Source organism: Gigantopelta aegis, chromosome 12 (genome assembly GCF_016097555.1).
Source record: "Gigantopelta aegis isolate Gae_Host chromosome 12, Gae_host_genome, whole genome shotgun sequence".
In the NCBI taxonomy this organism is placed as follows: Eukaryota; Metazoa; Mollusca; class Gastropoda; order Neomphalida; family Peltospiridae; genus Gigantopelta; species Gigantopelta aegis.
In genome coordinates, this window is record NC_054710.1 from 46,971,294 (window position 1) to 47,043,382 (window position 72,089).

The 72,089-nt window shown below is 37.5% G+C and overlaps 2 protein-coding genes across 4 annotated transcripts; both read left to right on the forward strand.

Moving 5' to 3' along the window:
• The first annotated feature begins 4,472 nt into the window (after window positions 1–4,472).
• LOC121386641 (zinc finger protein ZPR1-like) lies at window positions 4,473–31,426 on the forward strand. The gene is made up of 15 exons (XM_041517612.1): window positions 4,473–4,557; window positions 7,010–7,130; window positions 8,548–8,709; window positions 11,381–11,465; window positions 14,586–14,656; window positions 16,687–16,773; window positions 17,651–17,691; window positions 19,005–19,089; window positions 19,888–19,953; window positions 20,737–20,803; window positions 22,254–22,414; window positions 24,469–24,579; window positions 27,278–27,367; window positions 28,000–28,068; window positions 31,126–31,426. Exons 2-15 carry the CDS (start codon window positions 7,026–7,028, stop codon window positions 31,243–31,245), a joined length of 1,320 nt encoding a protein of 439 aa, XP_041373546.1. The 5' UTR covers window positions 4,473–4,557; window positions 7,010–7,025; the 3' UTR covers window positions 31,246–31,426.
• Window positions 31,427–34,807: 3,381 nt separating this feature from the next.
• Window positions 34,808–64,503, forward strand: LOC121386646 (sodium-dependent proline transporter-like). Of its 3 annotated transcripts, none has more exons than XM_041517620.1 (16): window positions 34,860–34,945; window positions 35,136–35,238; window positions 39,696–39,874; window positions 40,920–41,051; window positions 42,676–42,816; window positions 45,353–45,671; window positions 47,504–47,636; window positions 48,150–48,284; window positions 51,428–51,531; window positions 53,300–53,424; window positions 54,274–54,386; window positions 55,268–55,408; window positions 58,366–58,465; window positions 58,892–58,992; window positions 60,542–60,721; window positions 63,562–64,503. In XM_041517620.1, the coding sequence occupies exons 3-16, from the start codon at window positions 39,703–39,705 to the stop codon at window positions 63,790–63,792; spliced, it is 2,127 nt and encodes a 708-aa protein (XP_041373554.1). In that variant the 5' UTR covers window positions 34,860–34,945; window positions 35,136–35,238; window positions 39,696–39,702; the 3' UTR covers window positions 63,793–64,503. The 3 variants fall into 3 exon arrangements, with proteins under 3 accessions (XP_041373553.1, XP_041373554.1, XP_041373556.1); XM_041517622.1 differs by having other exon boundaries at window positions 35,136–35,225; XM_041517619.1 differs by lacking the exon at window positions 35,136–35,238 and having other exon boundaries at window positions 34,808–34,945.
• The last annotated feature ends 7,586 nt before the right edge of the window (window positions 64,504–72,089 follow it).

Genomic DNA, 72,089 nt, shown 5'->3' on the forward strand with positions numbered 1-72,089 from the left:
ATTGTTGGGAGATAGTGTACTTTTAGTTATGTGTCTTGAGTTTGTTGTTTCTCTTGATAGCCATTCAGTGTAGATTATTTGATGTTTGGAGGTAGTTGTTTTCTTCCATTGTTAGTAATCTATCATGGGGGACTACAATTCAGAAGTTATTCGACAACTGAAAGAGGCGGTACTCCAACTTTCATCCAAGTTGGATCGATTCGAACAGAAACTGAATGAGGCTGAAACAGATTTTTTCTCCTCGAAGTCACCACCCTCCACCCCAACACCCACTTCAGACCATTTTGTTTATGCATCTGAGGATAGAGTTCCTCAATGCTATAGGTGTTTACAATATGGTCACATCCAGATGGCATGCAGGGTACGACTAGATCACTCCAGACGATTTCAACAGGAAAATTTTAACTTTCCTGTTTGCAATAATATGTCTGTCAGACGTCGTGGTTTACCAGATGGTCTTGTTGGTGATACTAGTGATGTGACTGTTAGCATTGATGGACATATTTGTAGAGGTCTCCTTGATACTGGGTCAACTGTTTCCACTATTAGTGAGACATTTTACAAACAGTTTCTTTCTCATTTGACAGTTCATCCATTGGAAACTTTGTTGGACATTGAATGTGCCGATGGAGAGAGTTTACCATATCGAAGATATGTGGAAGCAACTCTTATTTTTAAGGGTCTTCTTTCAGAAACTCCTTATCATTCTTTATTGCTTGTTGTTCCAGATAGCAGGTACAACAGTGATGTTCCAGTTTTGATTGGTACCAACATATTGACACCGGCTCTTGATGAATGCCGCAACGAGTATGGAACTCGCTTTCTGCAGTGTGCCAGTCTGCAAACTTCTTTTTATTTAGCTTTCAGGGCAGTTGTTTTGCAGGAAAAGGAGTTGACTCGTAACAAGTTTAGGTTGGGACTTGTGCGAAGTGCTGCTACCAGCAACATCATCATTCCACCAAACCAAACTGTAACTGTGAGAGGTTACATAGATAGGAAGGTTCCTTATAGGAATGTTTGTGCTGCACTCCATCCTACCCAGCATTTAGTTATATCAGAACTGGATGTCTCGCCTGCTATTCTGGGTTATAGTTTTCAGGGTAGCTCTGTGGTGCATGTTCCAGTGGCTAACATCACTACCCAGACAGTGGTTATACCACCGAGAGGTCTTCTGTGTGAACTTCAACCAATCACGATTGAAGATCTTCCATTCGACATCACCGAAGATGAGAAGTCCATTTTGGAGAAAATTACTTTGTCTTCAGATATACTTACCGAAGAGGAGCTGAAGCAAGGCATTAGTCTCATTCTCCAATATCAGGACATTTTTTCTAAAGGTGATTTAGATATTGGATTCTGCCCCAGGGTGAAGCACCGCATTGATTTATTGGATGAAATTCCTTTCAAGATGCGGCACCGACGCATTCCACCTTCTATGTTCAACGAGGTAAAGCAACATCTTCATCAGTTGCTTGCTAGTGGTGATATCAGGCGATCATATAGTCCCTGGGCATCACCATTTGTCATTGCTAGAAAGCCCGATAATTCTTTGCTGATGTGCATTGACTATCGGCTTCTAAATGCACGAACTGTTAAAGATTCATATGCACTCCCTCGCATTGAAGACATCTTTGACTCTTTAGCTGGAAATACAATCTTCAGTGTTTTGGATATGAAGAGTGGCTATCACCAGGTGGAAATAGAGGAAGAACATAAACCCAGAACTGCCTTTACGGTTGGTCCTCTGGGTTTCTACGAATATAACAGGATGGGTTTTGGCCTTACTAATTCACCAGCAACATAAAAGCGCCTGATGGAAGACTGTCTTGGTGATCTCCACTTGAAGATCTGTATGATCTACATCGATGACGTGATCATTTTCTCCAACAGTTATGAACAACATTTGGAGAGGATGGAACTTGTCTTCAAGAAACTTAGGGAGAATGGCCTCAAGCTTTCGCCAAAGAAATGTAAATTCTTCCAGAGTGAAGTCAAGTATGTGGGACATAGTGTTTCTGCAGATGGTATCAAACCAGATCCAGGGAAGATTGACAAGATTGTCAATTGGCCAGCATTGACAAATCCAGACCAGGTTCGTCAGTTTCTTGGATTTGCTGGATACTATAGAAAGTATGTAAAGAACTTTTCTAGAATAGCTCGGCCTTTAACAGACTTGCTTCCACCTACTAACATGAAGAAGGGCAAGAGGAACAAGACACATAATTACACTCCTTCTTCTTGGTATTGGGTCCAGAACAGCAGAATGCTTTTGACAACTTGAAGACCGCTCTTTCAATTCCACCTGTGTTGTGTTACGCCAACTACAATCTGCCATTTGAACTGCACACAGATGCCAGTGGGGAGGGACTTGGTGCAGTTCTTTACCAAGACCACGATGGAGTGAAGCAAGTCATTGCCTATGCTAGCCGGGTTAGAGTTAGAAAGAATAAAATATATGTAAACTGTTTTAAAATTGTAGTGTATGTGATATGCAATTTAAAACATCTGGTTACATTAAGGACCACACAGATTTTTAGAGGAAATCCGCTGTCGCCACTACATGGGCTACTCTTTCCGATTAGTAGCAAGGGATCTTTTATTTGCGCTTTCCCACAGGCAGGATAGCACAAACCATGGCCTTTGTTGAACTAGTTATGGATCACTGGTCGATGCAAGTGGTTTACACCTACCCATTGAGTCTTGCGCAGCACTCACTCAGGGTTTGGAGTCGGTATCTGGATTAAAAATCCCATGCCTCAACTGGGATCCGAACCCAGTACCTACCAACCTGTAGACCGATGGCCTAACCACGACGCTACCGAGGCCGGTCTAATTATATATAAATTCTGATATCAATCAACACTATATTTAATTTGCGTGTTATAAAAGGACATTTTATAAGTCCATGAGGAATATAATAAAATCATATTAAAATTTAGAGATCAGCATATGATATACCCTGCCCCTTCGGCATGTTATGAACCACTTCTATAGGAACGAAATCAGCGAAGGGGGGAGGGTCCGAACCCACCTCGGCGATATACAGGAAGCCCAGGCTGCGTTCAGCGATATGAAGCCCCGTATGCCCAACTACTTTATTTTATTGGTTTCTAGGGATTCCTTAGGACAGTCAAAATGTTTTATGGTAGACATTTAGAGGCTATATCTACTAAATAGGACGCATCACTAACCAAAATTATGACTGATGTTATTGCATATTTTGAACTTGAGAATACTTTTTCATCTCTTTTGTGAAACTCTTGCACCTTTTAATGTTTTTTAGATGAAGTGACGAATTTGACAGATGTGTTGGCAGTATTCATGACGGGTGCCACCGATTGAGCAGGATATGCTCACCTTTCGCGAACACCTGTTGTCATCATTGTTATGCCAGTGATTCATGAGTGCATGTAATCTCGGCGATACATATTCTAATGACCTCTATCCCGTACTAGTTTTGATTTAGTAAACTAGTCTGGGAGTGGCAGTCCTCTGTGGCGGTGCCAAAGGGATGAAATCTCCAGTAAAGGACGAACGTAGCGTACGACGAACATCTGTCACTTAATTATGTGGCGTGATTTAGCTCAGTCAGTAAAGAGGTTGTCTGAGGTGCTCGAGTCATAGTGATCGAACCTCCTCAGCGAACCCATTTGGTTTTTCCCCGCCCAAACCAGTGTCTCATAATTGGTATATCAAATCAAATCAGTTTATTCATAAATACATGAACAAAGTCCGTGGTATGTGTTGTCATGTCCATTGAAAGTGCGTATATAAAAGATCCTCGCAGCTAATGCAAAAAAAAAAACCCACCCAAACAAAAAAGATCAGTAGGCTAGGTTCCAATAACGTGCTACTTTTAATATACTAAAATTAAAAAAACTATATGTAGCCCTTTACCTTTCGGCGGACCGATCCAAAAGCGCCCAAATTCCAACCTTTCTTTTTTTTGGCTTAATACTACGAAACTTTTCCAAATACCATAGCACCAAACCCACCCGGCCCCTGCCCGCTACCGATTCCGGTCGGGCTGCTGGTGCACTCCTGCACCTGCCAGTGCGGGCGGTCCCCTCTCCCACCCACCCCAACCCCTTTCCTGTCCTGCACAAAGAAGCCGACCATAGCCGGCACCTGTGCCCATGACAGGCGTGTGCTACAACAGCTTGCTCTGAATGTGCACGTAAAAACCTGCCAAAATGTTATAAGTTTGCTCATCATCGTCATCATTATAATATTGATGATGTGTATAAACTGAAATAAAGTGTGGGGTGGGTTTTTTTTATAAGCCATTGAGTTAATTTCATCGTATTTGATTATACATTGCACTGTTCTGCGAATTAATCGGTCACTTTTAAAAAATTTATTTTAATATTTATTTAAAAAAACAAAAAACAACCCCAAACCCCCCAAAACAGAGCGTCTTTTTGTTTTCGTTTCATATGATATGGAGGTTAAGCTTTTTAATTAATTGACGCCAACATCCGGTGTATTAACACAACTTCCTGTTTTGACCTCGTGCAGCAGTTTTTACTGATTATTTAAATTAAATCAACTGGGCAGGTATGTGTTTCTTGTGGCACTCTTATACAATACTTATTTGTTAATGATTTTGTTGAATTCTGCTCAACTCATCACAAAACTGACTTTCCCCTACCTACACAGTACACGGCCCTAGCCAATGCCAGCCCTGTCACCTTTGGCTTTGACATGTTTAATGTTAGGAAAATCATAGTCACTTCATACCATAGTCATTTCGTACCATGCTGCCTGATCATTTCGTACCTTGGTCATTATATACATTTATGATTTAATACCATATAGTCATTTCATATCAATATAGTCGGGTTTGCAGACTTTGCGGGCTTGGCTCTTTTTGGAATAAACATTTTGAAGCACCATCTAGCATTTATTGATGGAAAGACTTCTGTATTTCTCCCCCTATTGGACACCTATGGCTTTGAATTAGCCAATTGGGTATTGCATTAAACACTACAAACAACGTAATGCTAGACCTGGATTCGAACTCCAGACCATCGGGACAGTAGCCGAGCACTGTATCCACTTGGCCACGCAGTGGATCAACAAGTGAAACTGCATTTTAATACTTATAAATTTATCTCATAGGGTTTATTTTGATGTACTGATATGAATAAACTGATTTGATTTGATGTAGCGAGTTGAGGAATAGATTTGGCTAGTGAATGTATAGAGGAATCATCAAGTATTTTAATATGGAAAATATCAACTGAGTTTTGTGTTAATAAGTATTTGTCGAGGCTCTGCCAATTTATTATTTATTGCCAAATACCAATTTTAAAACAAGATGAGGTTGATATTTTACATATTAAAAAAAACAAGTAGTGAATTCCATTGATCCCAAAACACTTTTAAAATAACATTTAATAAAAAAAATTGTAAATCACTGCTAAAGTCGCCGCCATCTGTAATATGATGTCATCACGATTAGCACAAATTAGTTTGATGTCACGCATTTTAACTAAATCTTTGAAAATGTTATGCTCAGGTATACAGGTCTTGTTGGCTTGTTAGCTAATGACCCATCTACAGCAACACATTACCTAGAGGCCTTGCAAATTTGCATACCATTATTAACAGGGTTAATACACTAAATTATCACATAGATTTATGACATGGATATCATGGGTAAGTGATAGGATAAATGTCATTTACTAGCCAGCAGCAAGTGAAATAAAACTTCTGCTCTGAGTCCAGCATAGTGACGTCGTAGTCTATGATGGTTTTACCATTTCGTAGTGCTAAGATAGCTTTGAAAATATGGACCCTTGTCATTAAAATGTTTCACAAGCATTTGGTTGATTCTGTCAAAATGCACGCATGCCAATCCACGAAACTGGTAAACAATAAGTTTGGTTGCTTCAGTCTCTGTGGTGGTGTGGCTAGCATGTAGGATGTGCAAGCTGGGATCATGGGGTTTGAACCATGCAGAGCCAGGGTTTTATTTCTAAAATTTGACTTTACATCTATGGCTTTGAAATTGGGAATTTTAGTGTCGTTTACCAAAAATTGTGAATTTTCAGTTTCATTTCAAAACATCTTATTAAGCCAAATTAGAATTAAAAAAGTAATGCTGTATATATGTATATACATGAACTTGTGTTTATTCAAATAAATATATCTATTGTGCATTATAAAACGTTGGGGAGGGAAGGTTTGTCAAGTGAATGAGATTTACATTCAGATTGGGAATTTTTTACTCCAAAATTGGGAATAAAAAATGGCATAGCCTCTGTAGAATGATGGGGAATGGTGCCCATTATTGGAGTCTAGATCTTCGATTTGACATTGTACACAATAAATATAACATATCTTATTGTAATTTCACTTTATATCCCTATTTTGTAAATAGTACAATTTGTTTTTTAATTACAGTGCATAAGTAATTTTGAAACAAACCATTTTCAGTAGAAATTTGTTGATGAACATTTTTCAGAATTCTGAAAACAGAAATGTCATTCACCCGGTTTGTTATTGTAAGGATAAACAGAGTGATGTTATTGAAATATTGATACCATTCAATCCAATGCTTCACCACATTAAAGTAAAAAAAAAAAGAAGATTTACCTTGATCTCCGTGAAAATAGATTTGGAATTCCATATTGAGCAAACAATACTGTTTACATGTTGGTATGTTTTTTTTGTTTTTTTTAATTTTACAAAAAATATTAAGTGCAAGTTTAAAAGATTAAAGAAATAAAAAAGTAATATTTATCACATATATCATATAAAAAATTTATGGTTGATATGTTATATTTATTTATACGAAGCCAAAACGATGGTGCGATCAGTTACTAACTTTTAATTTAAGAAAGACAATTAACATTTACAAAAAAAAGTATTAAAATATATAAAATGAAGGAATGGTCTATATGAAATTCAATTGGTTTAATGGATCATTGTAACTTATTGCATTTTTTGTTAGTGTATAAACTGTTTGTAATGATGCCAGTTTACTTTTGTTTTCTTTTTGCAGCTGAATTTGAGTAACTATGGCAACTTCAGAAAAAGAAAAGCCGTTCTTCCAAAATATCAATGCTGATGATGGACCAGAAGTTACCGAGATAGAAAGTATTTGTGTCAACTGTGAAGAGCAGGTAGAGGAAGAAGAAGGAAATGTTTTATTTAACGACGCACTCAACATATTTTATTTACGGTTAAATGGCATCAGACATATGGTTAAGGACCACACAGATATTGAGAGAGGAAACCTGCTGTCGCCACTTCATGGGCTACTTTTTTCAATTAGGAGCAAGGGATCTTTTATATGCACCATCCCACAGACAGGGTAGTACATACCACAGCCTGTTACACCAGTCATGGTGCACTGGCTGGAATGAGAAATAGCTCAATGGGTCCATCGATGGGGATCGATCCTAGACTGACCGTGCATCAAGCGAACGCTTTACCACTGGGCTACGTCCCGCCCCACCAGGTAGAAAGCCACAAAAAGTCGAGGCTTGAAATTCATTTTGTGGATTGGGAAGCAATCTTTGCTTGTCAAATTTTAATCTAGAAGCAAATGTGAGAAATTGAGAAGCAGTTTGAGTAATAAGTCTCAAACTTAAGAAACCTTATGAGACTCCATAACTCGGATTAAAGCTTACTATTTTTACGCTAGTCCATCAGACATGTAGAAATCTACTTGTCGGCCAATATTTTCATTTGTCAAATAAATGGTTTGTTTTATTCAAGAGCAAGGACGATGTTTTTGATTGTTCAAAATGAAACTGGTCTGAACATTTTAACTTGTCCTCTGGACCACCACTCGGGTACATTTTGCTTGTTTCAGCAGATTTTCACTTGTCAGGACAAACAGACAAGTGTTTATTTCAATCACTGTATTTGCTGCCTGCTCCCTGTCAATTTCAGGCCATGCAATAAGTACCACGGACAGTTCCACAATTACCAATATTTTCCCTGGTGTACAAATACCAGGGACCCTAACTCTGAAAATACCTACATCTTGCCTTTTTAGTTCATAAAGGCGAGGTATAAATATTACATTTGTTACAGTTCAATGCTGAAGTTTCAAGTTCAGCTCCATTTCTCACAAACTACAAGACCTAAGTCAGTAAAACTTGGTTTATAGTAGTACCTATGGATGTTAATCACAGTGCACCAAAATCGTTTATGGTAGATGAGAAATTTAATTCGGTGGAAGTTCATACACCAGGCATTTTTCTGGGATGTTTTGGCAGAGTCTTATGTCTGATGGGTAATTAGCACGATTTAATCATAATTGGTGTTTTTGTTTGTTTTTGTTTTTTGAAAGCCATTGAATGATGCAATGTACCATTGTTAAATTAATTTACTAGAACAGACATGTATATTTACAAAAACATTTACACGTCAACTTGGGAATGTTCAGTGCCACTTGCTTTTGGGAAAGGACCCATTTTTGCTAGCACAGAATGTCTGGATAAATCCCTGTACTCACACCAGTACATTCCCGTTGAATATTTTTTCAGTCGCAGCAAGAACTGTAATTCATGTTTCCCTCTTTATTTTCAGGGTACAACTCGATTATTGTTCACGAAAATTCCATTTTTCCGTGAAGTTATTGTGTCTTCGTTCTCGTGCGACCACTGTGGTTACCACAACTCTTCATTGCAGCCTGGAGGGAGTATACAGAACAAAGGCGTTCGTTACCGAATCCGGATAAAGAACCAAGAGGTGGGTCAGTTCAGTATATTACAATTATAATCAAGTAAACCATTTTATTTTATTACTGGGACCTGACCGCACTACCTGTGTCATGTGATCACATTTTATTTTTATGGCTCATCTTTACGAAGTCAAAAGGCGAGATTTTGGTGATGATGATAACTAGTTTAATGTACCCATATACCACTAGGGTTTCGAACACGCCCATCCCGAGTCCGACCTTCGATAAGATCGGTGGCCTGACTCGTGATGGAAGGGGGGTGGGGGGGGGGGTGTTGAAAATGGGCAGAATTTTGAAAATAGCAACTAGTAAAAAAGTTAATAGAATAAATAAAAAAAAGTAAAAGGTTACAAGCCAAAAATAAAAAGGATTGATTGCTCGGCTGAATATTTATATAATTTGGAGCATTTTAGAAGGACAGTCCAAAATTAACTAAGAGAAAGAAGAGACGATCAGACTATTTAATAATATTTTAAAAAAAGAGTAATTTCGACATAAAATTTTGAACGCAGATCTAAAAGTTTAAAGTCCGATCGATATGTCCACGCGAGTGGCCTCGTTAAGGCCGTTTGGGTGCACAGCTTAAAGGGACGAGATGGGTTGCATCCCATCAAGAAAACCCCTAGATTGACAGTCGATAGACGTTGAAGGTGTAGTGCTGTGCTGAAATACAGATCTTGAGAAGCCGGATCCGTCTGAACGAGAGAGAGATAGTATCAGACTAGGGTATAGTCCAGTTGTCATGGGTTGGTATAGTGGTGCGGACGGGCCCGACTCCGGAGGATACGAGATGGTATTACTATAAAGCAAAGTAAAGTCTAGAAAAGAGTAGTAGGGGCCCACCCCGCTTCCTATTTCTTCTTAGAGTGGGGCGGTCAATCTTCCAGTTCTGCTAGGACAGGCTCGGACATGTAGAGACTAAACGCGAACAACCGTGGCGTTCTTCAGAATGGCCGTCATACGAGTCACGAAAAAAAACAAGTCGACAGTCAGACGGAGAAATGGCGTGGAGGCAAGGAATCTCGCTAAAAAAGAAGCCAACCTGGTGATGTAGGCTGTCGAAACGAGAAGCGTTCCAGCGTTCAATCAGTTCCAATGGCCGCATACATCCCAGTAGAAAACTTCATTTCGCTGACAAAAACAACGAAATGAAGGACCCCCAAGTCGAGCACACGAAAGCACGTGCAGTGTGCACAAGTGAAACAAACACGTCTTTACCGCGTGGAGCTCCAGACTGGGAATCCGAGATTTTGGGATTACTTTTTCACTTAATTTTTCACAAACTTTTAAGTCCTAGAATAAACATGGTGTAAAGAATGTTCATCTCAAAGCATGTTAAAAAAATATATATGTTGAAAAGAAATTATTTTTAATTAAATTTGTTATTATTATATTTAACAACTAAATTTATGTATTACTAAGAAACATATTCAGGTAAACAATTTAAATTTAATTTGTTTAAAAAAAAAAATTTGAAACACTTTTTTTTGCCGTAGGATGTCCTAAATTTAATACACAAATACAAAATAGGTTATGCTAAAATAGACATGTACAAGCGACATGACAAAAAAACTGTCGGTCTCGCAGTTTTCAAAGACTTGTTCAGTCAGTGTCCTCTGACTTCGTCTTCTGAGCTGTCATCACAATCACCTACGTGTTAATTTTCTCTACAAACTCTATGTATTTCTGTGTACCCACCTGGCATCCTCATTCGATCTTCCACAGGTGCAGTCTCTGTGTACTTCCATTCACCATCAGTGTGCTCTAGTACTGTTGTTAAAAAAAACTTTAACTTTAACTTCCCTGAACCCACTTTGCCAACCTCCTCTGCTGCTAATAATGCTGGTCTAGCTCAGTCTGATTGGGATTTTCCCCCACGTTTAGTATATCTTTAACTTTAACTTCCCTGAACCCACTTTGCCAACCTCCTCTGCTGCTAATAATGCTGGTCTAGCTCAGTCTGACATGAGTGCCCCACGTTTAGTATATCTTTAACTTCCCTGAACCCACTTTGCCAACCTCCTCTGCTGCTAATAATGCTGGTCTAGCTCAGTCTGGTTGGGATTTCCCCCCATTCTAACATGTGTGCCCCACGTTTAGTATAACTTTAACTTCCCTGAATCCACTTTGCCAACCTCCTCTGCTGCTAATAATGCTGGTCTAGCTCAGTCTGATTGGGATTTCCCCCCATTCTAACATGTGTGCCCCACGTTTAGTATATCAAAGGCTGTGGAATGTAATGTACTTTTTATGGGAAAGTATAAAAAATATTGCTTGCTGTTGATAAACAAATGTAGGAGATTTCCTTTAAGACTATATGTCACAGGGCTTGAACTTAATGTCTGCACCGATGACAATTGCCGTCATTGTGATATGAAGTGCTGTAGGTCAGGGATTTTACCGATGGAACATTTTTACCGCTGTAACTGTTGAATTTTTATATTGATGTTTATCATCACATTAGTTTTGCATTTACCATAGTTTGACACCCAATAGGCAATGTATTTTTAGTGATGGGGTGTCGTTAAACATTTATTCTGTTCTATTCTATTTTTGCCGCTGGGTAAAAACTATTAGTTGAATGGATAATTTTTTATTTTTATATTTGTTGCAAAGGGTGCTCTAGTTAACAGTACCAGAATTAATCACTGGACACTCAGATGTTCTGTTGCCTTTCAGGATCTCAATCGACAAGTCGTTCAAACGCCTTCAGCTACAGTCTTAATTCCAGCTCTCGAGTTTGAGATGCCACCCAACAAGGGAGGTAAGCAGTCTTTAAATGAAACAATTTTAATCTCCGTTTTATTACAAACTCTTTGCTTTTTAAAAATTGTCACCTCTAAGCAAAGTTTATGTTGTCAAATTTCAGATATTATATACATTTTTCTGTTTAAAATTTTTGGACTGGTATGCATATTCAACGATATATAATGTACATTATTGCTTAATATCAACAAGTATAATCGTATAGTTAATTAATAAAATGGTTAAATGTGATGGCTATTATATATAACGGGCGCAGCCATATTGCACTATCCCAGTGAATATGCACTCTGGAGAGCCGATGGTTATGTAATACTTAACTTGTCATGTCAGGAATTAGTCTTACAACTGAAGAAACAAACATACCTGATTTTTGAGTGATGATGAAACAGGCATGCATTGCAATGTTCTGTAATAATATCCATCCCTGTAAGCCAGCAATAAGTATATATTATTTTACAATACAGAATAAACCACCATTGTTAGTGGAGGGGTGGGGAATGCATGTGTATTAATTTTGCATTGTTAATTTGTATAATTTATACACATCAGGGTGCAATTTGTTTTTAAAATTTTGATTAGCAGTTTTTCCTACTGGATGGAGAATTGATTAGCAACTATTGGATTTGATTAGCACTTTAATAAAATGAGTAAACATGAATAAAACACATTCTTTTCAATAAAATTGCATATTTCTTATACATGTATCTGTATTGTGGGCTGCTTACCCCAAAATAAAACAAGTACAGAACAGTACATGTGAAGGGTCATCACTGTCACTTGTTTACAAGACCGTATCCCCCGGAGGTCAAGGGGGGCAGTTGCCTCCCCCTCTCCCCTCCACACACACACCCAGAGAATCTCACTTTGTTTTTTTTTGGCTATATAGAAAATAGCATAGAAATGTCCGGGTTTAATTTTAATAGTACAACATATTTCTGAATAATATTTGTCAATGGTTATGCTAAGCAGCTTGGTCATCTAACTTGTTCAAAGTGATTGTTTAGTCTTTCCTGAGTTGATTTGTATGTCTGATCCAAAGTGCGATTGAAGCCCAAGAAAAAATCCTCATTTGGCTGATCATTCCAACGTATTCGGTGTTCATTTTTGTTATGAAAATTGACAATTCTTAAACGATATATATACATATTTTACTGGAACATTATTTGCCGAGGCAATTCGAAATTAAAAACGCCAAGCTGTTGATTAGTCGATAATACCGTATGTATACGCAAACATTTTCGCGGCTAAAATAATTCGCGATCAAGCTTTCATTTTACATTTTCACGATAGTTTTTGCCAATAATAAAATAAAAATGACCACTATCAACTGAACTCCTTTCAATGACAGTTTCACGTACGATATAATTATACTCGAGACATTCTCGCCATGCGGTCCACGTACCGTTAGTCTTGTCCGCATGTATGTCTGATAATACATGATGCAGAAAACTTGAAAAATCACAAACTAGACCAAATATAGTAGTATTCATAGGTTGCATTCAGGTTTACAAATAACGAAAGCCACAAGTATGTATCGAATATAAGAATAATCAGTGTAAAAACAACAAACTGAAATCTTGTAGTCACGAGATACCAGACATGAGTCCAGCCAGCCGTTTTTCGTTAATGTTTGCCAGACTGTTTTTTAACGCAAATGTTAAACCGAACGACCACTTCGACAACCGGTCAAAATAATTATCAGACATTTTGACTACTGGCTATCGCTGAACGCAGATCATGCATAGCACCGAGTGTCACTTGTAGTATAAAACCACGTAGCAGGTAATTTGACGATAACAATAAAGTGCATGCGATGCGCTATGTGTTTTGTATCTATAGGCATTATTCAAAGCTAAATCGGAAATAAGTTAACGCGTAATTAAATTCGTGGAGCTATCAGCATGTTCACAATTTTCGCGGTATATTTAATTCGTGAACATAATACATTTGCGTGCACGGTAGGCTACAAGTTCAGTGTACAAGGTCATAGCTGCTTGCAAATTAGGTTACCACGATGACGTAGCAACTAGTGCGTTATGTCACTGTTCTTGTTAAAACGTCAAACATCCTCCTCGTATTCCGACAGTATTTTCTATTTGAAATACTAACACACGCGAGAAGGTTGTACACTGAGATAAATTTTAAAAATGTTTATCATTGGCGAATCAGTTACCTTGGCTGCGATCACGGAAAATCGACACCCCTGAGTGCGTTCTTCTCCCGCGATCTCAATTCAAAGATCAATTTAGTTACAAAAAACATGCAACGCAAACTGCTAGTCATTGTTACAATATTGCATCGCGATCGCAAGATTTTGCATCGCTTTTTGCGATGCGAACCCGGTAATTTTGCAGCCTGCACATGCATTATTTTTTAGGTCTGAGTGTGCTTAAGACGAAGTCGGTCATCTGCCGAATTTACTCATTGGGAATATGCACTAAGATGATTCTGGTTTACAGTATACGGATGTTCATCTCAGTGTATTCTAATGAATTAAGCCCATTGGGTTATTTCTCATTCCAGCCAGTGTTCCACAACTGGTGTAACAAAGACCATGGTATATACTATCTCATGGTCCATTCCTTGACGTGGTGAGGTAGCTTGCATGTCTCAATGACTCGGAGAGCTATGCCAGTTGGAGCATCGGCTCCTGGTAGGGTCAGCCAAGCTGGGCTGGTCAGAGGGTAAAGACTAGACTAATATGGACTGGACAGACAGAGGACGTGAGTCAAGAAAGACAATTGTCTAGGAGAAGCAAACTCCAAAATCAAAACTGGGCTGGAGAGGCTCAGAATCCTAGTAAGAAAACTCCTAGGAGAAGGAAAACTCCAAACTCAAACCAAGTCCACTGAAGTCAGAGTACAGAAGCTATGCATCAGCATTAGTGTGGAAACAGAAAGGAAATGTCTGTACGTGCACCAAGCTCTATGATGATCATCATACTATCCTGTCTGTGGGATCCTGCTAATCGGAAAGAGTAGCCCATTGTGTGGCAGCATCATGTTTTCTCTTTCATTCCTCTGTGTGTTCCTTAACCATATGTCCTACACCATATAACCATAATCAAAATGTACTGAGTCTATCGTTAAATAATAATATTTTTTCTTTGTTCATCTAGTGCTGACCACGGTGGAAGGAATCATTGACAGAGCTGTTGATGGACTGGAACAAGACCAGGTTCTGCGTAAAGTAAGTTTATTTAATGCTAGATTCAGACTGTTAACAGTTACAACGAAGTTCACCAACTTGACAGTGCGTTGTAATTTCCCCAATTCCCAACTTGTGCGTTCAGATATTAACAACTAATCAGTCGTAGGTGTTGTATATGCTGAGAATCGAGCTGTAAGAGTGCATAGACTAGCAATTGGACAGTCATAGAAGTCATGAGAGCGAAAAGTTGACCAACTTTGTGTTGGCAATTGGTAGTCTTATCCTAGCATAAGCAAACTATTAGTGTTAGTCAAGTTCTCATGCTACGATTAATTTAATTATAGCATCTCTTGCCTTTCAGATCAGGAATCTTTATGTGAAAATTCTTAAACAGTCAGTAATTGTGTTCACTGATATCTGCAACAAGTTTATTTAACTCCCAAATCCTACAATGTTTTGTCAGTAATGTATTACAGTGCCACAGGTTAGATGGGTGATAGGATCTCTGTTAAAATATAGATACATTAATATAAATTAATTAATTACAATTCACTTTATTGTAATAGCTACTTTGACTTTGGAATAATAGTTAAAGTGATGAGTCCTTTGGTAGATGATTTTTCTTATAAGAGTGTCAGGAAAAACATCTATAAAGGACGAGTCTTATAAATATTTTCTACAGCATTTAGTCTTATAATAGTATAATTATTCTGTAAATTCATTGCATTTTATTTCTTTCAGCTTCTATGTAGCAAGAGTTAGCAGGGCAACAAGACCAATTAATCATTGAAAATTTCTCTTTACCACATATATATATATATATATACACAGTCAGACCTTGTTACAACGACATCGTTACTACGACATTTACACCATCCGACCACAAATTGTTGGGAACAAACGTACATCAGTGTTATTCTGTTCATTACACCGGAATTCACACCTTCAGACACTGACAGAGCAAATTAGGAACAAACGTGCATCCGACGTCTGAAAACGCCTCTTTACAACAACATTACATAATCACAGATACTGTAGCACGTTGGCAGTACACACACAGCCACTTAGAATCCTTGATTTCGTAGTGAGCCGATTGTGTCACATGCTGTCCAAGCTACTGATGTCTGCGATGTATTGTTTTTGCAAATAAGCCTTTAGTTAACCAATTAAAGGATTAATTTCGAACAATAAAAGCTTCTATTTTCATGATATTTTGTAAACGAAACAGGTACCAATCAGAGATGTCTTGATTAGACTGACGGTGAATGTTCCTTATTTTTATATTTAATGATGTTTTATAAAAACATATTTAATGTATGTATTTGTATTTGTTGTTTTTAATAATAATTGCAATGCATTAATTATTTAAATGCTATTGATTCCTCAGTTAATATTAATTAGTATTTTTTTGTTATGTTATTTTGGCAATGCAGATAACTCATGACAATTCGATACACCAGCAATTTTGATATAACGACAAAGTGACCCAGGGACGAACATGGTCGTTGTAACGAGGTCTGACTGTGTGTATACATACATACACACACACGCGCACGCACGCACCCACCCCCCCCCCCACACACACACACACACACAGGCAGACAGACAGACAGACACAGACAGACAGACTATTTCTGCTAGCATGGCTTTTTATCATTTGATTGCAACAAATAAAATATTTTGCTTCAAAGACACAGGCCATAGGATTTCAAATTTCATGGGAAACACTTTTTCGGTTCCGTGCATTGAGATCATGGGAACCCATCGGAAACTGTTTTTAGGTTCTGTTGAATAGTCATACTCATTATGATAATCATGGGATAAGAAATTTCCGTTCCGTTATTTTACCGACACTGTACCAGGAATGTTAATTCCATGAAATCTGAAGGCTTGAAGACATAATTAATGACACTGTTTTGAGAGATTCTCAGCAATACCGTCTATGTTCCTGAAGAAGTAGTTTCTTATTTGGAAATAATAAATGGCTTCTTTGCTTGTGAAAATGCTACATTTTTATTGTGTTAACTTGCCACTAAATTGAATTTAATGTTTGCTTTGTGTTTTCACAGATTCAGCATCCAGAGGTAGCGGCCAAGATTGACGAATTCGTCAAGAGGTTGAAAGAACTGAAAAATGTGGAACAACCATTTGAGTTGGTAAGATTAACTAACTGGGACACTTTTATGTCATTTTGGAAAGTGATGTATTAAGTATGGCGTTACAAATAAAAACTGTTTTAAAAGTTTAATGTGGAACAGTCAATTCTCGAGACAAGTGTGGAGATGAGCGTGCATGATCACTCACATTTTCTACTGAAGACTGGTCAAGGAACTTTGCAACAACAAGATTAGTGTGGGTACCCTAATAACTCTTGTTATTGATTTTAACCAAATTTTAATTTTCAATATCTATTAGTTTAGAGGGAAATTGACTAAGTTGCTGGACGTGCTAGAATTTGGCTTTATGATGTTGAAGATTATAGTAACTGAACAATGTAACTGCAGTTCAGTTTGCAATAATTCAATGGAAATATAACCTAACAACTTGAAATTTATGTTTTTTTAATTTAGACCAAAAAGTGAGCTGCTATGTTTGTGCCATTGAACCTCAGAATTGAAAATCTGGTTAACACAATTATAACATAATAAAATCTGTTTTTTTAAATTGTGTACAATGGTACTAAAACATACAGGTCATTGAAAATTGTGAGTACAATTGTTTTGTTCACACTACTGGGTTTCAGTCCTCTGCCGTTCGAGAGCTAGACGGACATTTAGACAGTTATGATTGCTTTCTCAGTCAGATAACTGTATAGCAAAAGCACAGAATGGCTGCCTACCACACAGTAGACAAAGATTCCTGATCTAATACAACAATAATCTTATGTTTGACACTAAATATCATTACATTGATCATTTATCGAGTCCCAGATTTAAATGGGTAGCACAACACAAGACTTGTCGCATGGAGAAAACAATCGTTCATGTCATTTTCAGAGGCCTAAGAATAATATAATTTATTTCCTGCTTTCAGATTGTGGATGATCCTTCTGGGAACAGCTTCATAGAAAACCCATATCCTTGTAGCACCTTCCTGTGATGATTCTTAGTGTGCAGGATTTCATATTTCTCCCATCCCTAGCCATGCAAGACAGACCTATTCCATAATGGCAGCCCATGCGGAATAAATCTGTCTTGCATGGGCTATAAGTCATTGAATTTAACATGGGGAGTATTACAGCATTGGTAATATATGACGTCATATCAATGCAAGTTGGTTAGTTTTAGATCAATATTTTGTTATTAAAACCTTTATTATAAAAGCTGTCTTGTTAATTTGTAGTGTTAAATTATATTTAACACATGAAACAGACGTGGCAAATATAATAGTGTAGTTTATTTATTTCAGCCATCTTTGATTGATTGTGTAAAAGAATCGTTTATTTATCGAATTGATGGGAGAAAAATGCTCCATCATATGCAAGCATCGTCCTGGGTCGAAATTTTCACCACCTCCGTGTACTTTTTCTATCCCACGTGACCACATATGATGGAGTCTATTATTACTGAGGGCCTTAAAATATACCTTCATTATGTTAGTAGCGAGGGGGGTTTTGGGTTTGGGTTTTTTAATATATCTTTTTTTGCTTTTTTTTTTAAATTTTTATTTTTTTTATGTCAACTTGTCTAGGATTTATACTGTAATTTGCCAAATCATAAAATATACTCACAAAAGTCATTAGGACCAACATTTTGGTAATTCTTTGCCAGTGTCCTATTACTTTGCAAGTTTTGATCATATATTATTTTTTTATGTATTTACATGGATGTGAGAGCTACACGGAATCGCATAAATGCACTTTTCCATTTCGTCTAAAAAAAAACCCCAAAAACCCCCAACAGATGATGCACCTTTTGACTGACGAAGACTGGCGCGCCGCGCACAAAAGTTAGATCGAACGTAATATTGAGTGATCGCAAGTAGTATTCATGCATAGTACATTCCCTTGGCTGGATTTTGTCAGCTTTGCTACGATTGGCCAGTTTTGTCCAATCCAGGATATGCTATTTGAAAGCCTTTGTTCGACTTGGGAAGAAAGAAGGTGAGCAGTAAGTTTTTTGTTCCAGCCCCTCTCACATCCCTGTATGTATGTTGTTGTTGTTTTTTTATGTATTTATTATTATTATTATTTTTTAAAATATATAATATATAGTTGAACAAAAAACATTTTAAACATTTTATTTGGACCTGTAGGGGTGAATGTAGTGCTTTTCTTTTTTTTTAAGCTGACCCACCTTACCTAATTTATTTTGGCATGTTTGTGGACACACAATTTGTTTTAGGCCATGTTTCCAGCAGTCTCTGATTGTTTTCCTTAACTTGTTACTCGTGCTCCGAATGTCGACCCGGAGCTGTCAGTGATGCACTACATGAGATCAACCGAACAGAATCATGAGCTTGGACTCTACACCGTGAGTTGTGCTAAATTCATTTGAATAAATCTGCTGTGTCACTGTTAGAAATATCAATACATAACCAAAATCATTATAAAAAAATAGTAGTATTTTAAATACTGTTGCGAAAATTCATTTTAATAAATCAACTGTTTTAGAAATATCAATACATTGCCCGAATAAAAAAACAGTAGCATATTAAATTCTGTTTTGTTAAGATATAAAAACATTTAATTGTCACTGTCTATATTGCCATATAATATCAGATTGAGTTGTGTAAAGACTATGTTTGCTGTGTACATATTATATAGTTTTTATTATGTTGTCATAAAGCAGTATGATGTGTGGAGAAGGCCTCAGTGCTACAGATTGTGATGTATCAGTAAATGTGTTACATTAGGGGCCATCTGTAAAGTACGTACATACGAAATCTGGGATCTTTTTACCCCCTCCCTATACACCTTCTGTACACTCATATATGAGTGTTCATTGATCTTGATTGCTGACAGGTACATCAAATACAATTAGGAGCTTAGATTACATACATTTGATATCAACAATTTTGAGACATTCAAGTAATAACAAATTTTTAATTTATTTAAATGTTTTAAACAAACTTGACATTTGATTGGATTTAAAAGTGTTTATCCTAGGTTACATAACTGGCCTTATTTTATAGCACATTGGCAAATGTACTTCATCAGCGAACCCTCCGTCCCCCTGTGTACACTCTTTATACATAATGCTTGACCCTCTCTTCCCCTCTGGATGTACAGTGTTTATGGATGGCCTTTATTATGATGTATCCTATTGCAGCAAGCAGAACTTCAAGATGATGGAACTAAAAAGAGTGAAGAGGAAAATTTCACTGGAGAAGATGAGGTGTGTTGTATTCATCTTGTGTATCTATTCATATCTTTGGTTTTCTTTAAGTAGGCCTTATGAAGGGTTGCTGTACATATAGCTGTGGTTTGTATGTTAATTGAAAGATTGCATTTAGCAGCTTTGGCCACAAATGTTACTATTGTCATCTTCGGAGTTTGATATTCAAGGTATACACATTGCAGTATGCAGTGGATTATGAGCCATTTAATATCTTCACAAACCAAACTCTTTTTTTTCTTAAAAGTGTTTATTTTCTAATATTTTTATCAACATTTTGGTTGGCTTGTTTGCTTGTGAAAATGTAAATAATTGTAAACACCCCCACTCCTACACCCCACGCAAGCTAAGTGAACTATTCTATGCTGAGAACATTGTAGGTTCGGACTATTTCACAGCTGATAATGTAGGGGTGGGAGGCACAATAAATATTTTATACCTTATAGGTCTGCTACATCATTTCCACTTAGCATACATGGTTTAAATAGAAATAATATTTTGTGAGTAATGGCTATACTAAAACGTTGTCTCCTAACCATAGTCTTCTAACATGTACTTAATTCTGGAACATCCCTTGTAAATTAGAGAAATCAGATTGTAGCTTAAAATATTTTCATTTTCTTATGTTAAATAATAAAAGTAATGACTCATTTTTGAATTTTTTTAGGGAACATTTGGTTCAGAGATCACTACACAATTCGAAAATGTTGCTAATCAAAATTCTGAAAATTAAAAAAAAAAAAATTACTGCATCTTTTATCTTTGTTTGTTTGTATTCTGCAGGTGATGCAGTTTCAGAGTTTGTGTCCAAACTGCAAGGCCCAGTGTGAGACCAACATGAAGATTGTCGGTATCCTTTTATACCTGTGGCCTAAAGTAGCTCAGTGATAAAGTGTTTATCTGATAATGCAATTGATCAAGGATCGATCCCTGTTGGTGGGCTGTTTCTAATTTAAACCAATGCTCCCCAGTTGGTTTAACAAAGGCCATGTTATGTACTATCCTGTCTGTGGGAAGATGCATATAAAAGATCCCTTGCTGCTAATATAACTAACAACTAACCCACTGAGGTGTGTGCCCAGGACAACATGCTTGAACCTTAATTGGATATGAGCATGAAAATAAGTTAAAATGAAATGCTGCTAATAAAACAAAAATCCAATGGAATGGTGGCCGAGGGTTTCTTCACTCTTGATCTGTGTGCTCTTTAACTATATGTCCAGGCATTGTTCCACCCAGTGCACCACGACTGGTATACCAAAGGCTGTGGTATGTGCTATCCTGTCTGTAGGATGGTACATATAAAAGATCTATTGCTACTAATGGAAAAATGTAGCGTGTTTCCTCTCTAAGACTATGTCAGAATTACCAAACGTTTGGTATCCAATAGGCGATGATTAATAAATCAATGTGCTCTAGTGGTGTTGTTAAACCCCCACAAAAAATTAACTATGTGTCCAATGCCATATAGCTGTAAATAAAAATTTGTTGCGTTCTTAAGACATTTTTGTGTGTTTGCCTTTTGTCACGAGGTGAGATATAGCTCAGTGGTGGAGAACAACCTGAAGTGCAGTGGGTCAAAGGATCTATTGTCTCCCCCCCCCCCCCCCCCCCCCCCCCCCCAAATCTCAACCAGTGCCTCACAACTGATACATGAAGACTGTATATATGTAATAATTAAATTTCTCTTACATTCATTATAACATAACGTCATCCAATTGGTCCAGATGTAACAACGTGAATTTGTTCAATTCTCAACATAAAAATTACATCATCAGGGAACGTCATATCTGATGACGTCATTTCATATAGGCAACTTGTCATTTCATATAGGCAACTTGTCGTACTGAGCGTTATTGTTTATGGACCAAAAATAATTAAAAATAAAAGTATGAAGTTTTAGTCTTGTTATCAGCAAGTATGATTCAAATTTAATTATAAGGATTGTCAGTAAAAATTTTCACGTTCATCAAAAACATATGTTTGCACAGTTTTTGGATGATTTTTCTTGTTCATACCCCGATGAACGTAAAAGAAATAACGGACAATCCTTAATTGTTGTTTCTGTGGGAAAGTACATATTAAAGATCTCTTGTACTTTTTGGTAAAAGTAGCACACAACTAGTACATCAAAGGCTGTGGTATGTGCTGTCATGTTTGTGGGGAAGTACATATAAATTACCAAATGTTTGACTAGTGGATTTTGTACAAATTCTAGAGGCCCTGGTTATAAAAACAATATATATATCAATCAGTTGTTAAGTTTTTGTTTGTTATGTAACACCTTAACGAGATTTGAGATATCCCTCACTTCAAGAAGGTCGTTCTCATGGTAACGCTGTGTGATGAGTGTGGTTACAAAGAGAGTGAAGTCAAGGGAGGGACGGGGATCGAACCGAAGGGCATCAAGATTGATCTGCATATTACAAACAAACGTGACATGTTAAGAGACGTCATAAAGGTACTTTTATTATTATTATTTGCAGCCCTTGAAATTTGGGTTATCTTGTGACAAGAATTTTGTACACATAATAATAACACAGTATATATCGAACAATGATAAAACAACACAGTATATATCGAACAAAACAATGATAAAACAACACAGTATATATCGAACAATGATAAAACAACACAGTATATATCGAACAATGATAAAACAACACAGTATATATCGAACAATGATAAAACAACACAGTATATATCGAACAATGATAAAACAACACCGTATATATCGACAATGATAAAACAACACCGTATATATCGAACAATGATAAAACAACACAGTATATATCGAACAATGATAAAACAACACGGTATATATCGAACAATGATAAAACAACACGGTATATATCGAACAATGATAAAACAACACGGTATATATCGAACAATGATAAAACAACACGGTATATATCGAACAATGATAAAACAACACTGTATATATCGAACAATGATAAAACACAGTATATATCGAACAATGATAAAACAACACAGTATATATCGAACAATGATAAAACAACACAGTATATATCGAACAATGATAAAACAGATGTAGCAAATCAGTTTCACAACATCATTTTATGGCAGCACTGCCAATTACTATCATGAATTTCAGTGGCTGATTTGAGATGTTTTCCATCTTTTTCGGTTGTCTTTGTTTATAAATTCAACAGGATGTGGGATGTATCTCAGTGTGGGGCAGGATTTAGGTCAGTCGGCTAAGTGCACGCTTGAGATGTTTGCGTTGCAGGATCAAACCACCTCGCTGGATCCATTCAACTGGTAGAGTTTTTTCTTGTTTCATCCAGTGCACCACAACTGATCAAATGCCGTGGTATGTGTTTTCCTGTCTGTGGCAAAGTAGATATAAAAGATCCCTTACTGCATTACGAAAAATGTAGCGGGTTTCCCTTGATGACTACGAGTCAGAATTGCCAAATGTTTGACATCCAATAGCTGATGATTATTTAATCAATGTGCTCTAGTGGTGTCATTAAACAAAACAAAACTTTTAAACTTTTTGTATCTCAATGATAGAGATGTGTTTAAAGAGATTGATCAGTGTTGATGAACTCGACTTCATCCGGTCTCAAGCAGTGCATTCATTTCAACTTTCGTGCTTATATCTAACTGAGGTTCAAGCACGCTGTCTTGGGCACACATTTCAGCTATCTGGGCTGTCTGTGCAGGACAATGAGTTAGTGAGAGAGAAGTCGACGTAGCGGCCTTGCACCTATCTCAAAAATTAAAAATTCCTGTTGGTGGGAGCCTGTAGTGGCATGTGAACCCAGTACCTTTGAGACACAAGTTTGATGGCTTAACCATGACACCAGTAAGACCAGTAATTGCCCAGTGGTATGTCAAGTTATGTACTGTATTATGGACTGTTCTGTCTATGGGAACATTTGTCTAAAAGATCCCTTGCTGAGTTACCAACAGGAGTAGCCTTAGTGGCAGCAGCAGGATTTTTTTTATTTCACTATTTCAACCAGATGTTAAAATAACCATAATACTGTGGTTTACAATGTGCCGAGGTGTTGTTAAACAAACATTCCTTCTTCCTCCTCTTTGTCTAGTTTTTACCACGTCTTAAATACGAGTAAAATCATGCTAAATTGTTATCGCCACGGTATTTGTGTTTGACAGCAGCAAGTTTACCAATACACGTCCATGTAATTTCAAGTTATTTGTGGTTTACAGCATGTTTACCAATACGCAGTCCATGTAATTTCAAGTTATTTGTGGTTTACAGCATGTTTACCAATACACGGTCCATGTAATTTTAAGTTGGATAGTGTAATTAAAAAGAAAAGATATTCGTTGGCAATATTAATGAAATCAGTACAATATACAACTGGACAAAAGATGACCTCGGCTGATACACAGGGCCAGTGATTTTGTACTAGATATTTGGGGTCCAGCTGATCCAAGAAGTCGGCTAATGCACGGCAATACTTTCAGATGTAGTCACTCAAAGCTAACAGTTGCTTTATGGTGACATAATTTTTTTTTCAGAGCGAATCTTCCAAAATAATAATTCCGGACCTTGATTTTGAAACTGGATCAGGAACTCTGGGCGGAAAATTCAGCACTGTCGAGGGATTGCTGATAGATATTAAAACACAGGTACAGATTCACTTGTTATTCTGCAATTCCATCATCAGTCAATCAATCTGTCCAATTGTTAGTCTGTTCATCCATCCATCCATCCATCCGTCCGTCCGTCCGTCCGTCCGTCCGTCATCCATCCATCCATCCGTCATCCATCCATCCATCCATCCGTCCGTCTGTCATCCATCCATCCATCCGTCATCCATCCATCCATCCATCCATCCATCCATCCGTCTGTCTGTCTGTCATCCATCCATCCATCCATCCATCCGTCCGTCTGTCAGTCATCCATCCGTCCGTCCGTCTGTCTGTCATCCATCCATCCATCCATCCATCCATCCGTCCGTCTGTCTGTCATCCATCCATCCATCCATCCATCCGTCCGTCTGTCTGTCATCCATCCATCCATCCATCCGTCTGTCTGTCTGTCATCCATCCATCCATCCATCCGTCTGTCTGTCTGTCATCCATCCATCCATCCGTCTGTCTGTCATCCATCCATCCATCCATCCGTCCGTCTGTCTGTCATCCATCCATCCATCCATCCGTCTGTCTGTCTGTCTGTCATCCATCCATCCATCCATCCGTCCGTCTGTCTGTCATCCATCCATCCATCCATCCATCCATCCTAGCTATCAATTCATCCATTGGGCAAGATGTAGCCCTGTGGTAAAGCGCTCGCTTGATGAGCAGTCATTGTGGGATCGATCCCTGTTGGTGGGCCCATCAGGCTATTTCTGGTTCAAGCCAGTGCACCACGACTGTTATATCAAAGGTTATGGTATGTGCTATCCTGACTGGGATGGTGCATATACGGTGATCTCTTGCTACTAATGGAAAAATGTAGTAATTTTCATTTCTGAGACTATATGTCAAAATTTCCAAATGTTTGACATCCAATAGCTGATGATTAATAAATCAATGTGCTCTAGTGGTGTCGTTAAACAAAACAAACTTTAACATAATCCATCCTTTATTTCATCAATTTTTCCACCTACCCACCTACATACTCACTATAACTTATTAGTCCCTGTCCGTTCATCAAATATTGAATCCATTGTTCAAAAACTTATTAGTCCCTACCAGTCCAACTGGAGGGGACTATAGGTTTCATCTACGTCCATCTGTTCGTCATACATATGGTTTTCCGGATGTTTTCTGAAAAAAAATGCCTTGAGCTAAAATTTTGTGTATAGCGTTATAATGTACTGTTACAGATCAAGTTTGACTGTCATGGCGATTTACCAGTTTTTGACAGGAGTTATTGCCCTGAACTTAGGAGATATGAAATTTTGTTGTTTGGACTTTTTTTCAGAAGGCCTTGGGATATTGATTTGACATTTTGTGTATAACTTTATCATTTACTGTTATAGATCAAGTTTGACTTTCATGGCGATTTACCTATTTTAGACAAGAGTTGTGGCCCAGCAGATAGACGAAAAAATTTCCGGACTTTTGTTTTGCAATGCCTGAAAATATTGAGATGACATTTTAGATATAGCTTTATCACGTACTGTTACTGATCAAGTTTAACTTTCATAGTGATTTACTTACTTTTCACATAGTTATGGACCTTGAATGTAGGACATACAAAACATTGTTGGGCTTGGTAGGGGACATGTTTTGCTTTAGCAGTTTTTCAGAAGGCTTGTTGAATCCTGTGTATGCTAGGTTTTTAAAATATTGTTTAGAGATCTTAGGCTTCCAATTTTATGGAAAACTCTTTTTCATTTTTGTGCCCTGTCATCAAGGAACTCAGAAACTGTTTTTCATAGCAATGTTTGCTTATGTTACATGCGAATGAGTAATAGACTTTTGCTTCCATGATCACTGTATCAACGTGCTGCCCGTAACAGTTATGTCCATGATCACTGTATCAACGTGCTGCCCGTAACAGTTATGTCCATGATCACTGTATCAACGTGCTGCCCGTAACAGTTCTGTCCATGATCACTGTATCAACGTGCTGCCCGTAACAGTTCTGTCCATGATCACTGTATCAACGTGCTGCCCGTAACAGTTATGTCCATGATCACTGTATCAACGTGCTGCCCGTAACAGTTATGTCCATGATCACTGTATCAACGTGCTGCCCGTAACAGTTATGTCCATGATCACTGTATCAACGTGCTGCCCGTAACAGTTATGTCCATGATCACTGTATCAACGTGCTGCCCGTAACAGTTATGTCCATGATCACTGTATCAACGTGCTGCCCGTAACAGTTATGTCCATGATCACTGTATCAACGTGCTGCCCGTAACAGTTATGTCCATGATCACTGTATCAACATGCTGCCCATAACAATTATGTCCATGAAATCTGGAAGCCAGTGTTTTATGTACATGTACTTAGTTGTTTCTGTTTTCAGTTACTGGGGCAGGACGTAGCCCAGTGGTAAAGTGCTCGCTTGATGCGCGGTCGGTTTAGGATAGATCCTCGTCAATGAGCCCATTGGGCTATTTCTCGTTCCAGCCAGTGCTCCACAACTGGTATAACAAAGGCCATGATATGTACTATCCTGTCTGTAGGATGGTGCATATAAAAGATCCCTTGCTGCTAATCGAAAAGAAAAGCCCATGAAGTGGCGACAGAAGGTTTCCTCCTTCAATATCTGTGTGGTACTTAACCATATGTCTGATGCCATATAACTGTAAATAAAATGTGTTGAGTGCATCGTTAAATAACATATTTCCTTCCTTCCTGTTTCCAGTTACGAGACTTGAACCCATTTTTCCATGGCGACAGCTCCCAGCCTGACCTTGTGACCAAACTGGAAATCTTCTGCCAGAAGATAGATAAGGTAATTCATTAAACTATAATGAGTGATGTGTCTGTGATCGATTAGAATTGAACCATTGAACAGTTGGACCTCTACCAGTGTGACGATCAATTATAAATAAATAGAGAATGTTACATGAGTGACTGTTAGATATCATTTATCTTACAATGAGTTGTTTTGAAACTTATCATACAGAGAAAAGTGTGATATTAACAATGTACAAATAGATATGCAATGTTGTGTGTAAACTTTTTCCCCCACAACACATTTTGGTGGAGTGCACTCATCACAAAAAAACTAGAAAAGATATTTTTGATGAAGAAATTTGATGAATCATTTCAGTTCCACCCAGAACTTGTATTGCAATTTCTTCGTGATACAGAATTTTATTCTAAATTTTAAGTTACCTATCTGTGATAGTTGTATTTTTTGCACAGTTCTTTACTCTGTGTTTTCATTTCAGTGTTGAATTTTTATATTACTGTTGATCATCACATTCTTTTTGCATTTACCATAGTTTGACACCCAATAGCCGATGTATTGTTTGTGCTGGGGTGTCGTTAAACATCTATTCTATTTTCCCAAAAAACTTGTTTTAATTTTAAACTCTTTAAATAATCGGTAGTGATTGTTTTCTTTCTGTTTTTCTTCAGATAATTACTGGAGAAACTCTTGACATTCATTTTATCCTGGATGATCCGGCTGGTAACAGCTATATTGAGGTTTGTCGTCTCTTTAAATCCTCTAGTTAGTTATTATCATTTTCACTTTCATGTCTGTTGGTTTTAGGTTTTTTAAGGTGTTTTTTTTTTCACAGTCAGATATTACTTTATTCATGGGTTAGCTCGAGTCATCTCCAGTTCTTCCCTTATTGATATTGATATGTAGGGAAGCACTAGAGGAAACATTGTAATGCTTTGGCAATCGGCGACAACTAAATGGTCACAAGCTACTGTGTCTAAAATACACATTTTCCCCAAAATCTGATGCCACAGAGCTTTAATTTGATTATTCTCGAGTCCAGTCAACTTACATGTTGTTAACCAGTACCAACACTACACGAAGAAACTTGATGCCCCTATACATCACCACAAGAAAGTACAGCGCTGATTCATTTTGCATAGGGGTGTCGGGTTTCTTCCTGTGGCGTTGGTACTGATTGACAACATATAAGTTTAATGTCATGACTGTAACCCATTTCGTTTTTACGTAACCCGTCATGACCATGCAAATGATGTCATACATTCAACGTGCGGAAAAAAAATGGGTTACGCCAACTATACTTACGCGAGCGACGCGCGAACACAACTATCACTCTCATAATATTTAGATAAAATATATGTCTGTACCAGTATAATAATGACTGTATTTAATGTACTGTTAAGTAATTTAATTAATTTATGTTGAGGGGTGGGAACTAACTCCTTGCATCATAGGATCGAGTCACCTCAGTGGACCCATTCTCTGATTGTTTTTTCCCATCCCAACCAGTGCCTCGCAACTGATATATCAAAAGCTGTGTTATGTGCTGTCTTATCTGTTGTAAACTGCATATAAAAGATCTCTTGTTGCTAATGGAAAAAGAGTAGGTTTCATCTAAGACTACATTTACCACAAAATTTACCAAATGTTTGACATCCAGCAGCCGATGATGAACAAATCAGTGTGCTCTAGTTGTGTCATTAAACAAAACAAACTTATTTTTATTCACTGACACAATTTACATCTGTTACGCATCTATTCAGGGGTGGGAATTCTCCTTGGATCAGTGGTTTTCCTCTCGTGGAACATTGCATTTCCTCGCATTTTAATCGTCCTTGCCCTCGAACCCTCTAGATTTCCTCTTTTTTACAGTTCACCAATTCCCACCCCTGTCTATTAGATCTTTTCTGCTTTTTGATTTGTAAGTGATGTGTAATTGAATAGTAAAATATTGTAATGACTGCAAATATACTCTTCAAAAAAAGAAACGCAAAAGGGTACAAATGGGTTATAACTCCGATTTTATGTTTCCTACCGGTTCATGCTTTGTGAATATAAGGTCATTGCATGTCCCAAACACATTCCCACAGTTACATTCGATAAAACGCAGCTACTGTACAATAAAGTTCCAAAATGTGAATATTCGCAAAAATGCAGCCACGTGCAAACCATGTCACCACTGCACGTGCGTTGTCTGCACGTGCAACATGAACACCGACAGTATAAAAGTGCAGGGTGTTCGCTTGCCTGGCCTCTGTATCTGGCCAACAGTTGACAATCCAGGACATGCCACGTCTCAGTGAACCGCAGAGAAACAATGCCATCGGCCGACTAGACGCAGGCGAATCCAGAACGGCCGTTGCCAGGGCATTCCATGTGTCCCCAAGCACCATCTCCAGACTGTGGGACCGTTACCAGCAACATGGATCAACACGTGACCTCCCTAGATCCGGTCGACCACGGTTCACTACCCCCGGGCAGGACCGCTACATCCGGGTACGCCACCTTCGGGAACGATTGACTACTGCCACCTCCACAGCCGCAGCAATACCAGGTTTGCACAGGATATCCGACCAGACCGTACGGAACCGCCTACGTGAGGTAGGAATTCGTGCCAGACGTCCAGTTCGAGGTGTCATCTTAACACCACAACACCGTCGACTCCGACTGCAGTGGTGCCAGATTCATCGACAATGGCCTCAACTGCGATGGAGACAGGTGTGGTTCAGTGACAAGTCCCGATTTCTGCTCCGACGTCATGATGGAAGATGTCGCGTGTATAGGCGTCGTGGTGAACGTTATGCGGCAAACTGCGTGCAGGAAGTGGACAGATTCGGCGGGGGTAGTGTCATGGTGTGGGCAGCCATCTCACACACTGGCAGAACTGACCTGGTCCACGTGCAGGGCAACCTGAATGCACAGGGCTACATTGACCAGATCCTCCGGCCACACATCGTTCCAGTTATGGCCAACGCCAACGCAGTGTTCCAACATGACAACGCCAGGCCTCCCACAGCACGTCTCACAACGGCTTTCCTACAGAACAACAACATTAATGTCCTTCCTTGGCCATCGATATCACCGGATTTGAACCCAATTGAGAATCTATGGGACGAGTTGGACCGACGCCTCCGACAGCGACAACCACAGCCCCAGACCCTGCCCGAGCTGGCAGCAGCCTTGCAGGCCAAGTGGGCCACCATCCCCCGGGACGTCATCCGTACTCTGGTTGCTTCAATGGGCAGGCGGTGCCAGGCAGTTGTCAACACATGCGGAGGCCACACCCGGTATTGACTCCAGATGACCTTGACCTTGGTGGTGTGTCCTATCACTTACTCACAATGGACTAGAGTGAATTGTGAACAATCCTCCAACATTTGGTAATTATCGGACTCGCCATTCAATAATTAAATCAATTCTCCAAATGTTACGACAATGTGGTTTTGCGTTTCTTCTTTTGAAGAGTATATATTATACTGTCTGATAACTAGGGTCAGTTAGGGTTTAAGCTGGACACCAAAAATTAATAACAATTTGGCGAATTTGTTCAGCAAATCTGTAGTCCGTTTCAAATAACATTTAGCTAAACAGGATTATTTTTTAAAATAGCAATAAACATACAAATGATATACAGTTTTCGAATTTGCTTTTTGGCGAATTGGTAATGAGATATCTTCTCCAAATGCAGCTTTAAATTGCATTTGGCAATTTGGCAAATGACAGCTTAAATTCTAGTTAGTGACTTCAGTTTATTATTATAACTATCTGGTTATTTAAATGTGATTCTTCAATTTCAGAATCCCCATGTACCAGACAAAGACCCCGAGTTATGTGTTAGCCATTACGAGAGAAACTTTGAACAGAATGAGGAACTGGGGCTTAATGACATGAAGACAGAAAATTATGAAGATTCGTGACGTTACCAATTACAAGAGAAACTTTGAACAGCATGAGGAAATGGGACTTAATGAGATAGAGAGAGAAAATTATAAAACATTCTTGACTCTTGACTTCATGTTGTTAGCAAGTCACAGAACATTATTCTTAGTAATGTATTTATTTGTTTTGCTGGTCAGATATAAATGGTGAAATATTTCAGACTGGATTTTTTGTGTGTATTTTTTGTTATTTTTATTATTTAACAATTTAGGATACATCATTTATGCTGGGCAGGCTCATTTGCAGGGATCATTTTGGTCAATATTGCCACGCAATTTTAAAACAGTAGTTGCTAATCCATTTTCGATTGACTAGAAATATCGCTTATGAAAATGTTCCCAGATTTGGCAATTCTAGAAATCGGAATCCCATACGAGTAATAAAGAATTCTGTTCTGACTGGATTCCAAAACTTTCTGTGTGGAGGTGGCAGGAACAATCAAACAGCAGAGGTTAGTGTATGCTCTAAAATCAGTGATGGAGATATTTCCACTAACCAACATACGGCTTCTGTTTCAGTTTTGTTCGATTGGTGGAATTTTAAGAATAGTTTTCACTGAATTCTGTCTGCCCAATCAAGCACTCCCTTTATTTTTCTTTGTTTCTTTACCATAAACATCACATAAAAGTACCACACCCTGCTGCCCTAAGCAAATGTAATGCACAGACTTAATTCATTCCACCTATAGGTAGTACTAAACCAAATAACTTTGGCTGGGTCAAGGTTCGAGGTGCACTCAACTTTTTATAGAGAAGTGAACACCACAAGTCCTGTGATTGGTAATAAATGTGAGCGTGTTGTATGCAATTTTATTCCATCTAGTACCACTGTGTCAAGTAGCCTTGTGCTTGAAACATGTATGGGGTACCAGTAAAAAAAGGACTCTCATTTTGTGCGGAACTAGGGTAGTCATAGACGCTACCCGCAATCTCTGAAATTAGCAGCTTGACCCATATTTTTTTCGGATTGATTTTAAGGGTGAGGTGTGGTAGTATTTATATCTGTGGCATTTTTATTGATTGATATGCTACTGGTAGGAGTTTTAGAAACATATATTACTATTGTTGTCTATGGGATTTGATTTAGTAGTATCGGGTGGAAATTCTCCTCGGATCAGCTGTTTTCCTCTCATAGAACATTGCATTTCCTTGCATTTTAATCGTCCCATCCACCAAAATGTGTCAGATAGCACATATTAACCTAGGATTTCAAGAATTTCTGTGACCCCTCTAGATTTCCTCTTTTTTTGCATTTCACCAATTCCCACCCATGTAGCATACACCCTGTAGGGTAAATGTACCACATAGATGAGTTCATACCTGTAACCTTATTTTATCAAGTGCTTTCCAGAACATATTCTTCATTCACAACATCAGGGGCGGGACATGACGCAGTGGTAAAGTGCTTGCTTTGTGCATGATCGATTTGGGATCGATCCCCGTCAGTGGGCCCATTGGGCTATTTCTCATTCCAGCCAGTGTACCACGACTGGTATATCAAAGGCCATGATATGTGCTATCCTGTCTGTGGGATGGTGCTTATAAAAGATCTCTTGCTACCAATGGAAAACTGTATCGGGTTTCCTCTCTTAAGATTATATGTCAAAATTACCAAATACAATATCTTTTTGGGGGTACAATCCAAATTTTTATCTTTATTTATATACGGGTGGGGGGGGGGGGGGGGGGTAATTTTTGTCCTCAAGTATGTGTATGTGTATAGGTTGTGTCTATACTCCCAATTCCTAATTTTAAGGTTTGATATTCTTTTAAAGGGACATTCCTGAGTTTTCTGCATTATAAGATGTTTCTGACTAATAAAATATTTCTTCGATTAAACTTACAAATTAAATATATTTTCTTGTTTAGAATATCAGTGTCTGTATATTCAATGTGTTTCTGGTCGTCTTAATATTTGTAAGAAGCCCAAACTGGATTTTGTCTTCAAATAATTTCGTACGTACGAAAAAATAATATTTTAGGAAATAAAATGAAATTGAACCTATTACAAATATTAGAACGATCAGAAACATGTTTAATATACAGCCACTAATATTTGATGCAGAAAAATATATTTGATATGTAATTACAATCGTTAAAGCATCTCTGTTAGTCGATAACATCTTAAAAATTGCAGCAAACTCGGGAATGTCCCTTTAATCGGAATAGGAAGCTAGGAGCCAAGTGGAACAGTATAGCATGCCCACAACATTTTGCTTGAACCTTTGATATAAGTATGAGGAGCATTTGATGGATGACATTAAATGGAATGGGTAGAAAAATAGAGATTGTTATAAGAGCTTGTGTGTCGTACTGATTTTACAAAACGAGTGTCAGGATTTTTGTGTTATGACACACGTGGGTCATACTGGTTATATTTCCCTGAATATCTTGAACTATGTGGATAATAAAGATTATTATTCTAGGACTCGACGGTGACTGCATGGTGTTGGTTTTGTGGTGTACATCTTCTTGTTTTTTTATTTTTATTTTACAGTTGTCGTTTTTAGAGTGTTGCGTTGCCCATCCTTAGTTAATATAGACGGCATAGACTGACTCAATTCATCGAGTGGTACTAACTAAACAAACAAGAACAACCAGGGCCCAATTTCATAAAACATCCTGAGCCAAGTTTTGCACGTAAACGTAAACCTACGACTAAAACACAGTTCCTATATATAGTTCAACAAATATAGTTAGAAGTACACATATTTCATTTTATTTTGTCTTTTAAATACTCTAGCTTCCGCAATGATGTAATTGTCTGCGTAAAATTGATGCCAAACACGTGTAAACGCACTAACGGTAGGCTCTATAACGGCTATAGTAGCAGACGTAAACTTACGAAGTTTAGTGAAATGGGCCCCAGGACACGAACGTGACATTAAACTCCCTCAATGCCTCAGGTGGGAGTACCGACCAACCTCAAGTCCGATGGCATAACCACTACACTACCGAGGCAGGTCAGGTCATGTCATAGGGTTTAACGTGCACATTCAGAACAAGATGTTCTTGCGCACGCCTGTCATGGGCGAAGGTGGCGGCTCTCGCCGGATCATTCTGATTTCAATCAAAGTTAATTAAAGTTCACTGATACTTATAGTAAGTTTAATTAGGTGATAATAAATTGACGTCGTTTTAGTAAACGACGTCATAACCATAACATAAACTGTATTGCCAAAGAGAGGTGATAGACAAAGCCGGGAAGTTGAGGAGTGCTTGCTAATATTTGACTGGTACTATCATCTTCCATCATGCATAACACATTCATCTAACGTTAGGTGCAAATACAAGTCTAATGAGCAACTCCGTTTTTTGTCTCTGGAAAATGTATGCTATAGTCCGTCCCATCATTATACTGAACTTTTTTGTAAATAATTTCAGTTTGGTTTGACGTAAGAAGAAAAGTAATATGTTTTGGAAATCAATCAGCTCATAAATAAATAATTTGTAGAAAAGTCCATAGCATGAAAAAAAGACGTTTTCTTTGGGACGGATTATAGACTGGTTTATGCGCTTCACGGTCACGTCGGAAACTAGTCAAACCTTCGCGAACGTTAGCGTTATTTGCCGTCGATGAACGCAAGGGATGTCTGCCCGTTCAAGATGGCGAAAATGGATGTGACGAATGGCTTTGAAAAACAAATTTAAGAAAACATACCAAGGGCAACCAACTTCAGTTAGACTTTTTTGTTTTGTTTTCGTTTAATGGTGGAGCAACCTTTTAGAAATATAACTTTGTATTACTTATAGTTTTGAAAATTGTCATTTAGGTTTTAAATTTAAATCATAAAATTTAATTTTAATTTAAGATTTAGAAAAACAACCTTCAAAAGCGTTATTTATTTCTTTTGTCTTTTGGTATTCAGTTTTACTAAGGTTCACCGTGTGCAGTACTAAATTGACGTTTTTGACAATTCTTTCAAACAATCTTTGAAGAAAAAGAAAGAAAGGCAAAGGTAGTTCACCAAGGTAGGCCTAAACGTCTACGGTCCGTTTTGTTTTTAACATTTTGACATTTGTTGGACCTCAGGCACAGCAATAAACATCACAATAATAAATATCGTGCCAGAGATGTTTATCTTGATGAACTAGGCAAAGGAGGAAACATTCAGCAAAAACAATAAGCCAATGTTATGGATTTCAAGTGAATAATAGATTTTAAAAGAAATTGAATTTTAAAATACTAACACTTGGGATTTTGTTTGACTTGCAATTCGGGCGAGTCATGTCAGCACCCTGACTTGCCCATGCAATTTTTGTGTAGCCCAAATTTTATTTTAAAAAATAAAAAAAATCGTATCGCGAAAAAAAGTGAACCGGGCTACCCCATAAACCGGTCTATTTACATTTGACTTGTTTTTAAATACTTTGTTATTAATTAAAGGGAGAGTAAACTAAAACATGAGCCTTATTTATTGGAAAGATGCATACCCAGACCACCAACACATACTAACACTAACAGATAAAAAACGCGTAATTTTAGTGTTCATAAAAAAACCGTGATTATTCCTGCTAACTGGGGGCAGCCATTTTCTTTTGTTTTCAAAGCATCCGGTACTCTAGCTTGGGGTGAAGTGACGTCAGCTCCTGACCAACTCCTGTTGCACAGTGTAAACAAAAGCAGTAATTTACGACAAGGTGCTTCTCTTTGATCCACCTGACTTGTAAAACAACATAAATGACGTGATAATATAATAAACTATTTAACTAAATATATTTCAAGTTGCATTAACGGAACGAAATGGGGTTATAGTATTTTTCTGCTAAATAATCCAAAGGAAGTATGTACACTATTAGGCCTATTGGTATGCTACGTTGGAGCAAAAACGACAACCCACGATAACCAAAGTGATAATTTTTTTTTCTTTGGGACTACATAATTGGTCAGTTCTGTGATTTTAGATGGGAAAGTCTACTTAATCAATAGGTTTACAGTAATAAACCATGTCCATTACCATTTTAAGGGTGACAGGTAATATTACATAATACCGATATGTATTTTTATGTCTGGTTACCAATCAAATATACACCTGCCAATCATGAATCACAGATAGAGGCAACTATCAGAATAGACCAATTAACTAAGAAAACTCTCTGTGTATCATTTCAATACATAGGTTAATGCAAGGACAAAACATAGTATAATTATTTCGACTTGTGTAGCCACTTTCACAATGGTGGTTTGTTTTGTATTGGAAAATAATATATACTTATTGCTGGCTTACTGGGATGTATATTATTACAGAACATTGCAATGTATGACTAGTTTATCATCTCACAAATAGCAGGTAGATTTGTTTCTCTAGTTCTAAGACTCATTCCTGACGTTACGCGTTAAGTATTACATAACAACCAGCTCGCCAGAGGGCATATTTAACCGTTTTATTAATTAAATATAATAATATACTTGTTGATATTACGCAGTAATGTGCATTATATATCATTGAATATGCATACCAGTCCAAAAGCCTTGCTTAAGCTTTCCTTCAAGAAAATCTTCCCCAAAGCAAAGTGCATAAATGAGGGAAAGATAAGTAGACTTTAAAAATATTTTTATACATACTAGGGAAATGCACACTATATTAAATGACATGTAATATTAAACAAACCTAAATAAACAACAGTTTTAGACCGCTGTCATTGTCAAAGTTTCATCTGCTTCGCAGATTCATTGCATAACAGTTTTGGTGATGTCACATGACACGCGTCATTCTTGAAAACAATAGTCCGGTTTATGGGAGTAGCTGAAGAATGTCAACATTAGACTACGACATGCATTTAATCTCTTCACAAAAGAAAATGGCATGGATATTAAAGGTAGGGTCAACTCAAACAAGAGCCTTATGTGTTGGAAAGATGCATACCTGGACCACCAACACATACTGACACTTTAAGAAATGAAAAATGCGTAATTTTAGAGTTAATAAAAAAACAAGATTATTCCTGCTAACTGGGGGCAGCCATTTTGTTTAGTTTTTGTGACATCCGGTGGTATAGCTTGGGGCAAAGTGACGTCAGCTCCGTCCATCTCCTCTATGCACAGTGTAAACAAACGCTCTAATTTACGACAAGGCACTTCGCTTTCATCAGCCTGACTTGTAAAACAACATAAATGACTTGATAGTATAATAAACTATTTAACTAAATATATTTCATTTTGCATCAGTAGAATAAAATGGAGTTATAGTATTTTTCTTTTTTTTAAAAACCCAAAGAAAAAATGCATATTATTAGGCCTATTGGTAGGGTACGTTCGAGCAAAAACGACCACTCATGATACCCAAGTGATACTTTTCTTTTCTTTCGGACGACGTAATTGGTCAGTTTTGTGATTTGAGATGGGAAAGTCTATTTAATCAAGGGTTTTACAGAATTGCTTACAGTAATAAAGCAGGACGGCTGATGATGTCCATTATGATTTGAGGGGTATCCGTACGGATATCGCACAATACTCTGTGATCTTAATAAAAGAGGCACGTCTTTTTAGTGTGTCTAGACACGGTGTCTGGGGACCGTCTGAATATACACCTGCCAATCAGTAATCACAGGTACAGGCCACGGAAAGAAAAGACCAATTAACCAAGAAAACACTCCGATTATTATTTCAGTACATGGGTTAATTCATGTACAAAACATAATACAGTTATTTCAACACTTTGACAATGGTGGTTTATTTTGAATTGAAAAATAATATATAATTGTTGCTGGCTTACTGGGATGGCTATTATTACAGAACATTGCGATGCATCCACAAAAATCAGGTATGTTTTGTTTCTTCAGTTCCAAGACTAATTCCTGATGTGACACGTTAGGTATTACGTAACCACCAGCTCGCCAGAGGGCGTATTCACTGGGATGGTACAAAATGGCTGTGCCCGTTATATATAATAGCCGTCACATTTAACCGTTTTATTAATTAACTATACGATTATACTTGTTGATATTAAGCAATAATGTGCATTATATATCGTTGAATATGCATACCAGGCCAAATGCCTTAATTGTCCCCTCCTTTAACATTTGTTGGTTGATTTTGACAATAAAGTGAACAAGCCAAAACATTATTTCATCAAATTAATCGTACATTATAATGTGCGTGTGCAGAAAGCATTTCCCATTAAGAGGCCAGTTTACGGATACTCAAGAGTATTGTATTTGACATAGGAGATCTTCTCAGTTCTAAACTTATCAATGTTATAATACTTATATAAAGATGTAGTTATGCAAATTACTATTTTTACCCTACAAATGAGCACTAAATTTGCTGTAATGTAGCAAAGTTTCCTGCATGAGCGTCATGAACTGTTGCATCAACCATGCATGTTAGCAAAGTCACCTGTTTCACACAGCACTGTTGAATGCAATGTATGCAATGCTACAAAAATAACGGTGCAGTTATTTTCAACAAACACATAACATTTTTGTTTGCTCGATTGGTTTGATTTTAAAAATAGTTCCCACTGAACTCCGATCACCCATTCAAGCACTCCCAATGTAGCTGCTTGCTGGTAAACGAAATCAGCCGAATACTTTTTTTTAGTTCAGTTTGTTTGTTTTGTTTTGGATTTTTTTACTGCTTATTATACATACCGGAGAATCGGTAAATTGAATTATTATTAAAACTAACTTTTTGGTTGTGTTACAAACATTATATTTTAGACATTCCGAAAATAATATGCTGTAATGAATGCGCAAAATTTTGGTTGCCAGGCGGGCAACGTACAATATGATACTTTATGATCATGTTTGGTCCAACATGTTTTGATTTGGTCTGGCAGAATTTGTAGTTTTCTGGCAGGAATTTCAGCCAATTTCAACCTTTGTTTGTGATGTAAAGATTGGATGTATTCTATACTGTCTGATAACGATAATGTAAAATATGGCAGAAGACCTTTTTGTCACATCATGGCAGTTGACCATATAAGTTAATAGCAAAAACAGAAGTTTATTAAACACCAGTGTTTATATTTTCCATTTGGAAACAATGCTATATCAAGAGAGAGGAGAGAGTGCTGCTTTAAAGAAATGAAATTTTAGAATCAAAAGTGCTGCAAGATCCGTTTTAGTTTGTTCAGTGGCAACCTTGCACACGTTTTCTTGTATTAATGTATGTTGAAAAACATGTGTTGTACATGTATTTAGATTGTTACCAAATAATTATGTGTTAAAGCCAAATAAACAAAATTGTGTGGTTCTGGTTACATGTGAAACAAAAATTAGGTTAGGTAGGCTATAACTAAAAAAAATCTAATTCTTAAAATCTGTCAAACTGGTCTTGGCAAAGAGAAATAATTTACATTTCAAACAAATGCGTCATCTCAATGTTTTACCAGATCAATATATGACAAAAAGAGTTTATGGTCGGTTGTGTAACCGGAATCACACATATTTTTTTTTTGGGCCTAAAATCTTTTGTTCTATTGTAGGGAAATCATGACTTTTAGAAACACTCATCTGGCATCTGACGAATTTCCTTTATTTGACAAAGGTCGTAATAGAGATACCTGGTCTCATCGCTTTGAGTTCCTTTTGTCATGTTTAAGCTATGCCGTTGGACTGGGTAATGTTTGGCGTTTCCCATACGTGTGCTACAAAAATGGAGGAGGTATGTATATCGTATTGTAATATTCCATTAGCAGGGATTAATACAGGAATTTGAATTAAAAGGCCAGTGTTTGTATGAAAAATTTTAGTGTACTAAATTTCATTAAAGGAATGTTCAGTGTTTATTAATAAAAGGGGCATATGCATCTGCCTATGATCAGAAAACAAGTTATTAAAAAAGAAAGTTTGTTTTGTTTAATGACACCACTAGAGTACATTGCTTAATTTTAAGTCATTGATGCCAAACATTTGATAATTCTGACATACATACATAGTCTTCAGAGGCAACCCACTACTTTTTTTCGATTAGCAGCAAGGGCTCTTTTATATGCACTTTCCCACAGACAGGACAGCACATACCCCAGCCTTTGATATACCAGTCCAGTGTTTGAAATAAGCAATTGTCCGTTTATCCTGGCAAGTGAAAATCTCAAGACAAGCAAAATGTATCTCAATGGTTGTCTAGTGGACGAGTGAAAATCTTCAATGTAGTTTTATTTTGAACAATCAAAAACATTGTTATTTTGGACAAATGAAAATATTGGCAGATAGGTAGCTTTCTAGATGTTGACTAGTGAAAATATTTACATATTTCTGTCGGGGCACTAGTTGGGATGGGGGAAACCCACTGAGGGAGTTCGATCCTACATGTCGGACCCAATCACCTCACTAACCAAGCGAACTTCCACCCCTATTAATCAGATGAACTACAGTAAGAAATTTATTTTGTTTATCGACACCACTAGAGCACATTGATTTATTGGATGTCAAACATTTGGTAATTTTGACATAAAGTCTTAGAGAGGAAACCTGCTTAATTTTTCCATTAGTAGCAAGGGATCTTTTACATGCACCATCCCACAGAGAGGATAGCACATACCACGGCTTTTGATATACCAGATGTGGTGCACTGGCTGGAACGAGAAATAACCCAATGGGCCCACCGATGGGGATCAATTCTAAACCGACCACACATCAAGCGAGCGCTGTACCACTGGGCTACATGAACTACAATGTCTGAGTTTGAGTTTTATGTTTGATTTCAGGCGCGTTTCTCCTACCCTTCCTCGTCATGCTGTGTATCACTGGACTTCCGCTTGTGTTTCTCGAACTGGCGTTCGGTCAGTTTGCCAGTGAAGGGGTCGTCTCCATATGGAAGATCTCACCAGTGTTTAAAGGCTTGTATTAGTGGTGAACCGATGATCGGTTACAATGGAAAATTATCAGATTATAACAGTATTATGATTAGTTATGCCGGCCTCTTAAAATTAAAAATTTGCATAAATCATATCTTGGTAGCTCTCTCAACCCCCTCCACCCCCACCCCACCCCCCCAAAAAAATAAATAATAGTGTAACACATTTTACATACCTATTGCATATGTAAATGTTATACAATTAATGTGCGAATGAAAAATGGGTTACTAGTATGCAAAATTATACTTGTATATTCGATGGGCAAATCACACGATCAAGAAATTTCAGAGTCCTCATTATGACATCCATAAAAAAATTATTATATTGTAGGGAAATCATCTTACTGTTACTCTGATTTACTCTGTAAATAGATCTGACATTGTACTGTTTTCAGGAGTGCGCTGATAGAAATTAGATCTTACTACCATTCTGAATTGTTCTCTGTAAATAGATCTGACATTGTACTGTTTTCAGGAGTGGGCTGATAGAAATTAGATCTTACTACCATTCTGAATTGTTCTCTGTAAATAGATCTGACATTGTACTGTTTTCAGGAGTGGGCTAATAGAAATTAGATCTTATACTACCATTCTGATTTGCTCTCTGTAAATAGATCTGACATTGTACTGTTTTCAGGAGTGGGCTGATAGAAATTAGATCTTATACTACCATTCTGATTTGCTCTCTGTAAATAGATCTGACATTGTACTGTTTTCAGGAGTGGGCTGATAGAAATTAGATCTTATACTACCATTCTGATTTGCTCTCTGTAAATAGATCTGACATTGTACTGTTTTCAGGAGTGGGCTGATAGAAATTAGATCTTACTACCATTCTGAATTGTTCTCTGTAAATAGATCTGACATTGTACTGTTTTCAGGAGTGGGCTAATAGAAATTAGATCTTATACTACCATTCTGATTTGCTCTCTGTAAATAGATCTGACATTGTACTGTTTTCAGGAGTGGGCTGATAGAAATTAGATCTTACTACCATTCTGAATTGTTCTCTGTAAATAGATCTGACATTGTACTGTTTTCAGGAGTGGGCTAATAGAAATTAGATCTTATACTACCATTCTGATTTGCTCTCTGTAAATAGATCTGACATTGTACTGTTTTCAGGAGTGGGCTGATAGAAATTAGATCTTACTACCATTCTGAATTGTTCTCTGTAAATAGATCTGACAATGTACTGTTTTCAGGAGTGGGCTGATAGAAATTAGATCTTATACTACCATTCTGATTTGCTCTCTGTAAATAGATCTGACATTGTACTGTTTTCAGGAGTGGGCTGATAGAAATTAGATCTTATACTACCATTCTGATTTGCTCTCTGTAAATAGATCTGACATTGTACTGTTTTCAGGAGTGTGCTGATAGAAATTAGATCTTACTACCATTCTGAATTGTTCTATGTAAATAGATCTGACATTGTACCATTTTCAGGAGTGGGCTGGTAGAAATTAGATCTTACTGACACTAGGTTGGTTTCTATAACTGGATCTGATAATGTACTGTTTTTAAGAGTGGGCTGATAGAAATTAGATCTTACTGACACTCTAGGTTGCTTTCTGTAAATAGATCTGATAATGTACTGTTTTCAGGAGTGGGCTGGTCCATGTTCATCATGTCAGGACTGATTGCCATGTACTACAACATGATCATTGCCTGGTCACTGCACTACCTGTTTGGGTCGTTCGCCACGGTCTTGCCGTGGAGTTACTGCGGATCGTGGGGTTCCGCTTGTAAGTTATTTTCTTTTATATACTGTAAAATACTTTATTTTCGAGGGGTGTAATTTTCGCGCTAAAGAAAAATCACTATGTTCGCGGAATTATTTCACGCATCCATAATTAAACTTCTTCTTGTTTTTTACACCACTATTGTTTATCAATAAATCCTGTTTTTACAGTCAATGCATAAGCAGTATTAACCGTCGGTACCTTGTTATGGGCTTAATTAGTCCTGAATAGTTTATCAATTAAGACTTGGTCTACAAATAAAGACGACCAATTGATCGTGTCAGCATTCTACCAGATCAAATGATTAGTGTTATAACAGGTAAAGGGTCTCCCTGAGATTGGGTAAATGGCCGCTTGTAAGCATTACATTATATAAAGAGGTGTTAATCTTTGTAATTCAGTACCATCCACAATGTCTTTACTTACATGGTTAACAAATTCCCCGAAACCCAAAACGTCCGGTTTGCGAAATCCATGCGAAAGTAAAACTGAAAACGAGGCAGAAACAATAGTTGCAGCAAATACGTCAGTTGACAAGCTGACGTCAGAAGAAAATCCTAAAAAGAGAAAGCGTGGGGAATACCAAACTTGCAATGAAACAGTGCGGGCAAAGATAGCGGTCTATGCCATTGAAAACGGAGTTATGAAGGCAACAAGAAAGTTTTCAACAGATCTTAGCCAGAAACTGTCCGAGTGAAAAAGGCATTTTTGAAAGAGCAGGCTCTCACAGGTGATACCCCATGTCAGCTTGTAAAAGCACAGAGAGGTCAAAGGCCAAAGTTAGGAGAGAACGAAGAAGAGGTAAAACTTTGGATTAGGAAAACACAATTAGCAGGTGGTGTTATTAACGTTAGAATGGTCTTGGCTGCAGCAGATGGGATTTTGAGGAAACGGCACAAATCGACGTTGAAAGAATTTGGAGGTAATGTGGAATTAACTGTTCCGTGGGCCAAATCGTGGCTGCATCAGATGCAGTTTGTTAAACGTAAGGGGACAAAAGACGTCAAACACCTTCCAGGCGACTTTGAAGAAATAAAGGAGATCTTTCTTAAACAGGTGAGCGATACAGTAAGCAAACATTCAATTCCCGACAAGCTGGTAATTAACTGGGACCAGACTGGAGTATCACTCATTCCTGGGGGTGATTGGACCATGGAAGAGAGAGGCGCTAAACAGGTGACAATCCATTCATGCCCAGTGGGTTATCGAAGTGTGAGATTGTCTCCAAGAAGAAGGATCTGATTCGAAGTGGTTTCCGCAAAGCCGGCATTCTCAAAGATTGACAATGACAATATTCAATGTTTAGGCCTATTCCATGTACATACTAATATATTGTTCATCAATTACTGTATTACATGCATTGTTTTGTGTTTTTGTAATAAATTTTAATAGTTAAATTTCTTTATTTTTTTTTTTTTTTATTTTTTTTTTTTTTCTTTGATCACGAGTCATCCGTGTTCATTTGAATGCTGCTGAATACTAGTACTAGTAGTTGCAAGTTGTCATTATCGGGTCATCTACAACAATTAATCGGTCACAATCTGTTGGGTTTAATTTTTCACGGGATCCTAAAATTCGCGCTAAATGTCTGCGCGAATAGCGTGAAAATTAAGTTCCTACGAAAATAAAGTATTTTACAGTGGTGATCAAATATACTAAATGACAAAAGAAAATCAAGGTGCAAAGTAATAATAAGATGTGTTATTTTAGCTGGAGATGTGAAATAGAAGAACACTGAAGTGATTTTAAGCTAACCAATATTTGAAAGAAGAGCGTTTCGATTTTAATTAATAACATATATAATACATTGTACTTTGCACTATGGAAATATTTGTATTAGCCTGTATGTTATGTTTATTTTTTTGCTGCCGATATATCTTTTTCAAAGCAATCATGAACAAATTTATTATTTTTTTTTTTTTTAAATCATGCCTCTGAAAATTGCAAATCGCTCATACAATTCTAATTTAGTGTCAGCAGTTTATTTTGTTTGCATATTACATTTAGGACATTTACATGAACATAAAGTTTAAGCAAAAATGAAATAGGTCACCTGAATTTATTTTTGTGCAACTCATAAATAGGTTATGCAAAGTTACAATTATCAGTTAAAGTTTGTTTTGTTTAACGACACCACTGGAGCACATTGATTGATTAATAATCGGCTATTGGATGTCAAACATTTGGTAATTCTGACATGTAGTCATCAGAGGAAATCCGCTACATTTTTGCTACTGCAGCAAGGGATCTTTTATATGCTCTTTCCCACTATAGCAGTAGGTGTCCTGTCTTGACAAAATATTAAAATAACCATATATTACCAGGGAACATATGGTTTTCAAAATTTTCTAGTCCGTTGAAAATTTATTAGCAGCTACTGTTTAATGTTTTAAAATTGTGCAGCAATCTCTGAAACTTGTGTAGTGAATGGCAACGTGATACTGAACAAAATCTTCCCTGATTAAGACACTAAATAAGGGTACTTTAAGAATGTGCTAAGGTGTTGTTAAACAAATACACGTTGACTTTCCTTCTTCAGTTTGTGTGGAAGACCGACATGTCGTTTACAACTGCAGCCACCATAATGGCACCTGGGTTAACGACATGTGCAAGACAGCACTGTCCGTCGGAGAAGAGGTTTATAACTGCATCCGTCACAACGGCACCTGGTTTAACAGCACATGCATGACAGTGCTGTCGGTTGGAGAGGAGGTTTACAACTGCAGCCGCCACAATGGCACCTGGTTTAACAACACATGCAAGACCGCGCTGTCGGTTGGAGAGGAGGAGTATGCTGGGATAAGAAAGCTGTTTGAGCATGAAGGACCATATAGATCGGCAAGCGATGAATATTTTCAGTAGGTCTGTTAACTGGGCTAGCTGTCTGTGTCGGACAGAGTTCAGTAGTTAATGGTTGGTAAGAGAGTACTAAACCAAATAACATCCGGCTGGGTCAAAGTTCGAGGTGCACCTAACTTTTGATACAGCAGTTAATACCACAAGTCCTTCCATTGGTGGCAAATGTGACTGTTTGTTATGATAAAACGTTGGTTCATCTGGCCAGTAAATGGCTGTAATTTAATTTGAACTAGTGTCAGTGTACCAACTACCTTTGTGCTTCAAACCATGTGCAGGGGGTCGTATTAAAAATAGCATCACAACTGTTGTGTGGAACTAGGGTAGTCATAGACGCTACCCGTTATGTCTGAAATGAGTAGCTGAACCCACAATTTTTTTAATTTACTTTAAGGGTGAGAGATAAAGATACCCAGCTAGTATCCATATACATTTGTACTTGACATGTTGATCTGGTGGATAATTTTCATACTAATAGTTTTTTGTCATTTTTATAGATAATATAACAGTAAAGATAAAATGAAAAATAAAAGGTGTAACTTAAAGTTGTATGCAGTTTAGTTTTATATTAATATGTTCAATTGAAATTTAAGAAACTTGTATATTTGTGAGTGGTTTACTTACATTTTGCAGTTTAAGGGAGTATTGTGATTCCATAACGAAAGCATTTGCTTTTGTACACAATAATGGAGTGGACATTTTGGGTACCGTATATAATTTCAACCACAAGCTTTTCTAATGCATCTACATAGCCAAATATCATATCCAGTGAATCAAGTGATGATGCTTTTTATATGCATCCCTGTTTATTTACATTATATGCTGTTTTGTGGAAGATATTGCAGCTGCAATGTCTATACGGTTATTTGCCTGTTTTTATGAAAATAGCCCATATAACCAGAAATAAAAACATTTGAACATGTGTATTTTCTCGTTATTGGAGCCAGTACTCGAATAGAAGCATGTTGGTAACCAGCTTTAAATTTCATCTTTTATCCTCATGTTATGCTGATTATGTCTTTTATTCAATTTAAATTCACAATGTCTGGCTATCATTTCCATTGTAATTTCCAATAATATCATATGATTATAAACTTGTCAGTGTTGCTATCTGTTATTTTAATTGTACTTGTACAGTGTTGCTGTCTATTACGTAAATATAGACTACTTGTAATTGTCGCTATCTATGATTTTAAAGGTATTGGTGTTGCCATATTTGATTGTAAATGTGTTTATAAGTATTGCTGTCTATTACGTAAATATAGACTACTTGTAATTGTCGCTATCTGTGATTGTAAATGTTTATTATGTACATGGAAACCCCTGAAAACCATATACCCTCAGTCAGTGGCATAGCATGGGTTGCCAGCACCCGGGGCAAGGCAAGTATTGCGCTCCCTAACCAGTGGACCGTTAGCACTCACCGAGTCCCTTCCACCAGTCCAGAATTTTGTGTCCAGGGCAACCACCCTGGTGGCCCCATCCATGCTATGCCACTGCCCTCAGTAAAGAGGAATTCCCACAAAATCGAGAAGTTTTTCAGTCTTTTTGAGTACCCCTTAAAATAGGTGCGTGTTTAGCAATTTTAGCAGTGGGGGGTTTAGACTGGTGACCGAGGTTTATAGGGGGATTGAGTCATGCTTCCCTGGAAAATAAATCGAGAAATTTTTTAATTTGCTTGAGTCTGGAGGGGTTTCGACCCCTGAAACTTCCACCTGCACACGCACCTGTACAACCAGACTTTTTACTTGGTTCCGTGGGTGTCTGGTTTAGAGGGGTTCACCATTCTTGAAAGAGTAGACAAATATTTCTGTGTTTTTTCTTTGCCGTGCAGTGACAAAGTGCTGGAAATGTCTGATGGGCTGCACGAAATCGGGGGAATCAAGATGGAGCTGGCGTTCTACCTTCTGCTTGCCTGGATCATCGTGTGTATCTGTCTGGCCAGAGGAATCAGGACTTCAGGCAAGGTACGTTAGAATCTTTCGTCACACCTGGCTAGGCTTAAGAACACTGTCACACAGTGCGAACACAATTTAACACATCAAGGGCTAACAGCCAGAACTATGTCTAAAGTCATGTCTTGTTTTTTTTAATAGTTTTTAAGCATTGTATTTGTTTAAATTCAGGAAAATCTGTAAACAAAGCAATGTTATTTTATTATTTTTATCCTGCAGTCACTGTTTCTATTTGCTAATTATGATGACTGATTAAAGCGAAGTCATAAACGTATACTAGCAGATTATGACTTTTAATGTCACATGCATAGATACATTGCAAAATCGTTCATCACAGAATGTAGACAAAATAAATATAAATAATATTTGTTCCCCTTAATTTTTGATGGATTGCAGGATAAAAATAATAATTAGGTAATGATATAGGATATCGGCTTTATCCTTTTCAGGCCAAATAGGATATTCCTACCTTCACAGGATAAAGCCGATATCCTACGTCATTAACTAGTTATTATTTATTTGCAGGCTGCATATTTCACAGCTTTCTTTCCGTATGTGGTTATGTCGATTCTGCTGATCCGAGGTCTCATGCTGGAGGGGTCTGGAGAGGGCTTGAAATACTTCGTCACGCCGCAGTGGGACAAGCTGGGCAGCATACAGGTCGGTCTTTTGTCCAGTCGGAGGAAAGGAATGTAGCGACACTTCAGCACATTGTAAACTACCGTATATCGCTGTGTATTAGCCGACTTTTTGATACAAAAATTATCAAGTCAAAGGCTGGGGTCGGCTTATCTAAGGAGTCAACATTTTATTGGAAATGTAAAGTTAGAATAGTGACGTCACGGATCGACTCGATCTATTGTCATTATTGTGCTCTGCATTTCCGCTTTCATAAAGGTTTAATATTGCATTTTAACACAAGCTATTACAAATAAAAGATATTAAAATTGTATATATATGTTCATCTTTAATAAATGTTGGTGTTTAAAAGTTATTTAGTAATATTTTATCTGGACCGATCAAAACAATTTCGGAAAACTTCGCAGGTCACGTGTCATTACAAAACTGCTTACTAAACAGGTGAACACGTTAATTGTTCCAGCTTCATTTGTTTTGTTTGTCGGCTTGGGATTAATCGACACGGGTGGTTGGGTATGGTAGGGTATAGCCGACTAGTAATGAAAAGACCGATTAGCACAACCAACAATGCAAACAGTCACTGTGTTTTTAACGTGTGGCTGCAATCAAGAATGTTTAGGTATTTTCGCTATCTTGGTACTTATATTTTACGAGAAATAAATTAACCGGACACCGTTTCTATAAACAGAAATCGGCTACTGCTTCCGGATAAGTTTGCCGTGACAAATGACGTTTGAAAGCAGATGTACTTTGTCATTTTGTAGACCACACAGACATCTGACTTGGTTAGTTTTATATAGGGGGGTCGGCTTATATACAAGGTCTATAATTTTAAAGCCGATTTGGAGGGTGAAACTAGGGGGTCGGCTAATGCATGGAGTCGGCTAATACACAGCGATATACGGTACAGCTATTGTACTCTTGTTTCAGACTCAGTTAACCCTATGAACCTGAGAAGCCGGTTTTCCGACTTGACATCATTTGACGTATACCTTAGAAGCCACTTTTTTGGCTTCCACGTGGTCTTGTTTGTAAACAAACCGTTTGGCAACAGTTCAGCATTATTTTCGACCAGTCAGAATTCGTTTTACAGCATAGGTATTAGAAGTTGTGTGCCTGTGTGAATGTAAACTTGCAGAAGTTCGGGGTCTTTTTAAGTTTATTTTTCCACAAATATGAACTGTGGGTGTGTCAGTGCCGAAGAAACACTAAAGTTAATAATATACAACAATGAAGGTTAGTTCGATAATGACACATACAGCAGTGAATTGAGATTGAAAGTGATGATGAAATTGATGATGTGAATGATGTCGGCTGCGTTAACAATTACGAAAATGACAATGAATTCAAAGATGTAAACAAAGATTCTGAGGCAGGTAATTTTGGTAGTGTGCATATTCGTGGGCATGGCAGCGTGCGAGGGTGAAGTAGGGGACGTGGTATTAGTGAAAACAATCCACAATATCAGTGGACTAGGGACACTATAGGTTTTGTTGACAGGCATGCATTATTGAGCAGTGTTTAATTTCCAATATTTCCAAGAGAAGATGAACAAAACAAAATTCCATATTTTCTGCTGGGAGGCCTGGGTGGAGGGAATTAAAAACATAAATATATTTTGGGTTCAAAGGTTTAAAAGATTCTTCTTTTTTTTTGGTCAATGATTACTGTTTGGCTTGATATAAGAAGAAAAGAAAAAGTGTTTAGGAAATAACACATGTTCTTGTTTTATGTTCAGTTTGTAAAACCATTAGTTAGTATATAAATGAAGCAGCAATTCTCATCCATAGTGGACGAAGGAAGGAAATGTTTTATTTAACGACGCACTCAACACATTGTATTTATGGTTATATGGTGTCAGACATATGGTTAAGGACTACACAGATATTGAGAGTGGAATCCTGCTGTCGCCACTTCATGGGCTACTGTTTTCGATTAGCAGCAAGGGATCTTTTATATGCACCATCCCACAGACAGGATAGTACATACCATGGCCTTTGTTACACCAGTTGTGGAGCACTGGCTGGAACGAGAAATAGCCCAATGGGTCCACCGACAGGGATCGATTTTAGACCGACTGCGCATCAAGCGAATGCTTTACCACTGGGCCCCATCCATAGTGAAGAATGTTGTCGTCTTCATGAACAATGAAATTTGTATTTCCGTGATTAGTTTGTTCTACTGAACTCTATATTTAATTATTCCTTTGTCAGTCTGTCTTTTAAATGTTGGAGATACATTTTGTAGGATATGTGTTGGATAATCCATTTGAGAAAATATATGGAACAACCAAAGCAACATGAATATTTTAATATTTATATAATATATATTTTTTAGGATACAGCTATTTTGGTGAATAATAGACTCTCAATATGAGCCTAAAACTATAACAAGACATTGAAAATTTCAATGGACACAAAACTAATGCGATTCAGACTAAATAAAATTTTAAATAAAATTAAAGAAATAGAAAAAACTACATGGCTGTTAGATACTGCTTATCTTACAAGTTGTTTTAAAACGATGGTGAGTTAATATCAACAAGTATATTGCTATATTTAATTTATGAAACCTTTTGTATTCAACATACCTCGGATGGTGTCTGTGTGACGTCTGCACTATGTATATCAAATCAAATCAAATCATTTATTTATATATGAATCATATAAAAATGGCATGGTATACATTGGACAACATAATTAGAATATAAAATGGTAAAAACAGATACATAGTAATAGTAATGACGACAATGATTATATACATGTAATAGTTAATATGAGTTGGAGTAGTTTCTAAACAACGAGATGTAAGATAACTGGAATCTAATGAATTATTGGGGTGGGACGTAGCCCAGTGGTAAAAGTGTCAACTTGATGCACGGTCGGTCTAGGATCAATCTCCGTCGGTGGGCACATTGGGCTATTTCTCGTTGTAGCCAGTGGACCATGACTGGTACATCAAATGCTGTGGTATGTGCTATCCTGTCTATGGGATGGTGCATATAAAAGATCCCTTGCTACTAATGTGGCGGGTTTCCTCTCTAAGACTGTGTCAGAATTACCAAATGTTTGACATCCAATAGCCGATGATAAATAAATCAGTGTGCTCCAGTGATGTCGTTAAACAAAACAAACTAACGGATTATTATGATTATTTTGTTTTAGGTTTGGGGTGATGCTGCTGTGCAGGTTTTCTTTTCTCTATCACCTTGCTGGGGCGGACTCATCACACTGGCCAGCTTCAACAAGTTCCACAACAACTGCTTGAAGTGAGTCCCTCACAATACTGTAGATCCTGAAATTAACGCCTCCCTAAATTAATGCGAACAACGGTGGGTAGACTAAAATGTGACATTAAATGAATGCGAGTGGTCTCCCTTTGAAATATTAACAACACACGTCTGAGCACTTTTCCGTGAAATCCTAGGTACAGCCGTCTTCATTGAGATCGACTCACTAACATGTCTGTGTACACATCAATGAACCTGTTTAGTCCCTAGTGTTTTTAACGAGATCGACTCACTAACATATCTGTACACATCAATGAACCTGTTTAGTCCCTAGTGTTTTTAACGAGATCGACTCGCTAACATATCTGTGTACACATCAATGAACCTGTTTAGTCCCTAGTGTTTTTAACGAGATCGACTCGCTAACATATCTGTGTACACATCAATGAACCTGTTTAGTCCCTAGTGTTTTTAACGAGATCGATCGACTCGCTATGAACCTGTTCAGTCCCTAGTGTTTTTAACGAGATCATATCTGTGTACACATCAATGAACCTGTTTAGTCCCAAGTGTTTTTAATGAGATCGACTCGCTAACATATCTGTGTACACATCAATGAACCTGTTTAGTCCCTAGTGTTTTTAACGAGATCGACTCGCTAACATATCTGTGTACACATCAATGAACCTGTTTAGTCCCAAGTGTTTTTAACGAGATCGACTCACTAACGTATCTGTGTACACATCAATGAACCTGTTTAGTCCCAAGTGTTTTTAACGAGATCGACTCACTAACATATCTGTGTACACATCAATGAACCTGTTTAGTCCCTAGTGTTTTTAACGAGATCGACTCACTAACATATCTGTGTACACATCAATGAACCTGTTTGGTCCCAAATGTTTTTAACGAGATCAATCTGCAGCATATTTTTGCAGCAATCATTTATGTAACGTGTGTAGTTACCTACATCTGGCAAAACATTAGAATACATGTACCATTACAACTGTATGCCAATAAAGTTGCAGGGAACTTTAACAGTAAACACAAAGAAACGGTCGACTGCAATATTAGCGTGCTAAAACCCATTTATGCGGGATGGATTGTGTCGGCTTTTGACAGGGTGGCCAAAGAACCTGGGCCCAATTTCACAAAACATTGTAAGCCGAGTTTTGCACGTAAACGTAAATCTACGACTAAACCACAATTCTTATTACTATTATAGTACAACAAATATAGTTAGAAGTACACATATGTCATTTTCTTTTGTTCCTAAAATGCTCCATTTTTTGTAATGATGTAATTTTCTTAGTAAAATAGATGCCGAACACTTGTAAATATATGCCCGGTGTATCTGCTAGTCGCAGACTTAAATTTACGATGTTTTGTGAAACACTGTGATATTATCCCCTAATTAATTGATAAAACTAGTAACAATTAAAAATTATTTCACTCGGAATACAAACATGATATGAAATGGAAGCTTGTTTAATATCCTATAATTCTTAAATGGTACATTTTTTAAAATTACAATATTTTGTTCAAGCATAGTTAGTTATCTTTAAACAATAAAATTTCAATAGCAATTTTGCATTGAAAGTTTTCCAGGGAATTGCAAAATGACGTCATGCAAATTAAAAAACAGCTATATTATTATTATGCTTTGTACAGTGTTAAAAAATCCAGGTGAAAAAAAAGAGAATTCTCGTGAAAATTCCTGTGATGTAAAATTCTGGATTCTGGTAGAATTTCACAATAAAAACAAAGCCTGTAGTTTATAATTTATCTTTTTTTTTTTTTTTTACAGTGATGCTATCATCGTGTCCCTTCTTGACTGCCTGACCAGCATTTTCGCGGGACTTGTTATATTCACAATCATCGGTTACATGGCACACGAGCTTGAACAGCCCATTGCAGATGTGGTCAAAGACGGTGAGCTTTAGTGGAAACCGTACTGGGTAGAATTTACAAAGCCTGATTTTCTTAAATGCAGGTGTTCAAGCATTGTAAATGTATGTAGTTACACGCATATAAGGCATAAACAGGTGTTCAAGCATTGTAAATGTATGTAGTTACACGCATATAAGGCATAAACAGGTGTTCAAGCATTGTAAATGTATGTAGTTATACGCGTATAAGGCATAAACAGGTGTTCAAGCATTGTAAATGTATGTAGTTACACGCGTATAAGGCATAAACGGGTGTTCAAGCATTGTAAATGTATGTAGTTACACACGTATAAGGCTTAAACAGGTGTTCAAGCATTGTAAATGTATGTAGTTGCACGCGTATAAGGCATAAACAGGTGTTCAAGCATTGTAAATGTATGTAGTTACACGCGTATACGGCATAAACAGACTTCGTAAATTTGGCTCAATATAACAAGTATACAATATTTTTATTTCCGTATGATACAATGTTCCTCATCACATTTTATTAAGCCCTAGTCTCGTGTATATATTTAAAAGCTGCCTGGCATTTCTTTCTTCTGTTTTCTTGTACATCTATATAATGTTTTCAAGATTTATCTATTTTCATTTCAAGGGTTGGGTTAGCACTTGTGTATTCCAAGGTGATTATAAAACTACCTGTCATTTGTTTTTCTGTTTTCTCGTGTGTTTATATTATATTTTCAAGATTAACCTATTTTCATTTTTTAGGGACTGGGTTAGCATTTGTTGTGTAGCCAAGAGTGATTATAAAACTGCCTGTCATTTCTTTTTCTATTTTTTTTTGGTGCATTTATTTTATATTTTCAAGATTAATCTGTTTTCATTTCAGGTGCTGGGTTAGCATTCGTTGTGTATCCTGAAGCAGTTAGAAAACTGCCTTTGTCTCAATTTTGGTCGGTTATATTTTTTGCAATGCTTTTCTCTCTTGGTCTTGGAACACAGGTTAGTGCATACATTCAGTCTATTAGACCGAGAAATTGACATTTAACTCTATTATAGTTAATGATAAATGTCATATTAAATGAGCTTCAATTTGATATCATTTTATGTCCCGAGTGAAATAATTATCATTTGTCACAAGCTTCAGCAAGTGACAATGGAAATTATTTCACGAAGGACATAGACATGATACAGAATGGTAGCAAGTTTAATATCCTATTTATTACTCATAATCAATTTTGATTTATATCACTCAACTCATTTAGGTGATAGTCCATTAGGCCATAGTGCACCATTCGAGGTGTCGAGGTGTTATGTCCCACTTGACATTCTTGTGGTATGTAACACTTATATCAACTAAATGAGAGATAACCATATGTTAGATACCAAATAGCTGTGATTTAAAATGTACTGATGTGTTGTTAAACAGACATTCCTTTCCTTGTGATTGTCGGTTTTTGAGGTAGGTTTTTTTTGTTTTGTTTCACGTTTATGACGTAAAAAGGCGAGATATATATACAGTGAAACCTGTCTAAACCGGATCCTGAACATACTGAAATCCTGTCAAAACCGGCCAAATGTCATGGTTCCGAATTTTCTCTTACTTAAAACCATGTATTAAAAACCTGATAAAACCGGAACCTGTCCATTTCGAAAAGCAGATTGATTTTTTTTGCTCAGAAATATAAAATCCTTAATTAATTAACGTGAACAAACCAGCATAGTGTAAATGATGGAAGAGTCAACTTAACGAAAACACGACTTCCAGAAAACTATTTTTTTATCATGCACTGAAATTAATATCTACGGATACAGCTGTTAGTAACATCGAATATGTTTATGGTGGGCGAGGTATTTAACTGCACAGAATGTTTGTTTTGCAGATAGCCACGGTGACGACAGTTCATACGACTTTACTGGATCGGTTTCCTGCGACATTTCACAACAATCCTCGCAAGTCGGCCTACCTCCTGCTGGCTATAGTCACCGTGTGTTTCTGCATGGGTCTCACCTTCTGTACACGGGTTCGTCATTTGGCAACGTATGCTTCACGTTTTAAAAATGGGTGTGGCCTGAAATAACTGGTGGGGATGGAAGGTAGGGGTCAGTAGAACGAGAATACAATGTGCAGTAATATAGAGTTTTCTCGATCTAGATAGGGGTGGGATGTAGTCTAGTGGTAAAGTGTTTGCTTGATGCGCAGTCGGTCTAGGATCGATCCCCATCAGTGGGCCCATTGGGCTATTTCTTGTTCCAGTCAGTGCACCATGACTGGCCTATCAAAGGCTGTGGTATGTTCTACCCTGTCTGTGGGATGGTGCATATAAAAGATCCCATGCTACTAATTGAAAACAGTAGCCCATGAAGTGGCGACAGCGGGTATCCTCTCTTAATATTTGTGTGGTCCTTAACCATATGTCTGATGCCATATAACCGTAAATAAAATGTGTTGTGTGTGTCATTAAATAAAACATTTCCATCCTTCCATTTAGATAGAAAGGGTTATTTAAAAAAACACTTATTTATATACAAAACTTTTATTTTAATGATATTTTGATGGGTACTGAACAAATATGCAAATATTAAAACATGTATATTTTTTTTTGATCAAAACAATTCCATAAATTCACTGTCATAATTGGCCTAAAAAAGAAAGAAAACTAAATCTTTTGCATTTATATTGTACATATGGTATTAATATAGTTGTGAACATAATTGATTTTTGTTTTTGAAATTGAACTGAAAAGTCCCAAAACCGTCTGCTACGAAGTCATGTGGCCTAAACAAGTTGATACCGAAGCCTGACAATGACACAAATACATTGGTTTATCTTAAATATCAACAAGCAACTACCAGTTAATATTAACCAATCGGAGACGAGCTTTCATACACGTCACAAGATTATCAACAAATTGTGCAGGGAGTTTCAGGGGGTTGAACCACCCCCCACCACCCCCTGCTTAAGCAGATTTGCTTCTTGTTTTTTCAATATATTTTCTGGGGGAGCATGACTCGACCCCTCCATAATCTTTGTTCGCCAGTCTCGACCACTCCCCCCACCTGCAAAAATTACTTCATATGTATCTGTTATGTAAATAAAAATTCCAACATTTGATCGACCAGGAATCATGTATTATTTGCAATTCTATACTCTGTGAACATTTATCAAATAGCACATGGAATATCGCCATCAGCCACCTATTAATAACATGCTTGTTAATTAAAATGTTAAAGTGCTGTTCCAGATGTATGATGTATTGAGCTATATCAATCAAGATATTATTTAATATGATTAGAAAATTATAAAAATAAATGTAAAAAAATTATATACCGGTATATTTTCCATTTAAAAATATTCCCCTGAAAAACAGAACCAGCTGAATTCGTTTCGGGAATTTCCGTAAGATTTGATCCGTGATGTCATGAAGGAAACTCCTTTCGATAGTCAGCGCCATTGTTCATTGCTTCTTTTGTGTTTATTATGGTTAAACGGCGTGTTGCAATACAAAAACCGATAAATTTAGTCTTCACGCATTTCCTAGTAATGTTGCTGTGAGAAAGCTGTGTGTGAATTTGATTAAAACAACGTGGAAATACTGGACAGGAAGAAAATGCCGGAGACCGTTGCAACAGCAGACACTTTAGTTGCGATTCATCCTAACTGGCTTGTCGGCTTAAGCGAGATATGGGAATACCATGTGTTATGGCTTTTAAAAAAGATACCGTACCAACAATTTTTCTGCGACACAAAACAAATGACAACAAGCCGACGCCATCCACACCGAAACGACCTTGGGGTGCATATCGTCAATGTCCCAAATTGCGTTATGCTTTCAACTCCGGTCAGTTTGTTTTCTCATGCACGGTTCGTGCAATCATCGAGATCCGATTTGTTGTCGTTTGCATCTCGTTCATTTGTGAGATTTTTCTTTACAATTCGTGAACATTAAAACAATAAAGTACAGACAAGTAAGTATCTATAGCCTAGTCCGTCCCATCCTACAAAAATGTAGGGTTTTTTTTGTAAAAAAAAGAAGAAAATACATTAAATTAATTTTACTATACCTTCCCACAGAGAAAACCTTTTTTCATACTATGGAATGTGCTATAAGTTATTTATTTCTGAGCAGACTGTTTTCACAACTGCACACAAAAAATAGTATTGTTTTGTTATTTCCAAAACACTTTTACTTTTTTTTTTTACGTCAAACTAAACTGAAATTATTCACAAAAAAACCCATCTTCATAGAGGGATGGGACGGACTAAAAGTCATTTTTGTTTATTTCTTGAAATTACCGATATCGGGTCCACTTGACTCGTAGAATTCAAGAGTTATTTATCGTCTTTTCTACTACATCACAAGTATTAGAATATACAGTGTAGCAAAATAATTCGCACGAAAAGCTAAAGAACAAAACAAGAATAAAAGTTGTAAATTAGTGGTAAGCTGTCTCCACGACCATTTTCATCGTCATCTGTCAGGCCGGTGGTTCGTCGTAAGATGTTCCAGGTTCAAACTGATAAGGCATTATTTGTTGTGTTGCACAAATATTAGTCCAGTCGTCATTACTACACTATTCATCATCGAAAGAAGAATCGCATGATCAATGAGCTTGGCAGTTGCTGTCGGTCCCACTTTCGCTTGCGCTGGAAGTCATCTCGTGGTAGGTTTCAGTGAAGCGCGTTCCCTTCGTGACGTCACGGCTATTTACAGGCAAATGTTTTTACCGAGAATTTTACTCGGTCGTTTCCGGCAGTGTTCTACGGGAGTGATGTTTTAATACTTTTATGGGGCATTTTCGTAATTATTGATTTTACCTATCGGTGTAAAATATTATTGCAATGAATTAAGAAAGCATTTAATTATGGAATTTGAAATTTTAGTGTATGGTCTGGCACAGCACTTTAAAATAAAAACCTGGTTCGATGTGATGCATTTTTAACATTTGAGTACTATCACATGACTTTTTTATATTTTAGGGAGGAATGTATTTACTCCAGCTGTTTGACAACTACGCAGCCTCGTATTCTCTGCTGTTTATTGGTATCGTGGAGTTGCTGGCAATATCCTGGGTTTACGGTGAGAAGTGTTTCTCATATTGGAAGCCTTGTTCTTTCGTTTGAGCTGTATTGATTGCTGATATCCTGTATTTAATAATTAACATGTTTTCACTTTGTGTAACGACCAGTGTCCCATGGATTGGTATATCAAAGGTCATGGTAAATGCTGTCCTGTATATTTTTAACCATATGGGTAATAAAAAAATGTATTGGTTCATTGCAATGTAAAGACCTCTAATCTCTCTCTCTCTCCCTCTCCCTCCCTCCCTCCCTCCCTCCCCTCTCTCGCTCTCGCTCTCTGTCTCTGTCTCTGTCTCTGTCTCTGTGTGTTTCTCTCTATCTCTCACTCTAGTGTCAAAATAACCTTATGTTAAGACTCCAACTAGCTGTAGTTTGAAACATGCGGAGGTGTTGATAGCCAAACCCACCTTTTCTCTTTATACAGGTGCCAAACGATTTCTTGATGACATTCAGTCGATGCTTGGTAAACGCCCCAGTAAAATATGGATCATCCTCTGGCAGTATATTTCCCCTGCTACTCTGATGGTAAACAATAACCCATACTGGGAAACTCGGTGCCATTTTAAATGGAGACTGTCCGTATCATCTGTAGTATGTGCATCAAAAGGGAACTGATTTTAGTGGCATGTAACTCTATAATGAATGACATTAAAATTGATATTTAAAAAACATCTCAGTGTAAAAAAAGGTTCTTTACAAATTTCCATCAGTTTGCATAGGTTAAATGTCGTCTTTTTATACAGGGTTGAAGACAACTGATAGAAGTGTTACGACGAGACACCATAATTTCATTTCAACTTATTTTCATGCTTATATCCAATTAAGGTTCAAGCACGATGTCCTCGGCACACACTTCAGCTATCTGGGTTGTCTGTCCAGGACAGTGGGTTAGTGGTTAGTTGGTTAGTGAGAGAAGCGAGGGTGTAGTGGCCATTGAGCCTTTAAGAACTCGCTCTGGGTTGGAGCCGGTACCGAGCTGTGAACCCTGTACCTACCAGCCTGTAGTCTGATGGCTTAACCACTGCGTGACTGAGGCCGGTGAGTCACCATCAGTTCTGTCTTTAGTCTGTGTTGATTATTTTAACTGATACTGCGTAGATTGGCTGTTCCAACATTTTGTCTTCACCCTGTATTAGAAATGAGCTTTATCTATACAGTTTGATGATAATTTGTTAAAAAAACACCCAAACTTTTATTTCCATTCATTTTTCCTGGAATTTTTTTTTGTGAGAGTTGGTATTGGTATAAAAGTTAATAATATGTTTTTATATGAGTTTTAAAATTATACAGTATGTAGTAACATGCCAATTCATCAGTTCCCTTTTTCTGCAACAGTGGGGTTTAAATTGGATTAAAAAAGGAATGAGTAATCGGGCAAATTTTATAACAAAATCTGCAGCCAGATTGCAGTTTGTATTGGCTAAAGAAAATATAACAAAATTAAGGCTATTTTAAAGTATTGGCTTTTTGTGTGGGTTTTTTATTATATTTTTGAAGACTTACGTTGACTGTGGTTGCATTCAGTTCCATACCCCCAGAAAAATGTCTTTCTGTCAGAAACACTATATCTATAATGTAGGTTGGTGTACTTTTGAATAGTATAGGTGCCGGTTAAAAACAAATTGCATCCTCTTCCTGAGAAATCATACATCCTCCCCTGTTTGTGTAGTCTTATTAGACACATTAAAGTTTGTAAGTCTAATAGTTCTTGGGATGAGTTGTTCTGTAGATGTTTTTACAGAAAACGCCACAGAATGACCAGATATATTGTCTAGTGTAATCAGCATTATAATTTTAGTATAATTATTATATAAAATTCAATGGATTCGATTTTTGTACTGAGAATTCGCTCCTTTTCAGCTGATATATTTTACATGAACAGTTACAATGTAGTAATGACTGATAAGACAAATAAACTCATGAAGAGTGTGCTTAATATTGTCGCGGTACATGTGCTAGATATTTTCTAGCATTTTTCTATCAGTTAATTGCATTATTGCCTGTTCTATTTGTGTTGTCTGTGTATTCATGTATTACTCTTGTTGTTGTTTGATTTTGAATTTTTCTCTAACAGGTGATTCTTGTGTTGACGTGGGGCAATTTCCAGCCTTCGTCGTACGGCGATGTGATGTTCCCCGTGTGGGCGGACGTGCTGGGCTGGCTCATCTCACTCTTGTCAATGTTACCCGTGCCCATCATAGCCCTGTATGTGGTGTACAAGCAGTACAGGAGGTCAAACAGCACACTTAAACTGGTACGTCACGCATTTAGATTGCACCAAAGCTAAGGCGATAAAACGTTGTGCCTTAAAAAGTATGCCCAAATTCAGTGCCATCCAGAGTTTGACAGATCCAATAGCCATCGCTCCTGGCTAGTGAATATTTGGTCTGAGCTAGTGGAAATTATCAACTGTATTACTATAATACATACGGCAGAAGTCGGTGCTTCTGTGAGGGCTAGTGGAAATTATCAACTGTATTACTATAATACATACGGCAGAAGTCGGTGCTTCTGTGAGGGCTAGTGGAAATTATCAACTGTATTACTATAATACATACGGCAGAAGTCGGTGCTTCTGTGAGGGCTAGTGGAAATTATCAACTGTATTACTATAATACATACGGCAGAAGTCGGTGCTTCTGTGAGGGCTAGTGGAAATTATCAACTGTATTACTATAATACATACGGCAGAAGTCGGTGCTTCTGTGAGGGCTAGTGGAAATTATCAACTGTATTACTATAATACATACGGCAGAAGTCGGTGCTTCTGTGAGGGCTAGTGGAAATTATCAACTGTATTACTATAATACATACGGCAGAAGTCGGTGCTTCTGTGAGGGCTAGTGGAAATTATCAACTGTATTACTATAATACATACGGCAGAAGTCGGTGCTTCTGTGAGGGCTAGTGGAAATTATCAACTGTATTACTATAATACATACGGCAGAAGTCGGTGCTTCTGTGAGGGCTAGTGGAAATTATCAACTGTATTACTATAATACATACGGCAGAAGTCGGTGCTTCTGTGAGGGCTAGTGGAAATTATCAACTGTATTACTATAATACATACGGCAGAAGTCGGTGCTTCTGTGAGGGCTAGTGGAAATTATCAACTGTATTACTATAATACATACGGCAGAAGTCGGTGCTTCTGTGAGGGCTAGTGGAAATTATCAACTGTATTACTATAATACATACGGCAGAAGTCGGTGCTTCTGTGAGGGCTAGTGGAAATTATCAACTGTATTACTATAATACATACGGCAGAAGTCGGTGCTTCTGTGAGGGCTAGTGGAAATTATCAACTGTATTACTATAATACATACGGCAGAAGTCGGTGCTTCTGTGAGGGCTAGTGGAAATTATCAACTGTATTACTATAATACATACGGCAGAAGTCGGTGCTTCTGTGAGGGCTAGTGGAAATTATCAACTGTATTACTATAATACATACGGCAGAAGTCGGTGCTTCTGTGAGGGCTAGTGGAAATTATCAACTGTATTACTATAATACATACGGCAGAAGTCGGTGCTTCTGTGAGGGCTAGTGGAAATTATCAACTGTATTACTATAATACATACGGCAGAAGTCGGTGCTTCTGTGAGGGCTAGTGGAAATTATCAACTGTATTACTATAATACATACGGCAGAAGTCGGTGCTTCTGTGAGGGCTAGTGGAAATTATCAACTGTATTACTATAATACATACGGCAGAAGTCGGTGCTTCTGTGAGGGCTAGTGGAAATTATCAACTGTATTACTATAATACATACGGCAGAAGTCGGTGCTTCTGTGAGGGCTAGTGGAAATTATCAACTGTATTACTATAATACATACGGCAGAAGTCGGTGCTTCTGTGAGGGCTAGTGGAAATTATCAACTGTATTACTATAATACATACGGCAGAAGTCGGTGCTTCTGTGAGGGCTAGTGGAAATTATCAACTGTATTACTATAATACATACGGCAGAAGTCGGTGCTTCTGTGAGGGCTAGTGGAAATTATCAACTGTATTACTATAATACATATGGCAGAAGTCGGTGCTTCTGTGAGGGCTAGTGGAAATTATCAACTGTATTACTATAATACATATGGCAGAAGTCGGTGCTTCTGTGAGGGCTAGCGACTTTCTCAAACATACTGGCCTCGGTGGCGTCGTGGTTAGGCTATCGGTCTACAGGCTGGTAGGTACTGGGTTCGGATCCCAGTCGAGGCATGGGATTTTTAATCCAGATACCGACTCCAAACCCTGAGTGAGTGCTCCGCAAGGCTCAATGGGTAGGTGTAAACCACTTGCACCGACCAGTGATCCATAACTGGTTCAACAAAGGCCATGGTTTGTGCTATCCTGCCTGTGGGAAGCGCAAATAAAAGATCCCTTGCTGCCTGTCGTAAAAAGAGTAGCCTATGTGGCGACAGCGGGTTTCCTCTAAAAAAAACAGTGTCAGAATGACCATATGTTTGACGTCCAATAGCCGATGATAAGATAAAAAATCAATGTGCTCTAGCGGCGTCGTTAAATAAAACAAACTTTACTTTTCTCAAACATTTGTCGAACACTGTGACAAACATGCTTACCTCGAAACATTTCGCTTGAAAACCACTGAAATGTTAGTTGAATTAGATTAAAATGACTTGAAATGCATTTCTGAATATCTGCAACCCTTCAGCAGTTGTTAATAACATTACTGTGCTAAAAAGACCTTGCTGTATTCAGAACAAACAAAAACTAAATCTGTGTACCCAAATTATTGAGATCTAAAGCCCAATATGATGTTTCCATCATTAAAACAAAGGCCCTTAGTTCATGATTCCTCTGCAGCTTCAGTCATGCACAGTTAACAATTAAAGTAGCACTACCCCCCCCCCCCCCCCCTTCCACACACACACACACTTCCAGTGCCCACCTTTTTTGATGGCCAATATTTTATGACTATCTGATTTCTAAAGAATTTCGAATAATGACCTATGACAGGCAGGAAAAAAATTAATATAGCAGATTTTCTAAATGTTTAATTATACATTTGTATAATAAAAGCATTTTGGATATGTGGTAGCTTCAAGTGTGCAGTTACGACTGTTTGATGTTGCAGGTGATTGACAAGATGAGCAAGCCGTCGGAAGACTGGGGGCCACGTCTTTGTAGGAACCGACTAGAGAGGGACAAGCTGAATGTGGCGATGTGGAATAACACGGACACCCGCGCGCCCATCGCAGTCATATCCTTCACCAACAAACTAGAACATCCACACCAGCACACGAGAACTCGAGACGCTGATGTCGTCTCACCAACTGTGCCGGATGTGCAGTTAGTGAATGTGTGATATGATTCCATCTACTTCACAAATACACAGTTAGTGAACATGTGATACAGAGATGCCAACCATTACGAATTTAAAGCATAGATTATGCTATTGTGATTGTCTTGTTGGAAATTCCGATTTTTAGAGAAAAAAAATCATAATTTCGCATATCTGGTGTCGGATCGTATTTTGGAAGGCAAAAATTTTGTTAACACCGGAGAAATGGAACTTTTTCCCTCTTCACCATAACAATCATAGTTTAGTTTCCTGCCTTGTTCTTTAAACTTATGGATTCCGAATAGCGAACATAGCAATATAGAATAAACCGGTCCAGCAATCGGTCTTCCAAACAGCCCCAATGTTTGCCGATTGGGTACGGCCATGAACTGGACTTTACCAAAATGTCGAAAAACACTCCTGAGACATCACTGATAACATTCCTATTTTGGTGGGTGGGGTTCCTATTTATGAAGGCCTGGATTCCTATGACCCTTCAAATAGGGTTGGCATCTCTGTGTGATATAATTCATCTACTTCAGAAGTAACTCATTTTCGGGCAACCATTGCTGTGATATGTTTCGTAAACAAACTTGAAAACGTCACATACAAATATACTGAACTGCACTGAAAACACACCAGTGGTAGAAAGTATATGAGAAGAATTTCAGTTTTTTAACTGATTACGTACGACTGGATGTATTCTAGTAGGCAATAAATCACTCATAAATTGTATTCAAGTTATTTTGTGTTTTATAGCAACCTCACACATGCAGTAGCAATAACCGAGAAATGGGTGGTTCATTTTCAGTGGAGTTCTGTATACTATAAGCTACTGACATTTTCTCCTCACACATTCATTGGAGTTCCAGTGATCGATTATAATAAAACAAAAACCTGATTTGTGGAGCCATCCCAGTGTGATCGATCATGAAATCCATAATCGATTGTCGTTGAAAATGTTAAATGTAAATATTCCTACATCTTAGACGATGAAATTGATGTAGATATGTGTACATTAAGAAAACAGATAATGAATAGGTATTAAAAGTAAAATTAGCTGGTTTTTGAGTCTATTCCGCTGAATATGACAGGAGATTCATAGTCACAGTAACTCGGATCCTTGCCAAGTTTATATAATTCTGACCAATTGTATACTGTTAAAAAAAAGATGGGGAACTAATAAGAATTTACAATTGTCAAAATTGTAAGGTATATTAGCTGTGGGAAATGGTTATATGATAATACTAATTGGGCAAACATTACAACCGATAGTTCAGTATTACAGTAGGTTTTATGACCACCAAAGATCTTGAAGGACGATTGGGGTCAGAAGTGAAATTTGGAAGTTGACATTTTTTTTTTATCAGTAAATTGCAAATTCAAACAATAAAAATTACTAAAAACAAAACAATAACAACTATATGATCAACAGAATGAAAACGATTGACAGAAATAAAATGTTCCACAGTGATTAATGGACTTCCTGGAAATTGTCAAAATCGAGAATGACACACCACGCATGTGTACGGGGCAACTGCGTGATGCATGTGCAAACTATGGAATGTGTTTCGGTGTGCTGATAAACAGACCTGAACGTTCTTTACTAGGATGTTTGTGTTTAAAACGTATGTTCGGTCTAATAGTTGATATTAACATTAATATTTCAGGTACCCCTACTTTTTTTTAAGAGTATATAACTGAAAGTTGATTGGCTGTAATTGATTTGTGAAATCCCATTACTTACAGCGTGATATTAATTCATGCACATTAAAATACTTCTAAATGCTAAAAGCCAAGTGATGTGATACTCTGTTAAAGAGAAACCGCGGGTGTCCGGTACCATTTATGTTAGGAGTTGTTTCAAAATGAATCTTAAAGGTAGACAAGAGCCTTATGTGTTGGAAAGATGCATACCCGGACCACCAACACACACTGACACTTTAACAAATGAAAAACGCGTAATTTTAGAATTAATAAAAAAACCAAGATTATTCCTGCTAACTGGGGGCAGCCATTTTGTTTTGTTTTTGTGACGTCCGGTGGTATAGCTTGGGGCAAAGTGACGTCAGCTCAGGTCCAACTTCTCTATTATGCACAATGTAAACAAACGCTCTAATTTATGACAAGGCGCTTCGCTTTCATCAACCTGACTTGTAAAACAACATAAATGACTTGATAGTATAATAAACTGTTTAACTAAATATATTTAAGTTTGCATCAATATAATGAAATGGAGTTATAGTATTTTTTTCTTTTAAAAAATCCAAAGATCCAGTACTTTAGCTAAAAAATTTGTAAGAAATCAACAGATATGTTCAGGGATGTGAGAGCTACGCGGAAACCCGTAAATGTGTTTTTCCATTTCGTCTAAAAAACCCAACAAATGATGTTCAATACTGTTGACCACACAAGGTTCATTTGCATGTTTTCACGGTTTCAAGTTTATGATGTGTGCCGTACATTGTAAGTTATAACCAGTTTAGATTTGTTAGCATTGAATGCAATTTTTGGCAGTTCCAGGGGTTGCAAACCATTTTCCTTCAGGGGCCCTTGAGCGGCCCCTGGACCCTGGCTGCAATAAGCTTTTTTGTTCCAGCCCCTCTCACATCCCTGTATGTTTTTCTGCTATGTGGCTAAGATATTGATAACAAGTGGAGTATTGATGAGTGTAGCTTATTGAAAAAAGTATTTTTTAGAATACATTTTAAAAAATATTTGTATTTTGAGATCTTATTTTTGTTGACAAAAGGAGTATTTGATAACATTATTTAATTAGTGACAATTTAAGTGTTGAACACTGTGCTACAGGTCTGGAAAAGTTAAAATTTGTTTTGTTTAACGACACCACTAGAGCATTGATTTACTAATCATTGAATGTCAAGCATTTGGTAATTTTGTCATAATCATAGTCTTTTTTTTCATATAGTCATTTTTTTATTAGTAATAAAGGATCTTTTATATGCACCATCCCACACAGGACCACATACCACAGCCTTTGATATACCGGTACCAGTCATGGTACACTGGCTGGAATAAGACCGGGATCGATCCTAAACCGACTGCGCATCAGGCAATTGATTTACCACTGGGCTACGTCTCCCCCTGCGAGAGAGAAGAAGAAAAAGGTTTTATTCAATGACACACTCAAGAAACACATTTTAATTACGGTTACATGGTGGAAGGAAGAAAAAGGTTTTATTTAATGACACACTCAAGAAACACATTTTAATTACGGTTACATGGTGGAAGGAAGGAAAGGTTTTATTTAACAACACACTCAACACATTTTATTTACGGTTATATAGCGTCAGACATATGGTTATTGACCACACAGATATTGAGAGAGGAAACCCGCTGTCACCACGTCATGGGCTACTCTTTTCGATTGGTAGCAAAGGATCTTTTATTAGCACCATCCCACAGACAGGATAGTACATACCACGGCCTTTGATATACCAGTCGTGGTGCACTGGCTGGAACGAGAAATAACCCAATGGGCTCACCGATGGGGATCATTCCCAGACTGACCGTGCATCGAGCGAGCACTTTACCACTGGGCTACGTCCTGCCCCTCACAGGGTGTACCACTGGGCTACGTCCTGCCCCTCACAGGGTGTACCACTGGGCTACGTCCTGCCCCTCACATGGTGTACCACTGGGCTACGTCCTGCCCCTCACAGGGTGTACCACTGGGCTACGTCCTGCCCCTCACAGGGTGTACCACTGGGCTACGTCCTGCCCCTCACAGGGTGTACCACTGGGCTACGTCCTGCCCCTCACAGGGTGTACCACTGGGCTACGTCCTGCCCCTCACAGGGTGTACCACTGGGCTACGTCCTGCCCCTCACAGGGTGTACCACTGGGCTACGTCCTGCCCCTCACAGGGTGTACCACTGGGCTACGTCCTGCCCCTCACAGGGTGTACCACTGGGCTACGTCCTGCCCCTCACAGGGTGTACCACTGGGCTACGTCCTGCCCCTCACAGGGTGTACCACTGGGCTACGTCCTGCCCCTCACATGGTGTACCACTGCGCTACGTCCTGCCCCTCACATGGTGTACCACTGGGCTACGTCCTGCCCCTCACATGGTGTACCACTGCGCTACGTCCTGCCCCTCACATGGTGTACCACTGGGCTACGTCCTGCCCCTCACAGGGTGTACCACTGCGCTACGTCCTGCCCCTCACATGGTGTACCACTGCGCTACGTCCTGCCCCTCACATGGTGTACCACTGGGCTACGTCCTGCCCCTCACATGGTGTACCACTGCGCTACGTCCTGCCCCTCACATGGTGTACCACTGCGCTACGTCCTGCTGCTCCTGCCACTCCATGGACTACTCTTTTTCAATTAGCAGCAAGGGATCTTTTATATGCACCACCCCACAGACAGGGTATAACATAGCATGGTGTTTGTTACACCAATTGTTGAGCACTGGTTGGAATGAGAAATAGCTCTATTGGCCTACCGACATGGAATGATCCTGGATGAACTGTGCCTCAGACTAGCACTTTACTGCTGGGCTACATCCAATCCCAAAAGCTGGAGGAGAAATCTGTTACAACACATTAATTATTGATCAGAGCAATGGGTCTTTCAAGTGCATCTTCCCAGACAAGACAACACATACCACTAGCTTTAATATATGATTTGTGCAGCACTGGTTCAATTTACAAAAGACTAAATGGGCAAAAGAAATGGGGCTTGGTACATTTTTTTTTTTTTATTAAAAGGGATTGAACCTAGATTATGGTTAAATATCATAACTAAGGAGAGTGGAACCCACTGCTACTACTACATAAGCTTTTTTTAAATTATCAGTGCTTTGGCCAACATTAGGCCTTTGTGTGCAGTGTAATATTTGTGAATTTTCCATCTTGGAGCCCTATGCCCATCTTCTTATGTCATGTTTATACAAGACATGATTTTCAAACTCGTACCAAGCTAGCATGCTAAGCAAATGTTGAGTAAAAAGAATGCCAGTGCATTTCATCCACAGAAAAAACACTGCTACATGTATTTGATACATGCTGGTGTAGTCATTACTTTTTTAATTTAATTAATATCCAATAGCCGATGATTAGTAAATTAATTGCTCTAGTGATGTCATTAAGCAAAATTTAAATTAAACATTTGGTAATTTAGACAGTCTTGATGAGGAAACCCGCTATATTTTTCCATTAGTAGCAAGGGATCTTTTATATTCACCATCACAGACAAGATAGCACATACCACAGCTGTTGATATACGTCATGGTGCACTGGCCAGAATGAGAAATGGCCCGATGGGGATTGATCCCAAACTGACTGTGTATCAAACAAGCACTTTACCATTGGGTTAGGTCCCGCACCTGTAGGATGGTATTATTGAGAAATGCACTTGCATATAAAATATTTTTATTGACCCATAACTTGTTTCGAGTAGTAGAATTGATCATAGTTGATGTTACAAAAAGGAAGATTTTTGTATCACGGTCAATTAAATGGCCACTAAAGTTTACAGATAGTCTGAATTTGTTAATTTAGCATTATGTAGCTTATCCAATATGAATGTAACACTAAGAAATGCTTGGATACAATAGTGATGAAAATACAAGTATTTGAAATTGGCCAAATGAGTCTCACATTTTGCGTGCTCTACAAGTAAAATGCAATGCCTTATTTTTAATGTCATGTAATTAAAACAATAATACAGCAGTGTAAGTATATTAACAAAGTTTATTTGCTTCAAATACTCTAACTAAATCAATAATGTACATAAACATACAATATCAACAGGTAACAAAACTTCCAATTTCATTCCTAGAATTTTCACATGATCCGATTAAACATAAATAAATGAATTTTTCATTGTGTTTGCAATACCCTTTGATCCAAAACAAAACGTGTTTCCAGAATCGAGTCAAAACAATATAGTCCATTGACTTACAAACTTGTTTTTAAAAACTACATACACCGCTATGGGTGCAGATAAAATTTTAAAGATATTTTTAAAATTATAATTAGGATCTGTCCCTTTTTATTTTTATGGATAGGGTCGGGTTCTTGGATCCACATGTTTTTTTAAGGCCTTAATGCTGCGCAAGTCATTTTAGTGGCTGGTTTTGACAACACTTTTTCACCAGGCGAATGTTTTTGTCATAGTAACAACAATGCTACAATTTGTATCATTCTCAACAAGTCTTCTGATGATACAGTGGTTTTAACCGGATTAATATGCATCAGAAACTCAAACTGCCGTATAAAACATACCGGTATACAAAAATGATGTACAGATAAAATGAGCTTAATCTATAATTTGTTTATATTACATGGTTGCCACAGTAAAACTGATCAATATTGCCAATTTAAATAAGGAATAATATAGAAATGTCCATTAAATCAAACCGACACTAATGTAGTATTCTATTTTATTCTTAAGACCCATGTATAAAATAAATAAAAACGGTTTATGGTCCTTGCACTTGCAGTTAACTTGTACGCTGTAGAGCAATGTTTCAGGTTAACTTCTACATCACAGAGAAATCAATTTTGATTGTGCTTTTTTCATTGGATGGTATGGCTGTGGCAACCAAGTCATCACCAAGGAGAAGCCAATCTTACGTCCTTAGAATACTGCAATGATAAACAGGTACACAGTAATGTTTCATCAGCTTGATATGAACCGCAATAGTTTGCATATCACACTTTTTACACATTACTGGTATCTTGTATCTTATTTGACAGGAAATAGGTAAAAAAAAAAAAACTTCATTTTATTAATTAGCGATGACACAAAATTCCAGCAGGCAAAAAAAAAAATCACATGCTTTTTGTCCTAGGACCATCTAGTATGTGGAATCTTTGTAACTGTAATGGTTTTTTCATGATTTTTGCCTGGATAAAATGTGGGTAAAAACATTCTTCATTGTGGTTACATTGTGGTTACATCCTTAGACCCAAAAGGAAACAAAACATGTGTTTCCAGGTAATTAAAGGTAGAATAATTTATCGCAGTTGTTAACAGTGTGGTTTGCACTTTACAGCCAGTAGAGGTCAAATTCATCCAATCACTGACATTATTAATCATGCTAGCTCAAGCTATCAATGTCCCAATGGTGGTATCTATTAATAATTTTCTGGACAGTACTGAATAGGGCCTACACATACTTTATATACATATATGGGCATTAGAATTTATACCTTTTATTTAATTTTAATTTAATAATTCCATTATGTTAAATGTACACAATTTGATTTTTCTTTCTTTCATGTTTTGATGTTTATCATTCCATTCATGATTAAAGATAAAAACATATACATGCCATCATGATTATTTTTTCTCCCATCCTTAGCTATGCAAGACAGACCCATTCCATGACGTCAGCCCATTTGGAATAAATCCGTCTTGCATAGGCTATAACATTTAACATGGGGAGTAGTACTTCATTAGTAATACAAATGTATATGACATCATATCAATGCGATTTGGTTAGTTTTAGATCAATATTTTGTTATTAAAACCTTCATTATAAAAACTATCTTGTTAATTTGTAGTGTTAAATTATATTTAACACACTAAACAGACACAGCAAATATGATAATGTAGTTTATTTATGATAAAATGGTGAAAGAAAGAAGTTACTTTTTCAGCCATCTTTGTTTGTTCGTGTAAAATAATGCTTTATTTATCAGGGGTGGAAATTGTGACCCTGTGACTCTGCAAGCCTCGCCCCGGGTCAAAATTTCCACCACCTCTGGTGTACTTTTTCTATCCCACATGACCACATATGATTGAATCTATGAATTTACACTATTTGACAAATATTACATTTTAAAAGTTTTTAAATGTTTATCATTAAAACACACATAAATATTAAATAATATCAACTATATTGCAATATGGGTTGTTTTATGAGCAATACATATCACTGCACCCTTAAATGATATGCATGTAATAAATATATTTTTAGTGCCGATTAGATACACCAAGAAATCTAATTAAAATTAGCTCCACTATTACATATGGATCTAACAGCAGCCAGTTGGAGCGCATGTCCACCAAGCAGGCCCGTACGCAGGGGGTGCGACGGGTGTGTACGCACCCCCCCAAATTACTAAAGGTCCACTTTTCTCTATTAAATTTAAATAATGTTACGTAATCATTGTTGTTTTTGAGGGGTTATTTTTATGTTGATTGGTCCCATCATGAGCAATTCGCACCACCCATTAAAAATCCTGCGTACGGGCCTGACCAAGTTACCGTTATTCACGTTCAGTGTTTACCATAAACAGTCCATCTGACAAAACTTTTCACATATATTCATGTCAAGCAATGT

Excerpts from the sequence above, each read along its gene's own strand:
- LOC121386641 (XM_041517612.1), top strand. The coding sequence starts at position 7,026 with ATGGCAACTTCAGAAAAAGAAAAGCCGTTCTTCCAAAATATCAATGCT. Across the intron at positions 8,710-11,380 it reads TCCGGATAAAGAACCAAGAG|GATCTCAATCGACAAGTCGT; the intron begins GTGGGTCAGTTC and ends GTTGCCTTTCAG. Across the intron at positions 16,774-17,650 it reads TGGAACAACCATTTGAGTTG|ATTGTGGATGATCCTTCTGG; the intron begins GTAAGATTAACT and ends TCCTGCTTTCAG.
- LOC121386646 (XM_041517619.1), top strand. The coding sequence starts at position 39,703 with ATGACTTTTAGAAACACTCATCTGGCATCTGACGAATTTCCTTTATTT. Across the intron at positions 39,875-40,919 it reads GTGCTACAAAAATGGAGGAG|GCGCGTTTCTCCTACCCTTC; the intron begins GTATGTATATCG and ends GTTTGATTTCAG. Across the intron at positions 60,722-63,561 it reads CAAACAGCACACTTAAACTG|GTGATTGACAAGATGAGCAA; the intron begins GTACGTCACGCA and ends TTGATGTTGCAG.